The 53,226-nt window shown below is 45.1% G+C and overlaps 14 protein-coding genes across 14 annotated transcripts; 8 read left to right on the forward strand and 6 right to left on the reverse strand.

Annotated features, from left to right (window-relative positions):
* Nucleotides 1-562: 562 nt before the first annotated feature.
* Nucleotides 563-2,216, forward strand: N7482_010790 (uncharacterized protein; the record flags this gene model as incomplete). The annotated part of the gene is made up of 4 exons (XM_056692904.1): nucleotides 563-773; nucleotides 830-1,253; nucleotides 1,326-1,728; nucleotides 1,785-2,216. The coding sequence occupies 4 exons, from the start codon at nucleotides 563-565 to the stop codon at nucleotides 2,214-2,216; spliced, it is 1,470 nt and encodes a 489-aa protein (XP_056538105.1).
* Nucleotides 2,217-2,590: 374 nt separating this feature from the next.
* On the forward strand, nucleotides 2,591-2,909 carry N7482_010791 (uncharacterized protein; the record flags this gene model as incomplete). Its single annotated transcript, XM_056692905.1, has 2 exons — nucleotides 2,591-2,600; nucleotides 2,683-2,909. The coding sequence occupies 2 exons, from the start codon at nucleotides 2,591-2,593 to the stop codon at nucleotides 2,907-2,909; spliced, it is 237 nt and encodes a 78-aa protein (XP_056538106.1).
* Nucleotides 2,910-3,005: 96 nt separating this feature from the next.
* N7482_010792 (putative xylosidase/arabinosidase) lies at nucleotides 3,006-4,804 on the reverse strand (the record flags this gene model as incomplete). The annotated part of the gene is made up of 2 exons (XM_056692906.1): nucleotides 3,006-4,432; nucleotides 4,489-4,804. The coding sequence occupies 2 exons, from the start codon at nucleotides 4,802-4,804 to the stop codon at nucleotides 3,006-3,008; spliced, it is 1,743 nt and encodes a 580-aa protein (XP_056538107.1).
* Nucleotides 4,805-5,098: 294 nt separating this feature from the next.
* Nucleotides 5,099-6,823, forward strand: N7482_010793 (putative hexose transporter; the record flags this gene model as incomplete). Its single annotated transcript, XM_056692907.1, has 4 exons — nucleotides 5,099-5,268; nucleotides 5,317-5,722; nucleotides 5,789-6,420; nucleotides 6,475-6,823. The coding sequence occupies 4 exons, from the start codon at nucleotides 5,099-5,101 to the stop codon at nucleotides 6,821-6,823; spliced, it is 1,557 nt and encodes a 518-aa protein (XP_056538108.1).
* A 1,335-nt stretch (nucleotides 6,824-8,158) lies between these two features.
* On the forward strand, nucleotides 8,159-8,503 carry N7482_010794 (uncharacterized protein; the record flags this gene model as incomplete). Its single annotated transcript, XM_056692908.1, has 1 exon — nucleotides 8,159-8,503. The coding sequence occupies one exon, from the start codon at nucleotides 8,159-8,161 to the stop codon at nucleotides 8,501-8,503; it is 345 nt and encodes a 114-aa protein (XP_056538109.1).
* A 1,090-nt stretch (nucleotides 8,504-9,593) lies between these two features.
* N7482_010795 (uncharacterized protein) lies at nucleotides 9,594-10,396 on the forward strand (the record flags this gene model as incomplete). Its single annotated transcript, XM_056692909.1, is given in 4 exon segments — nucleotides 9,594-9,796; nucleotides 9,856-10,030; nucleotides 10,090-10,263; nucleotides 10,280-10,396. 4 exon segments carry the CDS (start codon nucleotides 9,594-9,596, stop codon nucleotides 10,394-10,396), a joined length of 669 nt encoding a protein of 222 aa, XP_056538110.1.
* Nucleotides 10,397-11,132: 736 nt separating this feature from the next.
* N7482_010796 (HD domain-containing protein) lies at nucleotides 11,133-11,847 on the reverse strand (the record flags this gene model as incomplete). Its single annotated transcript, XM_056692910.1, has 3 exons — nucleotides 11,133-11,382; nucleotides 11,440-11,653; nucleotides 11,709-11,847. 3 exons carry the CDS (start codon nucleotides 11,845-11,847, stop codon nucleotides 11,133-11,135), a joined length of 603 nt encoding a protein of 200 aa, XP_056538111.1.
* A 487-nt stretch (nucleotides 11,848-12,334) lies between these two features.
* Nucleotides 12,335-13,281, reverse strand: N7482_010797 (phytanoyl-CoA dioxygenase family protein; the record flags this gene model as incomplete). Its single annotated transcript, XM_056692911.1, has 3 exons — nucleotides 12,335-12,600; nucleotides 12,655-12,873; nucleotides 12,933-13,281. 3 exons carry the CDS (start codon nucleotides 13,279-13,281, stop codon nucleotides 12,335-12,337), a joined length of 834 nt encoding a protein of 277 aa, XP_056538112.1.
* Nucleotides 13,282-14,262: 981 nt separating this feature from the next.
* On the forward strand, nucleotides 14,263-16,045 carry N7482_010798 (uncharacterized protein; the record flags this gene model as incomplete). The annotated part of the gene is made up of 6 exons (XM_056692912.1): nucleotides 14,263-14,666; nucleotides 14,746-14,911; nucleotides 14,962-15,063; nucleotides 15,131-15,260; nucleotides 15,317-15,429; nucleotides 15,494-16,045. The coding sequence occupies 6 exons, from the start codon at nucleotides 14,263-14,265 to the stop codon at nucleotides 16,043-16,045; spliced, it is 1,467 nt and encodes a 488-aa protein (XP_056538113.1).
* A 1,735-nt stretch (nucleotides 16,046-17,780) lies between these two features.
* On the forward strand, nucleotides 17,781-19,470 carry N7482_010799 (MFS transporter; the record flags this gene model as incomplete). Its single annotated transcript, XM_056692913.1, has 2 exons — nucleotides 17,781-18,031; nucleotides 18,135-19,470. 2 exons carry the CDS (start codon nucleotides 17,781-17,783, stop codon nucleotides 19,468-19,470), a joined length of 1,587 nt encoding a protein of 528 aa, XP_056538114.1.
* Nucleotides 19,471-21,097: 1,627 nt separating this feature from the next.
* N7482_010800 (cytosine permease) lies at nucleotides 21,098-22,762 on the forward strand (the record flags this gene model as incomplete). The annotated part of the gene is made up of 4 exons (XM_056692914.1): nucleotides 21,098-21,325; nucleotides 21,384-21,600; nucleotides 21,673-22,059; nucleotides 22,122-22,762. 4 exons carry the CDS (start codon nucleotides 21,098-21,100, stop codon nucleotides 22,760-22,762), a joined length of 1,473 nt encoding a protein of 490 aa, XP_056538115.1.
* A 1,019-nt stretch (nucleotides 22,763-23,781) lies between these two features.
* N7482_010801 (beta-xylosidase) lies at nucleotides 23,782-25,272 on the reverse strand (the record flags this gene model as incomplete). The annotated part of the gene is made up of 3 exons (XM_056692915.1): nucleotides 23,782-24,491; nucleotides 24,541-24,948; nucleotides 25,002-25,272. 3 exons carry the CDS (start codon nucleotides 25,270-25,272, stop codon nucleotides 23,782-23,784), a joined length of 1,389 nt encoding a protein of 462 aa, XP_056538116.1.
* Nucleotides 25,273-26,903: 1,631 nt separating this feature from the next.
* N7482_010802 (putative MFS transporter) lies at nucleotides 26,904-28,627 on the reverse strand (the record flags this gene model as incomplete). The annotated part of the gene is made up of 5 exons (XM_056692916.1): nucleotides 26,904-27,347; nucleotides 27,399-27,872; nucleotides 27,923-28,001; nucleotides 28,055-28,281; nucleotides 28,337-28,627. 5 exons carry the CDS (start codon nucleotides 28,625-28,627, stop codon nucleotides 26,904-26,906), a joined length of 1,515 nt encoding a protein of 504 aa, XP_056538117.1.
* An 830-nt stretch (nucleotides 28,628-29,457) lies between these two features.
* Nucleotides 29,458-30,972, reverse strand: N7482_010803 (glycoside hydrolase family 27 protein; the record flags this gene model as incomplete). The annotated part of the gene is made up of 5 exons (XM_056692917.1): nucleotides 29,458-30,024; nucleotides 30,086-30,174; nucleotides 30,222-30,460; nucleotides 30,523-30,733; nucleotides 30,963-30,972. The coding sequence occupies 5 exons, from the start codon at nucleotides 30,970-30,972 to the stop codon at nucleotides 29,458-29,460; spliced, it is 1,116 nt and encodes a 371-aa protein (XP_056538118.1).
* Nucleotides 30,973-53,226: the final 22,254 nt, after the last annotated feature.

The raw sequence follows: 53,226 nt of genomic DNA on the forward strand, positions 1-53,226 counted from the left end.
GTTCGCAGCCCCAACGCCCATCGGAATCCACTTGCCGATAGTCTGGGGAAGCTTCGGGGCCCCTCTGCACCAAATCGCGAACCAAGCCAAACCCACCGGACTTTCCCCCAATCAGCCATCCGCTTGCGCAGAATGCCAGGATGCGGACCTTGCTATCGGGCCTACCCCAACCAGCAGGGATCCACATGATAAGCGGTCCCCGGCAGCAAATGGTAAGTTGCCGGCGATAAGTTGCCTCTCCACTCCACTCTCCTTGCCCCACTGCACGAAGTGGCACTCCACCTTTATCGTCCTCCTCGGGCCGATGCCCCCCATCGGCCCAGCCAATCCGATGCTGCGAAGCCCTTGCGAGAACGGGGAGAATGCAGCTGCAGGGACCGCCAGTGATAGGAAACGACCCGCTTCTCGCTCTCTCCCCACTCACTTATCTCGCATGGCATGACCCGCTTGACAACCGGCTGCTCCTTTTAATGCGTAAGTATCTCCCCCGAAATATCTCTGGTCACACGAGATTCGAGATTCCATGCGCTAGGCCGTGTGCATTGGTGAAACGTTCATCCTAATGGCCGCTAATTCGAACCCCGACGAGGCAGTCGCCATGGATCTCAAAGATGGAGACTTCAAGATGACTGAGGAGACATCGGCTGGCGAGTCGCTGGATGTGGTGCTCGACCCCAAGATGGAGCAGAAGCTCCTGATGAAACTAGACATGGCCTTCGTGCCCATCATTATGCTCACCTACTTGTCCTGCTTTTTGGACCGCGCAAATATCGGTAGGCCACTCGTGGAGCCAGTCGAAACATGAATAGACGATGCTGATGGAGAATAGGAAACGTCAAGGTCGCGAACATGCCGGAAGATATCCATGCCTCGGATAGTCAATACTCAACCGCCGTTTCCATTTTCTACGTCACCTATGTCCTCTTCGAGTCGCCATGGGCTGTGCTCATGAAGAAATTGACCCCTCGCAACATCTTGACCGGCTTGTGTATCGTGTGGTCTTTGACCACCGTTTTCACGGGCTTCATCGAGTCTGTGGGCTCCCTTTATGCGACGAGGCTCATTCTCGGTGCGTGCGAGGCCGGGCTGTTTCCGTGCCTGAACTTGTATTTGACTATGGTCTACCGTCGTGAGGAGCAAGCGAAGCGCGTATCCTATCTGATGAGCTGTGCCGCCATCTCCGGGGCCGTCGGTGGGTTGCTGGCCTATGCCATCCTCCATATGGATGGGGTTGGAGGCAAGGCAGGCTGGAGGTATGTTCTTTATTGCAGAGGCCCCCCCCCCTTTTATTTTCCCCCCATCGACTTTGACTGACACCTTCGTAGATGGGTATACATCATTGAAGGCCTTTTTAGCGGCCTGTGTGCTATTCTCATCTGGTTCGGCCTGCCGAATAACCCTGCCGAGGCCTATTTCCTCACCGAAGAAGAGAAATGGATGATGCGCGTGCGCAATGAACAACGTCGGCAGTACATGGGGAGCGAAACGTTCAGCTGGGAGGAGATGCGCAATGCACTACGCGACCCCAAGCTCTACCTTTCGGGAGCCGTTCAATTCTGCCAGGATATTCTCCTGTATGGATTCAGCACCTTCTTGCCCGGCATTCTCCACGGCATGGGCTATAGCTCTCTGATGAGTAACGTGATGACCATCCCGGTCTATCTCTGGGCTGCCATGGTCTTCATCGCTGTGGCGTTCTGTGCTGATCGATACTCCAAGTTTGCATCGGTACGCGGCTCCCGCCTTTTCCTTCCCACTGTACTCTCCGCTGACCACCATGCTAGTTCATTTTTATCTGCAACCTTTTCGGCATCATCGGCTACATTCTGTTGCTGACCGTGAAAAGCACCGCTGTGCAGTTCTTTGCAACCTTCTTGATTGGGATTGCCACTTATACCGGTCCTGGGCTGAACATCGCGTGGCTGAATGTGAACACTGCCCCTCAGTACCGACGAGCTCTGGAAGTCGGATTACAGCAAACCATGGGCAACTGCGCTGGAATCGTGGCCGGCCAGATTTATCGCAAGTCGCCATATGTGCTCGGTAATGCCTTCTCGCTGGGCGCGCTGGTCGTGTCACAGGCTGTCGTGACGGGCCACGGCTTCTATCTGCGTCGTGAGAATCGCGCCAAGGAACGGATTGAGAATGGCGAGAAGGAGGACAACCGACGGGTTCGCACGGGCGATAGCGCGGTGGATTTCAAGTACCTCTACTGAGCCGGGGCTATCGTGCCGCTCGGCCTTTGCTGCGAGTGATGTTTAGTTCGGTCTGATGTAAATAAATCCACCGGATTAATCAAATATACTATTCCATTATCTAATTATCTGATTATTGTCCCTTTTCTTGATTCGTCTCGAGTTCATGTACGAACCGTGGAACCGTTCTGGTCCGGCCGCCTCGAGTGAATGACGCGCACGAAGCCGCGAAGCACATAAAAAGGGAAGCGTCCGTCGCAGCGATAGGAACACACCTTGCCTTGGACTGATTTCGGACCTTATCGGTGATTCCACTTAATCTCCCCAGCCTCTTCAGACCTCTTGTGACACATCATCTCCCCCGCACATGAATACTTGAAGTCGCACCCGCCATCATGGGGCTTTGTATGTCATTCCCACACCGCCGTCGCTTTGGGCCGGGCATGGGCGGGGGATGGGGACCGCCTCCCCGGCGACACCACCACAGTGGAATGGGATACGGCGGAGGATATGGCCCCGGTTATGGTCATGGCCATCATGGTGGTGGCGGATGGGGTGGTCCGTCAGGTGGAGGATACGGGGGATACGGCAGATACGGCGGCGGGCCTGGTCGGCCTGGTTATGGAGGAGGAGGCGGCTTTGGTGGTGGGCGGTCTGGTTTTGGCCCTGGAGGGGGACGGCGACATGGTCGACGCTGTTAGAAAGCGGGGATAGAGCCCGACCATATACAAAAAACCGAGATGGAGGAATTGGTGGAGGATCATTTCGTGCATTTGCAGGGACTTGGAAGATCGGCCACGGCGCAACGGTCTAGGAGAGCTGGCCAGACGACTCGGAGGGGGACTTCGGCTCAGATTCACAATCCGAATGCGTGTCATCGTCAATCTTGAAATCGGTAAACTGCACTTCGACTCCATCGCCGACCGCAAACATGCCAATCACCGGGCCTGTAAAGTCGAAGTCGGTCATCACCGCGGTGTCCACCAGCTGCATACACTGCCAAGGGCCCGCGGAATCATGAAGGAAGAAGAAACCAAGTGATCGTTCCGTGTATCTGATTTGAAATTGAATGGAACCCTCCAGCTTGACCGCGTGGGTGTGCTTGACCCGGTAGGATTTTGATCGGTTGAGCCCCCCGAAGATGACCTGCTTGGCCGGGAAGTCGTATGCAATCGTCAGCGACCGATGCTCATCCTTGTAGAGGGTCAGACCGGCCTGGCTAAGTATGGCATGACCAGGGACGGGATTGCATAGCGTAACGCCTGCTGTTCCCACCAGTCTTCGTTGTCGCTGGCCGGCGAAGCTGACGGCTTGGTCGGCTTGGTGGAGCCCCTCCGGGCTCGCACGTATGGTGATCCGATGGCCCTGAAGGTGGTAGTTTTCCAGGATCGGATCTCTCAAGTAGACCCACGCTGCGACGGGGGAAGAACCGCGGCCGGTCGTCCACGGAGTGGTGTCGGGACGATCTCGGTGTGGAACGACGTCGATGCAGGGCCACTCGTCGTCAGGCCAGTTCACCGCAGCCAAAAAGGTCTCTCTTCCCATGATGGATCGCCCGGCGGCCATGCGCACTCCCAGCATCACCACCCACCATTGGCCGTGCTGATCTTGGAAAAAGTCTCCATGACCCGTATGTTGGACATAATGATCAGTTCCATCCGCACTGTACAGCGGATTCTTGGAGTAGGATTCAAATGGACCCCAGATACTCCGGGACCGCGCGATGCTCAGCATATGATGCCGAAAGGTGCCCCCTTCCGCACACAAAAGATAATACCAGCCATCTTTTCGATACACATGCGGACCTTCGGTGTAGCTCCGGGCCCACCCATTCCAGATGAGAGCTGGCTCGGTCAACATCTTTCCAGTGGCGATATCCACCTCAAAGTTGAAGATTTGGAATTGCGGACCGGTTTTGCACACCTGCACATAGGTCTTCTCGTCGTCGAACAGCAGAGAGGGATCGATTCCCGGGAAGGGGAAGATGATCGGATCGGACCATAGTCCCGAATGAATGTCGGTGGTATGAAGGATGAATTGTTCGCTATGCTCATCGCCCGGTGTGTTGGACTCGTGGACAACGTTGGTACAGATGATATAGGTGATGCCTTTGTGATGGCGGATGGTCGGAGCATAGAGACCGCCCGTGGCCACCAGCGACGTGCCATCGTCCCATGGGGTGATCCAAGTGGTTGCCCGGGAGAGCGACAATTGGGACCGGCGGTTCATTGCGTTGCCTAAGGGTAGTTGGATTTAGCCCCCGTACTTGGCGGTCGCGAGCCGCGCCACATACCAATATGCGTCCACGAGACCAGATCCGAGGAGGTGTAGATGGGGAGACCGGGGAAAAGATGAAAGCTGGAATTCACCAAGAAAAAGGTATCGCCGATCAGGCAGATGGACGGATCAGGCGCAAAGCCCGGAATGATTGGGTGCTGCCCGTCCAAAGCCATCGTGAAGTATGGCAACGATGGGATCGCGTTCCTTCGAAGCATCCACGACAAAGATGTGAGATGTGTCGATGCGGGGGGGGCAGCGCGGCATTCTTTGAATCGTGGCGTTTGGGCATGCCCGTTAGGACACGGCTTAGGATCCGCCTGGGATCGCATGGGGGCGCATCCAACGAGACACGAGAACCAGAGACACCCCGCTTCCTGCGTCCATATAGGCTAAAAGACGGGACGAGACCAGGGGGCTATCGGTGTTTCCGCGGCTCAGGATCGATCTCATGCCCGGGAAAAGGGAATCAGCCTGGCTCTATATAAGCTCTATAGGCCCGTCGGTCTGCGGGGGCACTGCAAGCCTCCGAACTGAGCAGTGAGCAGTGATACGCACGAGCGAGACAACCCCCCCCCCCCTATTCAATTCAATTCAAACACTCTATCTGTTGTGCTTTGTGAGACATGGCCTCGAATAACGAGCTGGCGAAGCCACCCCCGGGCCATTTCTTCCTGGCGGGGCGGACATTTCCAAGAGTTAAATGGTGGAAGCAGCGCAACATGCGCTTATTGTACTTCTACATCGCAGTTTTGATTGCAACCAACACAGCCAACGGGTTCGACAACTCTATGATGTATGCAGCCCGCCCATGTCACAATGGTATCCACTCACACTCCTCTAGGAACGGCTTACAAGCGCTTTCTTTCTGGCAAGATTATTTCCATCATCCCAAAGGCCCAACCCTGGGTCTGTTCAATTGCGTGATGAGTGTCGGCGCATTGACGGGACTTCTCATTCTTCCTTTCATGCTGGATCATTTTGGGCGAAAGTTATGCCTGGTCTTCGGTTCCTGCTTCATGCTCGTTGGGATTGCACTGCAGTCCGCCTCCATCAACTTCTCCATGTTTGTGGGTGCCCGGTATATCCTGGGCTTTGGAGACATCATTGTCATATGTACAGCACCACTGCTTATAACCGAAATCGCGCCCGCACAGGATCGAGCAATCCTGGTCACGATTGCCGGCGCAACTTACCATTCGGGTGCTTTTATCGCAGCGTGGACTACATATGGTACTTTGAAGATCCAGGCAAGTCCCTGCCGCCATGCAAATGCACCATGCCGATCATGGAAATCATGACTGATGCAGCGACAGAGTGAATGGTCGTGGAGAGCACCCAGCCTCATCCAGGGATTGTTTACGCTGTTGATGCTTGCCGTCGTATGGTGGATCCCGGAAAGTCCACGATACTATATCTCCAAGAATCAACCTGAGAAGGGACTGCACATTCTCGCCTATTACCACGCCGAGGGAGATGAGGCTGACGAGGTGGTTCAGTTGGAATTCACGGAAATTACGACGGCAATTGCCATGGAGAAGAATTCGGAGCATTCCAGCTCCTTTGTGGACTTTTTGCGGACACCTGGCAACCGAAGACGACTGTGGATTATTCTTTCCTTCGGCCTCTTTGCTCAATGGTCAGGAAATGGTCTGGTATCCTACTACCTGAATCTCATCATGGACAGCATCGGAATCAAGGATGCGAACAAACAATTGTTAATCAACGGTGCATTGACCTCGTTCAGTCTGGTGACCAATGTCTTCTTCAGCTTTTTTGTCGACCATTGGGGGAGGCGCCCAATCATGCTGGTGAGCTCGGCGGGAATGCTCGTCGCCTTCGTGGTCTGGACCGCCCTCTCCGCACGGTACGACGCGCATGCCAGCGCAAGTCTCGGATCGGGAGTGCTGGGGATGATCTTTATCTATTACCTGTTCTATAACCTCAAGTCTGTCGCGCTTGAATCCGTTCGATGGACCCGCTCGTTGCTAATATCGTCCAGGTCCGGTCTCATCGCCAGCTACACCACCGAGATCCTGCCGTATTCGATGCGCGCCAAGGGCTACACGATTATGGAATTTGCCATGTATATTGCCCTCTTCTTTAACCAATATGTGAACCCTATCGCACTGGACGCTCTTCACTGGCGCTATTACATCTTCTACTGCTGCTTTTTGGCCGTCGAGGTCGTGGTGATTTGGTTCCTTTACGTTGAGACCCGTTATGTTCCGCTGGAGGAGATCACCCGATTGTTCGACGGCGATGACGTCGCTGCGGCAACCAATGTGGAGATGGAGAAGACCTGGGAATCGGGCAAGGGCTTCACTACCGCGGTGCACATCGAAGCGTGATCGCATGGCCGTGGGTTTGCGACAGTCGCTACTGCTCCTCGATCTCGAGGGCCAAGACCTTCGTTCCTCTATACCATGTTTGACAAGCTCTCACTTCCAGTAACATGACCATGTTGAAAACAATTTAGGTCCTCTGCAAGGGGGCGCATGTACCGTTGGGGGGAACCAGGCGGATAGAAAAAACGGCCATTTTGCGAAGAAGGTGGGTGCGTATTCGGTCGTGAGTTTGGCAATCTAAGCGAATATCCCATCAAGTGGTAAGACGGGACCAGACTGAGCCGACTGTACGTAAAGCGATCGGCACAGTGGTCAGCCGTGACGAAAGAAGTGATCGTCGGCCATGAAAGCTTAGGTACAATTAGAGCCATGGGTATAGATCCGCGTGAACCGTGTTCTTTCATGGTTTGGATTGAATCAGGCACGAAAGTCCCCCCGCCCCAAAGTTCTGCTCTGCCATTCCCATAGGACGCTGGAAATCGAACAGGGGCCTCGATCTTGAGTGGGTTGAGAAAGCAGCAACGTGCCCAGCATGCGGCAGAAACAGTCTCGGGCTCAAACCCGAGATGGATTCGTGATGCGATCTACGCCGCACGCAGTATCTTCCGGCATACCGTCACGTCCACGTGCTGGTCTCCGTGCGTAGTGGGACCGCCGTCGAGACTCGCGCGGCGTGATTCTACCATCCATCGAGGGCGCCCATCGGGTCATGATTCGCTCGACGAATCTGTACCGCCCGTTAGGACACCGCGAAGGCCCCGTCGAACCTCGCCTCCCCTCGCAGAACCACCGGCGACTGCGGCGACCTCCAGCCCATCAACGCACCAAAACAGGCGGTTTCACTTGGGAGTCTATGTCAATGATCCGCCCCAGTGACCACCATCAGAATCCGAAAACAATCCCCAAATCCCCTGATTGGGTTGCTGAACAGAATGTAGGTCGAAGACCGAAAAAGAAGTGTGATAAATCTCGCTTCCCATGCCTGAATTGTGCAAAGCAGAACTTGAATTGCGTGTGGGCCTAAATATGTCGGTGGAGGATTCATCTCGTGACAGCATTAGCTGTGACTGTTACACCGCCTTGATCCGGTGCTGGAACAGAGATCATGGCATCCCACGCATGGCTTAAGGGTCCCCTGGAGTGGATATTCACCTCGTGGGGGCGGCACGGTTGCTTCGCCTCGACTCTCCACCCCAAGGGAATGCCACCACATGTCCCGGGACCGATCACGCCATGCATTGACTGGTCCGCGCATCCCTTTATTTTCCACGCAACGACCAGTCTTCCCTTTCACGGTCCCACTGCTCATATCATGGTGAAATCGAGTCGGCGCTTTCCATGGCCGAGGAGCATCGCCTCCGCACCATGCGGGGGGAACGTCGAAGTGCCGGTTCGGATCCCAAGCACTATATTGAGAATGCCGGGGCCACCGTTCCCCGCGGGCACGTCCAACCCTTGCGCGACACTACCGGTGTTGGGCCCCAACTGTACATCCTCGGGTGTCACATTTTGCTGCGACAGATGACCGGTGCCGGGATTGCGCTGGGCAACCTGGACTTGGACCAATTAATCCACCAAGGCATGAAAGGCGGGCCAGCACCTTCAAACCGGGAAGGATTACTAGGCCAATTACTATTGCTGGCCACTACTGGTGTTAAGGATGCATTCAAGTTCTGTTTCTGATCGGAATTTGCTCCGGGCCCAGGTATTCGCATTCGGGAAAGCCCCGAATAATGGGACGATGAGACGGCTGGCCGACCTGCTTCGGCGTTCCTGGCAGCGACCTGACGATCACCGGGAGCCCCTCGTGGTCGTCGGATGGAGTGGATTCCGAGAGGCGTCCGATACCCGTATGACATACCTATGTAGGCCGGAGGTCCTCTCTTGTGCTCGTCACTCGTGCGCTCTTGCATCCCGTGGAACGGATCTCCGTAGCTCACGCGGGTTGTACGTGAATCCGTGTTTGCACTAGGTTAGGGTGAGCAAGGGCGAACAACTCCCAAGTGGCACCGCAATTGAAACAGCGGGGGATCAAATATTGCGTGGAGAACGAGAGCGAGTCTGTAATCTCTTCCCTCTGTACATCCTTTGGGCCCCGCGATCATCTCACGCACCATTGCTTTAGTTTGTCCCGAGGCTTCTGGAGGGCCCACACGTACATTGGCTTAAAATCACCGACTCGATAATTCTTTCCATTTGAGGAACTAGTAGTCGGTCTTCCCCTGCAGAACTCCGCCGATACAGCGGATACGGCGTCAAAAATCAGGAGGGGTCGTATTCAGGGCCTTTCCCTCATGGTTAGCCTCATCTGCCGTACGGGGCCTATAGCCTTTCTGGGCGTTATCGTCGAGTTAGACTGTCCATCCAGGACTCTGCTTCTACGCAGGTGGACGTTTGGTGGTTCAGGGACGGCTGATCGAATTAGTCGACCACCAATCGCCATCCTTGCATTGTCCACTTGGTGAGACGAGGTGAACGCCCGTTGCCGCGCCAAGCAACGGGCCAAGACCCTGCGTGCGGCCGAGGTTGCAGTGCATTTGAATCTACAGCACGTCCCCCGACGTCAACAACATTTGGGATACGGGATGCCGTCGGAGTTGCTCATAGCAGTCTTTATAAAGGGCATTGGGTTTGTGAAGAACGACAATATCCTTCTCATGGTCTAGAAAACCCGTTCTTACATTCCTGGCGTACCTGGCGGCATCCCATCTCCCCCCGCTTCGATTCAACAACCCGTGGGAGTCTTTGGATAGTCCGCATAGGACTTGATCAGATGTTGCAGAAGATTGTCGGTCTGTTGGCCGTCCAGGCGGCTCTAGTTGCAAGCCTACCGGCCCCCGAGCCTGCTCCATCGCCGCCAGGAGTTCCTTCTGCGTCAACTGCGCGAAGCGAGCTGGCTGCGTTGACCGTTGCACCCCAAGGATCTCAAGATGGTTATTCCCGGGCTGAATTCCCGCATTGGATCACACAAAGCGGGTAAGATTGTTTCCCTCCAGCCCCCTTCTTGGGAGATCCGCCTCTCACCCCGCACGCAGGAGTTGCGATACTCGGGATGTCGTTCTCAAGCGCGACGGAACCAATGTAGTGCAAAGCGCGAGTGGCTGCACCACCACGAGTGGTACTTGGGTCTCGCCCTATGACGGCGCAACCTGGACGGCCTCGAGTGATGTCGACATCGACCATCTCGTTCCGCTCTCCAATGCCTGGAAGGTGGGCGATATTCTAGTCGGAAAGCGCCCAAGCGAGGGAGGACTAACATATATCCATAGTCCGGTGCATCTGCTTGGACCACTGCTGACCGACAGGCCTTTGCCAATGACTTGACTCACCCCCAACTACTGGCGGTGACGGACAATGTGAACGAGTCGAAGGGGGATAAGGGCCCCGAGGAATGGAAGCCTCCTCTCGGTAAGCGCACTGGACGTGGGTTCTCGGGTTACCCAGTTTGCTGATCCATAGATAGTCTCGTATTATTGCACCTATGCGGAGATGTGGGTCAAAGTGAAGTCGGTCTATAGTCTCACCATCACGTCGGAGGAGAAGTCGGCCCTGTCCGATATGCTGGATACGTGCTAGAGAGTCTCACTGCCGCGACGGGAAGCCGCCCGCTATCGAGAATCCTGGACTACCAATGTTGCACTGAAGCTAGAAGTCCGGAGAATAAATTCACTGGTCTCGTATCGCCTAACTACATTCTCCAGCCCCAGATCGCATTCTGTCGTGTTCATTTGCGACTAAAACCTTATATACGGCGCAGACGTAGTTGTTAACACCTTGGCTTTAATTCTACAGCCTGGGGATTAAAGCTATGCGGTTCCACACGACACGTACGAATTGCCAATGTATCCCATAATCGGGAACCTCGTGAATGTAAGACTATTATTATATGCACCCAACATAATATCCATGATGACACGCCTAAGTGCAGATCAGAACGACCAGCAGCAGCGGATAAGACGTGCGTTGCAGAGATGGGCGGAGCGGAAAAGGTAAAGAGGTGCGGGGGAGCGGTGTTGTTCTCGTTCTGCGCTCGACCTGTCCAATATTCAACGACCGGTCAGTCCGGCGAGATGGCCATCCAGGCGGCTCGATATTGATGCTGAGTTCTTCCATACATTTCCACCATGTACCTAGTCTACTTTCGGTGAGAGTGGTCTCCTTGTGGTCTAAAATACTGATGTCCAAAAAGGTCCCTATTGAGTGAACGAGCTAGAAGCTTTCGCGGCGGAACCGACAACAGCAGCCACCCTGAGGCACCATGATCCCATCGTAAAGGGCTTTCCCATATTCTTAATGCGCGCGACAGGCTCGATCAACAGGGCCGAGAAAGATGAGCCGTGATCATATCCAGATAGGCCCCTGCCCGCGGGGTGGTTGATTCCACCCCTTCCAATTTGGCCGCATCGTCCCACAGTCGCAGAGAGACCATCTCGTCTCGGAGAGGATCTTTGGCAAACTCCTCTAGCTCGCCTCCTTGGAAGGGACCACCCTGAAAGGCGAGTGATTTTTGGGAGGCGGAAGACAAAGAACCGTAGTAGGCACGGTCCACTGCCGTGAGGTATCTGATGGTAGCCGATCAGAATAGGCGCAGACGGCTTGAGAGTAGGGTGTTCACGTACCGTTTAGCCGCAACGTGGCTCCTGACCAGCCGACAAACCGTCTCGCTAAATCCCAAAGATTGGAGATATGCTGCGCCAATGTCTTCATGGCCGACGCGGCCGACATTCTCAGTGCCCTCGCGAATGTTCATGCGAACCTCCTTCGTGGATTCCAAGGGGATGATTTGACCGATATCGTGCAAAAGCGCCGCCATGACCAGCTCGTCTCGAGCCCCTGTGCCAACGCATGAGATATTGGGGATTGAAAAAGTCTCCTACGGGTTTCATACCGGATTGGCGCGCCTGGTTTGCTGCTTGTAAAGAGTGTTCGAGCTGGTTGATCGATTCCCCGATATAGTCACCTTGTCCATACTGCTCAAGGGCACGGACCAGAGTCTCGGCCCTTGTCACTGGCGTTTGGGGCTCCATGGTTATGGAATGGAATTTGGGGAGAAATATGTTGCAAGATCAGAGTCACGAGGATCGGGGTGGAAGAGAAAAACGATCGAGGGCGGAGGCGGCCGGACGGGGATGTCCCTTTTATACGTCCCGTGGATCCTTCGGGCTCTTAAAACAGGACTAGGAATTACGTCTTAGAGGAGGAATAACCTTCGATCCGGTGATCACCTGATACGTTGCAAATCTCGGCATAGCCCAGTACAGTACAGTTAACTAGGATGTGAACTCGATTACCGTTACTGTCGTCCGTGGGACCACGTTGAAAAATCTTCTCTCTCTCTCTCTCTCTCTCGCTCCCTTCACTCCTTGAAATATGTTGTACAAGTATTTTCTGAGGCAAAGTAGGTATCTGAAGCCTATCGCTACCTACAGTGGGGAGGATACCCTGGCCCATGGGGTTTGCCGCTTTCCTCTGCTCTTGTCCCCTGGGGCTTTTCTCTACTAGTCTTGATTAGAACTAAGCTGCAGAACCCATGTTTGCGCTTTCTTCCACAGTCAGCATGGGCGATCCATAGGCATAACGTTCCCGTCCTTCCTTGTATTCCTCGCCCTCCTTCCGCATGTGGGTAGCGGGCCAGAGCTTCTGGCGGTCCGCATAGTACTGGTCATGCAAATTGCCCTCTGTGGCGCAGTTGTAAGTGGCGTAGATGGCGCGTCGGTCCTTCGGACTAGTGTTGGCACCACTGCGGTGGGCCAAGTAAGAGCCGAAGATCAATATATCACCTGTGGCTTCGGTTAAATTCACCCCACTTTGAGACCACTCGCGAAGTGGCTTACCCGGTTGCAGATCGCAGGGTGTCCACGTTTGGCTGTCCACCCAAGTGTGTTCAATGCAGCGATCGCTACCCAGAGGAACCTCCATGCGATGGCTGCCGTTAACTACATCCAGGCCACCGTTGGCTGCATTCATGTCATCCACAGCGGCAAGAATGGTCAAGTGCTTGATGTTCTTGACGTGTGTGTAGGCATTGGCGTCGATATGAGGTTCAAAGCCACCTAGAAGGGGGTCCATAAGTGATGAGGATGATCACAGTTTCAGCAACAAAATTACATACCACTTCCAGCTAGCTTATAGTTGATCTTCTCCTTGAAAAGGAACATCTCCTCACCGGCGAGCTGCTTCAGAGTGCTGGTGGCCCGTTCTCCCCGCAGGAAGCTGTTGAAGCCAGGATGGGAGTTCGCGAAGTTCTCGGTGCGGCACAGCACCCGTTGGCCATGACCATTGACCTCCTCATAGGGCATCCATGGCACATCGGGGGTCCGCGGCAGGTCATGCACCTCCTGTGCCCATTGCTGGAGCAGCTTGGTCTCCTGCGGGCTGAAGAAGCCCCGCACCAGAAGATAGCCGGACTCCTGGAAGCTTTGCAGCTGCTCGGCAGTCAAATCATAGTGGAAGTTGTCCATGACAGGCGAGTGACAAGGAAATGAGAAGAAACTCGTCGGTATTCAGAAAAGAAAAAGAAAAGAATGGACCGTGCTCGAGGGATGGCAGCCGACGGAGGGTTTTTGTTTTATAGATACCGAGGTGACAGATGGCTCCGACGGGGCTTCTGGGCTCGAGCGGGTTCCCACACAATGCTCACTCGGCCTTCGCACCGAGATCACCGAGATCTCAGCCCGGTCTATTCCTGTACTGATCGATCGGCTTCGGCAGACTAGTGGTTGATCCTACGTGGCTCGGTTGAGTTGTGCCTCATGGCGGCATTCAGGGCCAGTCGGAGCCATGCGGGTGTGTTGGTCTATCCCCAACCTGAGATTTTGTTTGGATGTTTGTCAAGTTTTCTGTGCTGTCCCTGGGCCTGGTCGGGCAAACAGTATGGAAGAACTAGCAGTCCCAAGGCCAGCCAGTCGCAACGGCTGGCGAACAGCACATGGGCCGAACCGCACGGTTTAATAGGCTTGGCATGCTCGGGCCGTCCCCACCCGTCCCCCACATTCAACCAGCTTCAACAACCTTCAACAAACAAGGCTCCGCGCGCAACGTGCGACGGTTGTACTAAGGTTGCTTTGTGCCACGCGCTGCGCACGAGACAAGCTGGAGTGGAGCTGCGGTTGGTTTCCCGCGTGTTTCCCTCGGATCACTGGTGGTGCACGGATGTCGCTCCGAGGAGCTTGGCCCTGTTCTAGCCCGCGATGTGGACCTATTGACACCGCACTTCGCACCGACACTCACTAACGCGCCTCTCGTGGCTGCAGCCGATCTTGCCATTGGAGCTACCGGAAAATTAAGCACAAACGGTTGCAGTCCTCCTGAAAACGTGCACGACTGCAGGTCGCGACTACAAATCATGACCGTCTCGGAAGCGAAAGACCTGGCGTTGATTTTCTTTTTCCATCTCCTTTCTCTCAGATCCCAAGGCCCAAGCCTCCTTTCCCCCAACTAACATGGAGGCATCTCCAAGCGACTCCGTGATGAAGATGGACGGTGCCCAGACCCAGGAAGTGAACGAGAACTGGGATCTGGAGGAGACCACCCAGGCGGAGAAGAAGAAAGCCTGGGGTGTTATAAACGTGATTGTCGCCGGTACTGCTCTCTTCAGTGATGGATACAATGCTCAAATCATCGGATACATGGAGCCGCTCTTTAAGGTCCTGTACAAGAATGGCATGTCGTCTACGATGAAGTCGCGCCTCTCCAACTCGTACCTGATTGGCGAGATCTTCGGCATGATCTTCTTTGGTGTCCTGATTGACCGCATCGGCCGTCGGACCGGTGTGCTGGCTACAACCGCCTTTTTAATCTTCGGTGTGATTCTGGCCACTGCATCGCATGGGCGTACCGAACTTGGGTAAGAACGACGCATCAAACCTCCACAGGCGGTGTTCCGAGAAAGAAGAAGACGCAAAAGCTGACCCAAAGTAACACAGAATGTTTTGGATGATGGTTGTTGCTCGAGGTGTCGCTGGCTTTGGTGCAGGAGGTGAATATCCGGTCTGTGCCACCAGCGCCACGGAGGCCGCCGATGAGACCGCAAAACTCCGCAAGAATCGTGGTATGCTGGTCGCAATGACCACTGACTTTGCTGTGGATCTGGTAGGTTGACTCGATAAACGAATCCTCAGATGACGCTAACTGTAGAACAGGGATTCGTCTTTGCTGGTGTGATTGCCTTGATCGTCCTAGAATGCTATAATGAGGCAAATTCAGAGGGTGTCTGGAGGGTTTGCTTTGCGCTTGGCTTTGTGGTTCGTGCTTCTGAATCTTCAAGCCCCCCACCCAGCCCGAGATACATTCGCTAATTCTATCCAACAGCTGCCCCTTGTAATCTGCTTCTTCCGCCTTCGCATGATCAAATCGACACAATACAAAAAGCACGCGATGAAATCCCGCTACCCCTACTGGCTCGTACTCCGTCGTTATTGGAGACCCATGGTTGGAACCTGTGAGTATTGCCTTTGTACTTGATCATCGTTTGGACCTGACCTCGAATCTCGTCAGCCTTGGCCTGGTTCTGCTACGACTTTGTGACCTACCCATTCGGCCTTTTCTCCTCGACCATCATTGCGCAGCTTGAAACCAGCAACAGCACCGTGCAGAACATTGGATATGGTGTAAGTCCCGACTTCCACTTGAAGCACCATCCGTGGCGCTAACATTCGCTTGACTTTTCTCTAGACGGTCATCAATTCTTTCTATCTGCCCGGCTGTATCGTGGGCGGCTTCCTGATGGACCGCATTGGCCGTAAGCAGACCATGACTCTCGGTTTCATGCTCTGGGCCATCTGGGGCTTCGTTCTCGGAGGTGCCCTGAGCTCTATCCAAAGTGTCTTTCCCTTGTTTGTGGTCATGTATGGCATCTTCAACGCCCTTGGAGAGATGGGTCCTGGCGTCGCCACTTTCCTCTGTGCTGCCGAATCGTTCCCGACCCCCCTGCGTGGCCATTTCTTGGGGTTCGCAGCCGCAGTGGGCAAAGCGGGAGCCTCCATCGGTATTCAGGTCTTCCAGCCTATTCAAGACTCATTCTCGTCTACGGAAAAGGGGCAGCAAGGTGTTTTCCTGATCGGATCGGCTTTCTGTGTCGTGGGTGGCCTGATTGCCTGGTATTTCATCCCCGACATGTCGCGTGAGCTGGAGACGGAGGATGTGCGGTTCAGAGCCTATCTGGAGGAAAACGGGTACGACATCAGTTCCTACGGGGACGCTTTGGTGGTGAACCCAAAAAACTAGAGACGACAAACAAAAGAGATTCCCGCATGTGGGGAAACCGTTCTGTACTTTAACAAAATGGCGAAGAGGGAGGCTCGATGTACTGATGCCGAAGTTATCAATAGGAAAATCCATCCACTAGATATAATATGTGTACTGGACTTGAGGTCAGGAACCGCCGCAACGTACCTGGGGCAACGAGCCATACAAAAGGAATGGAACCGGCCCAGCCGGTGGGTCAATAATTCATTTTCCATCTCTAGCGATTGAAAACGTGAGCTTGGATCGGTGCGACCTATAGTGACATCGTGTCTTCGTTAGAGTCCTGCGACTTGACCTTCGAATGACTATTTTTTAGATCATCCATCTGTTGAGGCTGTTTCCCGAGACATTGCTCGTACTGGGGCGGAAGCCGTTGGAGTAAATCCCGGACATGGAAAGTTCGGAAGTGGGGTGGGGGCAGTGCCACATGTAGTACAACCAATCAAAATGCCGGATCGAAGGAATTCAATGGTTCTACCGTCCTAAAAATCTGGTTCGATGGTGAGAGAGTATGGGACTCGGACTTTGCAGGAGCGCGGATATATATTTCAAACTGAAGAATGGCACACTGCCGATGATGCTCAGATACTCGGCAGTGCCTCTACACAACAAATATCCGTGTATACGCATCGTCACGTACAGTATCTTTCATTTAACGGCACTAATGATTTAGCATGGTGCAAGCATACATCATCGGTCGGGGGACTTTTCCTTGGGGCTATTTGTTTTGGCTATGTCCGAATTCGTGATACTTCCCCGGGTCGTCCTTTGCCAACTTTTTGGGTCCAACCAAGGCCAGCCTCACATGAGACGGAGGACCCCGCTTGATAGAAGTAAGAGCTCCGGCACCAGACTGGTGAATACCAGGTTCCTGGAACCACTGAAACATTGTGAGGGAACTTTGTGAGGCAGGGCTCGCCTTCGCCCTCGCCTCTGTCGTTGCCCCACGAGGGGATCGTAAACGAGGCCGGCTTTCGGGGGGTTCGGGTCCTCCGGGTTCTCCGAAGTCTGCAGTTTTTTGTCAGTTTTTTGTCTGCAGCATTTCCAGGTCCGTTTCGCTTTGACGCGCAAACTATCCCGCGTGGTGTCAGCTGTACGAGTTGTGGCCTTGGGATGACAACTCCTCATCCCCGGATGGCCCGGCAGAAAGATGGGGGAAAAGTGTGCGTAAGTCCAGGTGGTTGGCGAATCGTACCAATTGAGATTGGTTCCGGCAAATCCGTGCTTATCTACCTCCATGGTGGTCAAGGCCAGCGACGATGCCGAGCCGACCGAGATTTAGGTTTCTGCCAGGATGAGCGCCGGCGCTAAGCCCCCAATGAGACACCGGGGTTGGAGCGTCCGCATGACTAATCTCTTCACCGAGGGGAAGAGGCGGGGCCGAGTGGAGCCCGGCGTTCAGCTAAGCTAGCCAAGCATTGCGCCGGTTGCTTCTTTTTCGGCAGGCCGACCAGCCCGAACGTCCTCAACCCTACCCTTTTGGGGGGCCCTGAGGAGTGGCAAGCCCTACCCTCGGTAAACCGACGTGGAATCGCGAGGGGAACAAGCTCTGAGGTTTTCTTCTTCTAGACGCTTCCCCCCCCCCCCCCCCCCCCGGATTCCCCCAGTCCATTCCCTCTTGCCTCTCATCGGTTTCCTCGGTTTCCTTCCTCCCCTTCTCCTCCCGTGCTGTCTCCCCGTTCACGCTGTCTCGACCCTCACCGACTGGACAGATATGACTTCCCCCCAGGGAGAGGTCTCTGCCAACGAGACGCGGGATGTCGAGAAGGTCTCATCGGTGTTCCAAGAAACTTCTCCCATGCTGCTCTCCGAAGAGCAAGCCCTCGCCAAAGCGAGAAGCAGCCCGAGCGATGCCTACCCGATCCTCATCACGTACGCCACTGATGACCACGACAATCCGAGGAATTGGCCCAAATGGCGCAAATGGTATATCACCTGTTTAGTTAGCATGCTCAATGTTATCACGTATGTCGAATCTCGCTACTCTCGCTCTCGCTCTCTCTCTCTCTCTTCCCCCTCCCCCACCTTTGATTTTCCGGAGAACCTTCTAACCCATCCGATTCCACAGATGTTGGTGCGCAGGAGGCATCTCATCAGGCGCCAAGGGAATCCAAGAGGAGTTTGGCGTCTCGAGTGAGGTCACCACCTTGTGTCTGTCACTGTACGTCTTGGGGTTTGCCATTGGCCCCGTCCTCCTCGCTCCGCTTTCCGAGTACTTTGGACGCCAGCCCGTCTATGTGGTGTCGTGGTTCCTCCTGTTTATCTTCCAGCTTCCTCTCGCCAAGGCTCCCAACATTGGCACTGTGCTGGTGTGCCGATTTCTCGCGGGTTGTGCAGGAGGCGCCCCGTTGGCCAACACCGGCGGTAGTATCAGTGACTTGTGGGAACGAAATGAGAGCGGAGGCCCCATGGCCGTTTATGGTCTTAGCAGCACATTTGGCCCCCCCATGGCCCTGGTGGTCACGGGCTATATCGGGCAGAACGCGGGGTGGCGGATGATCTTTTGGGTCTTGATGGCCATCACGGGTGGCGTATGGATCCTCTTGGTCCTCACCGTCCCCGAAACCCGTCACACAACCATCTTGCAGAAAAAGGCACAGCGGGCGTGCAAACAGATGCACAAGGAGAATCTGCGATCGGCGGAATCGACGACCGATGTCAACGCCAGTGAGCGGAAAGGGTTACACCAGCTGTTTGCCATCACCCTCACGCGACCCTTCCGCTTTCTCATCTCCGAGCCAATCACCACCTTCTCCGCCATTTACAATGGCTTTCTCTACGGGCTCGTTTATCTCTTCAACGAGGCCATCCCTCTCGTCTTTGGTGCGCCCAAGGGGCATCCCTTCAGCGGGGGCGAGCAGGGGCTTGCCTTCCTCGGCATGGCGCTCGGCCCCATTATTGCCTTCTGCTTTTACCCGCTCCAAGAGCGATACTACCTCCGTCGGGTCGCCGAGAACGGAGGCAAGGGAGTGCCCGAGGCGCGGATGTGGATGGCCCGGGGCGGGGCCATGCTCATCCCCATCAGTTTGTTCTGGTTTGGATGGACCAGTTACCGTTCGGTTCACTGGATCGTGCCGATCATCGCCTCCTCCTTCTTCGGAGCCGGGATCTACATCGTCATTCTCAGCATCCTCAATTATGTCGTGGACAGCTATCAAACCTATTCGGCCTCTGCGCTTGCTGGTGTGATTTTGGTCCGCAACATAGTGGGGGCGGGCTTTCCCCTGTTCGCCAGCCAGATGTATGAGAAGCTGGACTATGAATGGGCGTCCAGTCTGCTGGGCTTCCTCTCCATCCTGCTTGTGCCCATTCCTTTCATCTTTTTCTATCACGGCAAAGCCATTCGGCTGCGGAGTCCTTGGGCCCGAGAGCATTTTGATCAGACTGCGGACAACCCTCACTGATGACGGTCACGGTACGTGTCCAGCGGTGCGACGGGGAGGAACAGGTGCATTGTATGATTATCACTATAGAACCCTGCGCCCTCGAATTTTACTTCATTTTCAACGAACCCCGTTTTTCCATGTTGCCACTCTCCCGAATAGCTGTACCAGTAGCCCGCCTGTCTTCTTCGATCTTCTCTTCATCTTCCTCCATAATTGGTCTACCCCGGACGTCGCCGCTAGTCGTGATGGCAAGTGTTTTCGCGCGGTCGTGCGTTTTCCGGCAGGGTTCCGACTACCGGCCCCACCACCAAGGCCGGCGGCGCTAGAAATTGGGATGAGTTCCGTATTATGCACGGGGTGACAAGCACCGGCAATGCTGTAGCGATCCCGGGATCCCGACTTCCGATCAGCGGGGTCACCCGGAGGAAAGACCACTCAATGAACAGTGGACCTGAGGAGGCCGTCAGTCCAGTCAGCAGATCAACCGATCAACCGATCTTGACGAAGATTGGAGGGAATGGAAAACTAGCCACGTCGCCGGGATACACGCGCACGGGTATTCACATTGTAATGAAAGCATCGGGGATCTCATGGCCGTGAATCATTCTTGTCAGGCTAAGGTTTTTGTCCATGTATTCCCACCTCCAGGCCCTGTACCCGCAACCTCTGAAATAGGTATCGGGACACAAGTTTGGTTGCATAGATACATCTTCGTAAACCTCTCCAGTGCAGTGGCGATGACATATTTTGTAATCCTCCGGATCTGTAGCCTCGGCATACTTGCCGACCCAGCATCTATTCTACGACATCAAATGGCACATATCAGTAGATAGCCAACCACCTGGTTTCTAGGGAAAAAGAAACAAAAAGAAAAGGCCAGAAAATGAAGGGCTGCCTTGGCGATCGGAGAGTACCAGAACGCAATGCATGTAAAGGGACCTCTTTGAGCCCGGAAAATGGAGGAGCATTCAGCCGGGCCTTGCTCGCAGAGTGAATATCTGGGTTGGACTGATCAAGGGCCGCTCCACGGGATGAGGCTTTGGCCAGGTAACATGCCTCGTCTCCGGCGGAGTAGCTTTTGCGTTCTTGACCAGCCTAAAGGCTTTTTGTTTGGTTCCACCAAAATGGGTAATATGTTGACCTCGGCTCCCTGATCGGGCCCTAGATGCCCGTGACTCTCTCAGATCGGGAGGGGAGACGGCTGGACCAGTCTAAACAGGCATGGTTCGCAAGCATGCACCACCCGGACGATGCGCACGGGGCTTCTCGAATCAGGGTCCAGTAGTTCGCTTACCGTGCCCATTGTACCCGATGCGCCAACCGTCCACTCAAAATCAATCAAACAAGGCCGTCGAGGGTCCCGAGATCGATGGACTCGATCGACGGGCAGTCGATTCAATGCGCCCCCTCGAAGGGAAATCATCTACCGCATGGATAGTGCCGCACCGGCACTCTCCCAGGTGCATCCGCCCCAATACACACGGGCGCATCTCGGTTGCGACCGCCCTTGGGAACCGGCACCCTCCGTGGTTCAGTCCACCCGTCAAGTCAAGACAGGAGCGGGATTCAAAAAGGGTTCCACGCCTCGATTGTCATGGTGAGGAGAGGAGTGGGTTGGATTGTGGAATGTTGCCTGTCGACCATCATGAGCACCCTATGGAACCACGATGTGGAGAAGCGCGCGGCAGAGGGGCAACCATCGCTCTTCGAAGACCACACAGGCAGCATCCCCGCGTCGACCTGTGAATACGGCAACTCGTGGTACGCCAGGGTTCAGCGATTGGCCGGGAAGATCAACGTTGAGCAACGCGGCATCGAGCGCGTCCCCGAAGACGAGAGGAACGATCGTTCGTACTGGAACATTGGTTCAATGGTACTTGTACCGTGGCCATAATACACGCTGTCTCTAATCGGTGCTCACATCATACTAGTGGCTGGCGGCCAACATGGTGGTCCCCTCGTTCACCATTGGCGTCCTGGGGAAGCGATTGTTCGGCATGGGATTCGTCGACGCGGCTCTCGTCATTGTTTTTTTCAACGTGATTGCCGTTCTGACCGTCTGCTTTTTCTCCATTTTTGGAGCGGCCTGGGGGTTACGCCGAATGGTCCTGTCCCGATTCTGGTTCGGCTGGTGGGGCGTGAAGCTAAGTATGGATGAAACCCAGGGCAGCCTTGCCGGGTCAATGACTGATCATCTGTCGTGATTCGGGGCATCAACAGTCGCGCTATTCAATGTTCTTGCTTGTGTCGGCTGGGCAGCCGCCAACGTCATTGGTGGAGCTCAATTAATCAATGCGTTGAACCCAAAGGTGCCAGGTGTCGCTGGGATTGTGATCATCGCATTCTGCACGCTCCTCGCCGTGTTCTTCGGCTATCGCGTTATTCACGCGTACGAATACTGGAGCTGGATTCCAACTTTTATTATCTTTCTCGTCATATTGGGGGTCTTCGCCCATTCCGGCGATTTCATCAACCTTCCAATGGGAGCAGGGAACGCCGAATTGGGCGCTGTGCTGTCGTACGGCTCTACGGTGTTCGGCTTCGGTACCGGCTATACGAGCTTCGCGGCGGATTATACGGTCTATCAACCCAGTAACCGCCCCCGACGTAAAATATTCCTGTCAACTTGGCTCGGATCTTCCCCACCCTCCTGTTCACGGAGCTTTTAGGCGCTGCTCTTATCAATGCAACGGCCCATAATGGCGGTGGCAACGCATACCAAAAGGGGTATGATGATGCTGGAGTAGGCGGACTTCTTGGTGCGCTTCTATTCCCGCGGATCGGGGGATTCGGCCAGTTTTGTATCGTTATCCTTGCCCTGTCGATCGTGGCGAACAATTGCCCCAACATCTACTCAGTCTCCCTCACGCTGATGGTGATGGGACAGTGGACCCGACATGTCCCTCGCTTTATCTGGACTGTGGTCGCAACTGGAGTATATGTTGCGATCGCCATCCCGGGATACAGTCACTTTGAAGCAGTCCTGGAGAACTTTATGCATTTTATTGGATATTGGCTTGCCATCTATGAAGGTATTGCCGTGACCGAACATATTGTGTTTCGGAGGGGGTTTGCAGGATATCGACCTGAGGACTATGATATGCGAGACAAGCTACCCCTGGGGATCGCCGCATTAGTTGCATTCTGCTTTGGAGTTGCTGGAATGGTAACTGGTATGAGTCAGTCATGGTATGTCGGGCCTATTGCTCGGTCAGCTGGTGGTGACGTTGGGTTTGAGTTGGGATTCGCGTTCGCTGCAGTCTCATTTGCTATTCTGCGAACGATTGAACTAAAGATATTCCAGAGATAAAATGCTGCAAATCTGTTGTTCATCACCAAGCAAGTATGTTATGGTTTGCTGGGAGCATTGCGAGTGTCTGCGGTACAGTTCTCAGGAGAGAGGGACGGCTTGCCAGTTGCAACTGGGAGCTGGAAATAGGAATTCCCGAGTTATGGGACAGCTTTATGCACATTCAACAGTCTCTATTAGATCCAATATAAGAACTATTCGTCGCAGTCCTCAAAAAATATCACCCTTGGCTGAATCCCAGATGAAGCCAGTGACAGGAGTTCGTCATGGAATGAGAGAACAGGGAGAAAGACTTGACCAGCGCCCTACAAATGGCCTTTGCAGCCATATAGCACCTGGTTTGCTTAGCTTTATCATTATTACCGGCAAGCGTAGACAGGGAAGTTAGCATGCTGGTCGCGCTAAGTCATGCCATGCACTTCCATCTTCCAGCTACGGCGAGAGCTGATGGTTGACTGTCTTCTACTTGAGGTCCAAATTCTCTGGGCTGGGGGGAGGCGGGATCTAGTCATTCAAAGATGGTGGCCGAGGAGCGGGCTGTTGCTGGCCAGATGTCTTCAGGAGTTTGTTTAATTTATATGTATATTTAGAGGACTATGTTAGATGAATTTCGATCTAAAGAGTCCTTCCACTGAAGCAAGATCGAAAGTATACAAGGTCAGTTTGACCAAATATCGTGGTCAGGGATATCCTCTTCGTAGAATACTTCTCGCACATTTCGAAACCCAGCTTTTGGTGAATTGAGAGGCCAGGGCTGTCCATTGCCGCTCGCAAACAATGCAAACATTGCTCCTTCGAAAACGTACCAGCCTGACGGTGCAGTTGCCATCCACGAAGATGGAAATGAAGCTAACCATGACACGGAAGATTCACCGATATTATACCCCATCTGGTAGTGAAGTGGCTCAGCACGGATGTGGAATGTCAAATTGCTTAAGCTTGATGTCGGAAGAGGCTTTTCATCGTACTGTCCGCATATGTTAGCCTCTGTAATATATCAAGCAATAACAAGTTTAGATCTATACCTCGGCTGTCTCATTATTTAGAAACGATGTGTATATGCACATCCCGGTGCTATTCCTGCAGCCGGTTAGACCGATATCCTGGTGCTGCAGCTCACTCAAGTAGGCACTGATTCCAATTGTTTGGTGACTTCGTAGACTACCATCAAATGACAGTATTTCTGCAGAGAATGTCATGTTAAGTGAGCGCTGCTTTCGCAAAATAGCGGCTGGAACATCACGATCGCTAAGGGAAAAGACATTGGCATGAAGTATCACACCGCCAGAATCACCAAGGTGGGCTAGAGTGTATAGCTGGACGTATGGGGTACGTAAATGGTACCAAGATAGATCCAAGACTGCTTTGTCAAAGGCATCATAGAAAGGTTCCAGTTTGGCTTTTGAGGAAGCTGATGCCTGAGAACTATCGAGTAGTATGGGTTCGCCATGATTTAAAATCGGCCAGCCGCTCTCCCAGTTCACGGAGCAAAGGAAAGTTTCTCGACCCAGAGGAGAGGAGCCATTCACGTTTCGCCGAGCGAGGAAAACTGCGTACCAGTCTCCTTGATAGGTATTGAACAAGGTTGCGTGACCGGTCGACTGGACGGTGAGATTATCGAAGCCATACGCGCCGTTGTAAATCAGTGGGTTATTTGGGTTTGGTTCCCATGGGCCTTCCGGGGAAGCTGAACGAGCGATGGTGGCTCGATGAAGCTGGTCAGTACCACCTGTGTCAAGTGTCAGAGTTTAGCCTTTGAGGAGGAGAGGAATATTCACCCTCAGCGATTAGTAAATAATACCAATTACCAAATTTGAACATCTTTGGCCCCTCTGGGCGAGATGTCGCATTATGCGGCATCGTTCCATTCCATAATGAGTGGTATTCGCCTATGCATTTGCCACTCTCTAGATCCACTTCGCATTGATAGATTCCCCATATCCGGTCGATGTTATTGTTAGGCGACATCAAATTTAGGTATACTTTGTTTGTCGAAGGATCTTGGAACAGGGCGGGGTCAATGCCCCAGGGATCGCACCAGGTCGGGTCAGACCAATGCTGCAAGTCATCTGAGGAGACCCAAAACACACGCGGCCAGACTTTGGCCACCGGATCGTATGTCCATCGAATCATAGAAGTAAGATAGAACTTGCCATTTATCATGCTAAGGGACGGTGCCCACGAGCCTATAATAATCAGATTCCGGACCTAGCCGAAAAAGGCACGAGGGGGTTCTAACCTGCAGATGTGGGAACACCGTACAATTGTAGTTGCGAGGGCCGTGTTAGAGCGTGAGAGAACAGCTCCCAACTCACAAGATCAGTCGACCGATAGATTGGCGTTCCAGGCCAATACTCAAACGACGATGTGGCAATGAAATACTCACTGCCAACACGTATGATGGACGGATCTGGATTCCAGCCCGAGATGATCGGATTATGGATGACAAGGTCTTGTTTTGCGCACAAGACGCTAGTCACTAGGGCGCTGACTAGATATATAATTCTCATGGTGAACAATGTATTTAATCACCTATAGTAGTAGGGGCAGCCTCGTTTCAACATTAAGTATGTTTTCATGCTTTCGATGAAGCGCTGGGGGCGGCTGGGGTTGCTCATGGGCTCCGGTACTTAGCCCGACTAGATCAAAAACTTTCCCGAAAAACCCCCGAACTATTACAGCCACAGTCCTCTTGGCTTCGTGTATCCTGAGCATTGCACACCACCGTAGCACAACGTGAATCCTTGAATCTACTCATCCTCTAATCGCCTCAATCACCTCTATTGATTCCAAGTTTGCACTTCTGGAGATGGCCGCGCCTGTCCGCATCTATTTAGATATAGTCACCGTGATGGTTTTCCTACCTAGGATCCTATTTCTTTCTTCTTTTCTTTTGAATCAATTTATTTTTATTTATAAATTTATCTACCTATTCTTTCTGTTAGCACATGGACCGGTAACTTGCTGCAGCAAGTGATAGATCACACAGGAGACCACATTTCCTACGTTTGGGTATTTAATTCTGCATTAATCATGAACTCGAGTATTGTAACCGCTGAGTATCGATCCTACGGGCAGGGTCGCCGTACAGGCCATCGGGACGCTCCTAACATAATCCTTCTGTTTTCTTCCTTTAATCAATCAATTTTTCCATCCTGATTTTGATGCCGCTAAATCTTATTCATCTTGAATGCATACTAGGCTATACACTTCTAGCTTGTTTGGACACTTCCATTCTTATTGTAAAGTATTGGTAGACTGCTGTTTCTACTATCAGAACACAAGATAATTCTGTCGGTGGAGCTCACTTCACTGTACTCTACTTCCCATGTGAATGCTCTTGCAAACTCGACTCTCCGTGTGGGTAGGCCGAGGGGACACGGATACCACAAACCAGGGGTCGCTAGATCATCCACTGCATCACAAATAGCCTAATAATTACATTGAATGCATCTTTCCGATCTCCAACTGGCCGCAGGGATATCCTCAAAGGAAACATGTGAGGCTTACCCCGACGATCCGAAGCAAACCGTTCCGTACAAGACCGGGTCGCCCAACCCCAGGGTTGCACGACCTTTGTTTTTGTTATCTTATTTTGTCCCCACCAAATGTGATGGGCGGACTTATTCTCTCACTGGGGATTTCTGATGCAGTCGGGATATATATCAATTTAAATATTCACGTGTGGGCATGAAAAGTTGATTCTTATATTGGGCTTTTTCATGCTTCTACTTTACGGTGGTGATTTGAATCGGAACCTCTAATTCATGATTGCGGCGCCGACGCTGCCTTCCCTTCGACGTCCCTTTCCCCGTAACACGGCTTCAAATGCTATCTATACATTCTTGTACGGACTTTTTCTTCGATATTGAATGATGGATCTGGGATGGGTGATCTATGCGTCTTTTGGAGAACAAGCGGTCATATCATCCCAAACGAGACCAACTAGAACCATAATTACAAGACTTTGAGATTATTAGCAAGAAAGATAATAGAAGTACTTGGGAAAGGTATTCACAGAAATGTGATTGACGAAGCGACCTAGGTAGTGAAATAAAGCCACATGTGTAAGGTAAATACTCTGACTTCTGCCTGTAGTTACATTCCGTCAAATAGACAAGGCGATCAGCCCCCGATAACACTAGTGCACATAACGGAAATTTGGATTCTCACGGTCAGTGAGATCTTCAAAAGCCAAATCATGAGATATTTCACTCGCGATTGCTTCCTTTGAACGGTTCCTAGCCATGATGAGCAAACGCGTCAGAATGACAAGAGCAACATAAACAGCATAAATAACGATGTGCACCAAGAAGCCATGCAGATAACGAGGAGCATCCCAGCTTTGGAAGATCTGGGGCGCGATCAGGTTGCCAACAGCCCAGCCAATGAAGAGCATAGTCATGGTAAAACTTTTCTTAGTTTGTCCAGCAATATTTCGGGTGATTAGCGAGATGATCATATTGCCTTGAGCAAGGAAGAATTGCGTGCAGTAGAACGCGATCAGCATTCCCCCTGCGTTTGACGGAGTCGGCGTAACGACCATGATAACGATTGTGCCAACAATTGCTGGGATTGCACATAGCTATATCTAATCAGCCATGGAAAGTTTCAATATTTGTGATAAAGTTCTTACGATCATAACCAAACACGTCTGTTGAAACCGCTGGGATGCCCACGCAGATCCGATCATGACAAGGATGGTCCAGGCACCCTGAGCAATGTTGAGGAGCTCGGTTTGAAGAAGGGAGAATCCGAACTGTTGAATGATAAGATTGGAGAATACCCCTAAGCCACCGATGACCAAGTTGGCAACCAGGATGAGCATGACACAACACCAAACCAGAGGATCTGTGATGGCCTCGATCACCTGGTACTTCTTATACTGTTTGTTCTCAATACCAGTCTCGTTATGTCGCACCCTTTCAATCATCAATCGTTTCTCATCTTCGGCAAAACACTTGGCGGACATAGGGCTATCGGGAAGGAAGATGCCAATGAAGACGGACCAACAGCAGGTGAAGAGCCCGAGGACCAAGAACAGGAGTTGCCAATTCTGGATCGGCCCATCTGTGAAGTGAGAGACACCAAAGGCTAGGAGCCCTCCGATCTGAGCCTTATTAAAACATGGCTTCCAGGAAGAGCGGGTTGCATCCTTACAATCAATTGCACCCCAGTCATGCAGTACCAAATCGAGTTCAAGACGGATTGTTCCTCTCTTTTGTACCACATTGCAGTTCTTTAAAAACATAAGCAAAATATCAACAGAAGAGGTTGCAGTACTGGACTAACATGAGCATCATTGCGGGCTGGACGCAGCTCTCAAAGAAGCCTAGCAGGAATCGGACAATCATGAGGGAGGCGAACTTGGTCGATGCCGCCGAGCACGCTACAACAGCTCCCCAGATGAAAACATTGACAGCCAATGTCTTTGCGACAGGGAGCTTTTGTAGGAGCAAGTTTTGCGGATACTCGCCAACTAGGATACCAATGTAGAGAATTGTTCCTAGCCATGAATACTGAGACATGCTCATCAGAGATCAGTCACAGAGGCACAAAGCTGGGAAGACTCACCTGCTGGCCCACGAGGTGTGTATCGTTCTTAATTCCCATGATAGAGGCATAATTCAAGATGCCCTTATCCAGGGACTGACAGAAGTAGGTAATCACCTGGATAACAAGGACCCGCCGAGTGATCTTCCAGAAAAGCCGTCGGTCCGTGGCCGCATCGATTTCAATCCCGGAGTCTGCCACATAGGGATCTGTCTTTTCTTTCCCAACCCCATGGTTGTCTACCACATCCAGGTCTGAATGCAGTTCTTCATGATCGACAGTCGTTGCCATCTCGCTTTCTTTTGAGGCCATGCTGCGCAATGAAGCAGTACGGTGTTTCAAGTACATCAACTCTCTTAACAGAGCCTTCTACCCCACTATTTGTAGGGCTCGTGCTATCTATAGAGCATATTACCGCGTGATTTCTCCTGGGTGAGCCGAAACTTTGCCCGCTTCCCCAGTAAAAACCCGCTTCGCGTTCAGGGGTTGGCGCCACAGGGCTCCGCGGGTGCTGCGGCGGGAAAATTGCCGGACATTCCCCCGGAACCTCATAAAACTCAACTGAAAGATATCGCTCGAGATGTGGATAAAGTTCAACAGCTATTCATGCCATTTGTTTCACAGGTCTGATCCGTTAAGGACATCTTCTCTTCTCCATGCTGTCAAGCAAAAAGGCGAAGAACACAACTATCGACTCGGTCAGATCCACCGGAGTTCCTCCGGCTGTCTCCCGTGCTTCGATAATTGAGTTTGCTTGAGGCAGCCAAGCTTGAAACTATCGGTTCTCTGCTACACAGGACGCGATTCAATTTATTTTGGTCTTAGAGCAGGTCAGAATGAAAGCGATACGCGCGCTAAAGAGTGTTGGCCCGGCACTATCAGGGGCTTCCGGGGGGCCCCAACGCTCTGCTATCGAACCGCGAGCGCGTACCAAACGTTATCCACGGGCATTTATTCTAGCATCCCGAGAGACCAGGAAGGGTGTTATTTCAAAATTGTGGCTACTATTTCATTTAAAATTCTCGAGTCAAACGTAGTCGTCGTTTTCAGTGTCTCTAATCCCTCGATGTACCAGAGTAAGAGTATATTAATGTCTGAACAGTTTGTTCTGATTCAGGGCCTCGCCATAGACTTTCTGTATTCTAACTGAGAACAAGAGCTTTTGTCTGGTGTGTAGCCACCTGCAATGTAACATTCCCAACAACTCGGCCAAGATTCTGTTTACCCCAGATATCCCGCACACTGTAGGCATGATTGGATACCAGTCCAGGGATATCTCCCAGAGGAATATTAATATCGGTTGTGTTCGCCAGCTCATTGAGTCCCAATATCAAAACTTTTCCACCCGTTAATGGGCCCGCCCAGATTTGTGTACTTTTCTCAACGCTCAAATCCGAGAGGTAGTTCACTGCCTGGCCAAGAGCATCCTGTGAAATACTAATAATTTCCTTATTTTTTAGCACATCCAAAGTATCTTCGGATAGCGTTTGAAGATCAGCACCGAGTATAAGGGGGGATTTTAGAGCGGCCCAGAAGGTTAGGTGTGTTTGCTGCTCGTATAGTGTCATGTTGCCGTTACCAATCTCCAGCATATCCATGTCCGCCCATGCTCCAGGCTTCTGGAATAAGCTGAGCTCTCTCATTTTTCGGATAATCGTCAAAACACTGCAGCCAGCATAACCAACATTTAAGCAGTATGCTGTTTTGCACTAAGCCCCCATTAATGGCTGCTCTTGTGCTACTTTGATATCAGGATGATGGTAAACTCACAGCACAGTCCGCTTTCGTGTCACTGAAAACATCTGTGATGTCTCCTGACATCCTATATGATTGGCTAATTTCTGCCAGTGGTCGTAAGACTGAGTGAACCCCAAAGGTTAATTGAAATAGGTCGCATGCAACTCACCATCGGCCCAATACCAGGGAAATTGATGACCCCATTGGCAAATAGAATAGAAGATATTCCGCCCGGTGTTCTTGAGTGCATCCCTCATAGCTGCAAACCGAACCTGCGGGCTCTCAGTGTTGGCTTGGAATCCTCCACAGTTATCGTATTTCAGATAGTCAACGCCCCATTCGGCATAGGTTGCGGCGTCACGCTCCTCATAACCCCAGGATCCTGGGTAGAATCCGCAGTCATATATTCTAGAGACACCGGTTAAAATGCCCTTTAAGAGACTTATGGCAGCACCCAATATTGGACTCACCCAGCGTCGCTATAAATTCCTAGCTTTAGCCCTTTGTTATGAACAAATTCTGCAATGCCCGCTACTCCGTCAGGGAGTTTGGTGGTATTTGGTTGCTGTTGCCCATTCTGGTCTCTTTCCATTGCTTGCCAGCCCTCGTCCATGATGAGGTAGTTGTAACCGGCGTCACGCAAGCCGGTACTGACAAGTAGTTCCGCGGTGTTCTCGATTACTGTTTGGTTAAAGTTGGTTCTGAATGTATTCCAGCTGGAGAATGATAGAACAAGGATTGTCAATTTTGGGTAAAATTATCTCGTATGACATAAAGGGAATAATGTCGAATACACACCTATTCCAGCCCATTTGAGGAGTGGCAGCCAAGCTTCCTAGAACGCCTGGCAGCATACATAGCCCAAGAATAAAATTTGATCGGACTGTAGTCGCCATCCCTACATATGTACCCTTGAACATATCTCAAGGTGTTCTCGCGTAGGTTAGTGCAAGGTAAAAGCTAAACAGTTAAGCTATCTTTTCGGAGTCTCTAATTTATATTTGCACTCCGTATCCAAGCAACTTCGGATTTAACGGGGTCCCGGCATATGTACCGGAGTGACACCCGTTTCCTAATTCAACTGGAGGATTGAAATGGAAGACACTCTCCCCTAGGTAAAGCCTTCAAGTGCCATAGGAAGCCAATTAACTTCCCCCTTTCACCAAAATGATGTTTTCCGTCTGTTATTTACTTTTAATTGCCGTGAAGTTGGTCACGGGCGAAAAACTCAGCTATGTCGCAGAACCAGATGCCTACGTCGCTACAAAGCCTGCGAATATCACGACTTTGTTAGATTTCATCGACTCTCGCGAAGATCTATCAAATTTATCCCAGATTCTGCGAGGACCAGCGGGGTTTGTAACTGCGTTTGACACAGCTCCCACTTGGTCTTTCACCTTTTTTGCTCCAAGCAATGTGGCATTCGAGCATACCGGGACCTACTATAGCTCTTTTGCTGCAACGCCGTAAGTTTCCCTTGGGTTGTTGTGTCAACCGCGAAAAATATACCTTTCTGACAACTGAGTTCAATTCCTGATCCAGGAAAGGGAAATGGTGGATCGGAAATCTGATCAACCATCATTATATCCCTAATTCAAAATTGACCACGAGCACACTCAGTTCAACTTTGTCTCGAGTACAGGTCGGTTTACTTTCTCTGATATCCTAAGTTGGCAAAATTCTGATAAGACACGTGATTGACTTGAGCAGACAGCAAGTTATCTTTACATCAGTACCCTCAAAGATGATAGTGGGCAAGTGATGATCAACAATGTTGCAACTGTCACTGGACCAGACAATGCGGTGACAAGTGTGAGTTGGTATTCCTGCCCAACTGAATGGTGAATAGACGAAAGCTAACAGTTTCTTCCTTGAATGTAAAGGGCATCGTTCATATTGTCGATCGCATTCTTGATCCGTCGGCTCAAATCTTCGAATCGGATCTACCTAAGGTATCACAGGCATTTATTGCAGGCAGCTGCTCAAACACAAATCTTGCTTATTGTTAAGCTAATGGTGGTTGGTGATTGCGAACTATTGGAGTTTCTACTGCTTTTCCGGAGACTCAGGCCATTAGTATCACGGATGGAAGGTTCTCGAAGTTGCTATTAAAGTTATTGACAACACTTGGGCGTTTCCCTATACTATACCGCTCCAAGTAAAACATGGTGGTGGAAATCTCTGGGAAACTACAATATCGACATTTTCCCTGTCTTCTAGTAACATAATTTCCGCTCACTCTTGTTCACTTTTGTTCCATCCTTCAATATTATCTAGTTCGTCTTTGCTCTACCTCTATAATTGTTCCTTCCTTTCTTTCTTTCAACTTGTGGTTCGTGATGTACTCCCTCTTTCATCCCTCACTTTCTTCCTGAGAGACCTGAACCTCGCAGCCATCACACCTACCAAGATGTCTGTGCTCAGTACGTATTCCTGGTCAACCAATGTTCTTGTGGAAACAAGCTAGATGTGTATAGCCTAGTACTGTCGGCATTCAGGACGAATAAGATCAAGGGTAATCAAAGTCAAGATGAGGACTTGATTGGCTAAAGGAAGAAGATTAAGGGGCTGGTTTGAGCGTCCCTATCGCCCGTACGACCGATACTCAGCGTTTGCGAAGTACGAGTTCAGGAGTAAACCAGAATTACAAATAAAAACGTAGGATATGTGGTAAGTTGCCGCTCCATGCGCTGACAGTTCTCAACTTTCAAGCTGCTTCAAAATTGTTCACTAGTGGCCCGGAGGAATGCCGGCGGTAGTTTACCTGCCCCCGACTTGGAAATATGTGTTCCTCATAACGCGCGTGTTCCCCGCATGACTCTAGACCCACTCACGCCCCTCCCCGCTCCCCCCGCCTCCGGGAGAATCCCCGGACATTAGACCCGGCGATCTTCTGAAGATAGATTTCCTAAAGTAGAGAAAGGATAAGGTAATTACGGCTAAAAGTAAGACATGTCTTTGTACATAAAGACAGAATATTCAAGTTGTCGCCATTGAAATATCGTCCATCTAAAGTTGTTCTCAGAGCTTGAAAATACGAACGTTATTAGAGATGAAAATGGACTGAGGCGGCTATGTCATAATAGGTGGGGCGAAATTTTGGAAATGAAGTATGCGCTGTTTCCTCAATAAACAGTGATCAATGGACAGATAAGTGTAAATGGACAACCACCACCTCCCAATGCTTTCTGAGTCGGTGTCACGAATTCGAGGTAAGTCTGATTCTAATAGCAGCTGTTATAGCTCCCTACTACGTAAGATTAATAGATCATAGAATATTGAACCGTTTACTCGTACAAGCTGACTACCAAAAAGAGCTGAAATTACCGGGGATCACCCAGAAAGCTGGACAAGGGTTTAGGATAGGAACATAAAAGGCAAGATATTTTGAAGCCGAAAGATAATTTATTTTCGAGAGAATGATACGACTAAAGTTTACTCGTATTTTGTATTCTCACAATAGTAATTGCAAACGGTATATGCACCTATATACACCGGATTTTGTCCGCCAGGTAGGGCTTTCCTTTCTGGGCTGCCGCCGCTTTAATGAGGGCGATCAGAGTGCTCAATGAACTCTTGCAGCACGAAGGAATCGACTTGAATTTTTGCAACTCTAACAGCCGAACAAGCATCTTCTTCACTGTGGAATGCCCTCGAACTGTTTCATTAAGGCTCTTAATAAATAAAGGGGCTCTTCTTAACCAGAGGGATAATAGAGGCCGCACTCCGCTATCACTAGCGGCAGAGGTTAGGAATCTCGACTACGTGAGAATTCTCGTCGAATCTAATGCGGATATTAATTCGGCGGATTTAAAAAGCTAGACGCCACTATTCTGGGCAGTTTCGAGGTAGCATCTTGAAACGGCGAAATACCTCCTTTTAAATCAAGACGTAAATAGCGACTATTAAGTTATTAACTACCGGACTCTTTTATTAATCGCTATAGAGACTGGAAATACTGAAATTATACGGTACCTAATCGATGCTAAAGCGAACGGAAGGCGACTACTCAGGATTAAACACGACCTCCTACTATATATAATTTTTTACCGGGATATAGGAACTATTTAACTTTTACTTAAGGCTAACCAGAGTCTGGCTAATTATCGCGTTAAAGGTTATACTCTACTATCTATAGCTATAGAGCTTAAAGATATTAGTATTACTAAGCTTCTTATCTATATAGGAGCGGATATATATATATTAGATAAAATTAGATAGCCTACCTTAAGTAAGTAGCTATTTAAAACTTATCTTCTACCTAATAAAATTCTGCTATAAGCTAAGTACTTATCTACTAATTATTATCTAATAAAATAACCTCTATTATTACTTATAGCAGAGTTCTAATATATCGATATTTTATAGGTACTACTTAATACTAGTATAAGCGTAAACTCGGTTAATATAAAAAAGTGGATAGCGCTAGCTAGACTGCGCCAAAAACCGCAAAACCGCAAAACCACAAAAAACCAAACCGTAATTAGGGGGGTTTTTAGGGCTAATTCTAGAAACCGTAATAGTTTTTGGTTTCTAGGTTAGAAACCGTAATAGTTCTTAGGGCCCTAATAGTTTTTAAAGCGGGGCTAAAATATTACGTAGATAATATTCTATCGATATTTAACGTATTCGGTAAGCGAGCGGGCCATGTAAGCGAGCGGGCCACCCACCCACCCTCTACAATTTTAAATCACTTATTTTACACCAAAACGCCAATATATTCACTAAACTATCTCTGAGTGCACTGATTAAGCCTATGCCCTACCTGATTATATCCAGAGCACGTAAATGCACGCCTTTTTAGTGGTGCTATCGCGGTTTGATTGGTCTGAACCCCGTCTTCCGGAACCGGTTGAACCGGATTAATAGGTGGCTCAGTAGACCGTATGCGCTCCTGTGCTTCCTGCACTGATACACCGGCTTGGTAGGCTATATGCCTATTCGTACGAGTACGCTTTTGCTTAACTACTGCGTTTATAGTACGTAAATCCTAGTTTTCTTGCTCAAGTAGTATGCCGTTTTGTATAGCTATTTGATAGCCTTTGATAAGCTGGTTTAACGCGATCTGCGATGGCGATGGCGGGCTATTTGACCGTTTTTTTAGGAAAGCTCTGATTGAGTCTGCTTGTTTAAGTAGCTCGGCGACGGTTGCTGGTGTTTTTAGTGTAAACTAGCTTGATTAACTGCCTAGTCGACTCCCTAGTGGTGTAGGCGTATTAAGCTATATATTAAGCTTTGAAAGCACTCGGTCGGGGTCGAATAGCACTAAACTAGCTGCTGCGAAGCTATATTTAATAGTGTCGGTTTTAAATACGTCTACGCGAGCCTGTGGGTATGCTGCGAGGAAATTAAGCTTGTCGATATAGTTGATGCTAAGCCGTATTTTCTGATTAACTAAGCTTCCGTACGATCGTTTTAAGACCGTAAAATAACTAATATTAAGCGGCTGTAAAAGATGCGAGCTATGCGCTGGCATACAGACCGGAATTATCTTATTTTCTGAGTAAATCTGGTCGAATTATGGTATTAAATAGCTTCCGTAGCCGTCGAGGACTAGTAGTCGATATTGACCGATCGTACGACTAGTAGTAGCCGGAATAAAGAGCTTTTCTAGCTATCGAAGGCTAATTTCGTCTGTCGTCTATCCGTTTAGGCTAACCTCGAAGCGCTAATCCCCGGGAAGGCTACTAAACTACGCTTGGTTATATAGCTTGCCCTTAAAGATAACTGTAGTGTTACGCGGTGCCGACTGGTCACTGTGAGTTGGAGCGTCCGGGTTATACTTGCCTAGTTCTAACTGCGGATTCCAAGAGTATCTCGTAACCGTACCGTTGCTATGCTTAGCCTTACGTCGGGTTCGGGTCCTGTTGAGTATCTTGCAGAACGTGCCAGAGGTGCGCGCCAAGTAGGTCAGTCACTGAGTGTTGCCACGAAGTAAGCTCCCCTACTTATAGGTTGGGTTGTCTTAAAGGTGAACTGTAAAGTAGAGTACTAAAGGTAGTAACCAAGTAACAATGTGTAATTGATCGCGAAGAACTAAATATATAATGCGAAATGAGTGTCCTTATATATCTAGCCCTTCCTACTCCCTAAGGTATACTCCCTGGGGGTATATCTACCGGAGTCGTAGTGACCGTCTACTTCTTCTTGGCGTTAGTAGATAGTTACGGTTACGTACAGATTTACCGTTACTTATCTCTGCAGCGTAATCTGAGTACGGGTAAAATAGTAGCCGCTTCCGGAATGTCTTGGGGCCTTCCGGGGCATGCCTAAGTATACCGAAACGTATATAATAACGTTACTCCCTAGCGTCCGTGGATGATTAGTTTACGGTTGCTCCTTAAATAACTACGGTCCCCGCACCTCTTAAGGTCCGTAATATCATCCCCTCCTCTCTAGTCCTTTATCCTTAAAGGATTTAAATATTAGTACCCCCCTTAGGTAAGTGCGGTGTTTTTCTTTATTTTCTTATTTTTCTGATTCCCTTCGTTAGCTATATACCCTTTATAATATACCTACTAATAACGAAACTCGCAAAAAGAATAGACTCGCTTAATATAGACGAATCCTCGAGTAGGGTATACTTATTAAAAGTCCCTACGAATATTATACTTATCATCATCACGACTATATAATAGAGCCTTCGAATCGAAATTGCGCCGAATGTACCCGTCGGGGTCGTAAATGTATAAAGCGATTTTATACCGATAAAGAATAGACTGATTTAGAGTCGGCCCGTAATGTTATTACCTCTTAAATTAATTCGACCGAAAACGCGATCGAAGAGTTATTTGTAAAGTTATATCGCCTACGTAAATATTAGAAGTTTCTGAATAATCGTAATCGTAGTATATCTACCTATACGGTAAAGGTGCTAGAGGTTCTAGATATTAAAGATCCTCTTAGTACTAAGGATCTAGCGGAGCTAGATCGTTTAGCCGATGCCGAGGATACTTACGTTCTTACCGCTACGTCAGAGAATCCTACTCTAACCTAGATATTAGAGATAACTCCGATATCGCTATCTTTCTAGAATAACCTAAACTTCTCCGTTAGTAGCGCTAGTAGAATTATTAAATAAGCTAGTAGTAGTCTATTAAATTCTCGATAGGTTCCTATATATTTTCCGAGGTATCGTATCCTTACTATTTTACGAGATAATAAGGTTTCCCGTTAACTTTACTTATTACTAGGATTTCCTTGACCTTATATTTATTCTCTGTTTCTTCCTCGATTTCTATATTAGTAGCGGTTTCGGCGTTTCTAGGTACTTTTTCTAATAATAAGATATAAAATATTATATAGATACGTCGTATACTTTCTAGTAGCTTTAGTCGATAATTAAGTAGTCCTGTTTTTTCCGTAATTTCGAATAGTCCTAGTTTAAGGTAATCGAGTTTCGTACTAGGTCGTCTAGTATAAATATTACGTCGTAGGAGGTAAACTTTCTCCTCTTCTTAAAAGTCCGGCGCCTCCTAGCGTAACTAATCGTAGTAGAATTTTATACGTATATTAAGAAACTCGATGTCTCTTAATAGTTAAAAATATAATTACTTTATCCCTATCGCTAGTAGTCGTAATAATTCCGTAATTAGTTATTTACTAATAGGTTCTCCGATGATTATAGGATTAAGCCTATAATTTACGAAGAATAGTATTTCTTTAGTCATCGAGTATATAGCGTTATTATATACGAATTACGCTATTAGTAATAATCCTATCTAATCGTTTTATTAGTAGTTTATATAATACTATAGGTATTATTCTAGGGTCTAGTTAACTCGTTCTGTTTATCCGTTAGTTTAAGGATAGTATACGGTAGAGAGTCTATACTTAATACCGATCTAATCCGTAAGTAATTACTATATATTAGATATAAAGAGTTTATCTCTATCCGAGGTAATCTTACTCGGTGTTCTATAGTTAGCGAATATATATCTAAGTAGTAGGTTAGCTATTATCTATACGTTAATAGTTTCGGTTATTAGGATTATATATATATATTTAGTTAGTTAATCTACGATTACTATAATTATGTCGTTCCTTTCTGAGATAGGTAATTTTATAATAAAATCTATAGTAATCTACTCCTATAGTCGGGTTAGTGTTTCTACTACTTATAGCTCTCTATATAGTGCGTATCGAGACGGCTTATTCTGTTAATATAAGTCGTATTACTAGATATATTTTTTAACTTTTCTATATATCGCTAGGATATAGTAGTTCTATATGATTTTCTCGATTATTTTTTCGATTCCTAAATATCCTTATATTAGTTCGTCGTAGTATAATTAGATAATCTTAGTCTATAAGTTTCTAGGAACGTATACTAAGCTATAAATATAGACTAAGCTATTTCTAGTTAGCGTAGTGTTATTATCTAAAATCTTCTATATTAATTCGTCGTTAGTTATAGCTTCTCGAATTTTCTTTAGCTATTTATTATCCTATACTTCGCTAGTTACTATAAGGATTTAGTAGTTATAGACGATATATCCCTCGTCGTTCGTAGTTAAGATAGTAGGTACTACTTCTTTAGTCCTAAGTTCGTAATCGGGTCGTCGACTTAGTATATCTACGACTATATTTTTAGTTCCTTTATAGTATACTATCTTAAAGTTATACTAGGCTAGGGTTTCTACCTATCTAGCTTATTATCGTATAAGTTTTTTCGTTATTATAAAGTATATAAGATTATAGTAATCTGTCCGTACGATTACGGTATATTTCGCTCTTTCTAGGTACGCTCTCTAGGTCTAGAATACTAACACTATAGCTAATAATTCCTTATCGTAGATATCGTAATTAAGCTCTACTAGGATTATTTTTCGAGACTAAAAAGCGATAGGTCTAAGCTTACCGTCTTTTTCTAGTTATATAAGCTATACGCTAAGTGCGAAGTCTGATACGTTAGTTTCTATAATAATTAGTATATCGTAGTTAAAGATTATAAGAATTACCTCTCCTACTTTCTTATTATATATTTCTTTAAGTGCTATAAACGACTTTTTCCGCTTCGTCGTCCTATTTAAATAGTACTCCTTTTTTAGTAAATCGGTAGAGTCCGGCCGTATATTATAAGTATTTCGGAACGAGCTTTCGGTAGTAATTAGCTAATCTAAAGAAGCTCTAAATATCCTTAACGTATATCAGCGTTAGCTATTTAAGAATACTCTTAACCTTATCTTATTCTATCCCTAACCCGTCGGGGCTAATAGTATATCCGAGGAAACTCGTTTCCTGAATATAGAACTTATATTTCTTAAGTTTAAGTATAACTTTTACTTTTTTTAGCTTCTGTAGTACTTTCTTATTATATTTAAGGTATTCTTCCTTAGTTTTAGAAAATACGAGGATATTATCTAGGTATACGATAACGAACTCGTCGAGATATTCTTCTAATATAGTAAAGATAAAGCGTTAGAATAATACGGGTACGTTAGTAAGTCCGAAGGGTATAACGGTGTATTTATAGTAACCGAACTTAGTCCTAAATACCGTTTTCTATTCGTCTCCTACTTTAATTCGGAGTCGGTTATATACGTTAGTAATATCGTATTTACTAAAATATTTCGCTCCTTAAATAATATCTTATATCTCGTTAATTAGTAGTAGCGGATATCGGTCTTTAATCGTAATATCGTTAAGTTATCGATAATTAACGTATATCCGAAGTTCCCCTCTTTTCTTAGGTATAAATAGGATTAGGTATCCTACCGACGATTTCGATTTTCTGATGTTTCTTTTCTTAAGATTATCCCTAATATATTCTTATAGTGTCGCTAACTCTTTTTACGATAGTAGGTAAATTAGTATAAATCTTAGTTCCTCGCCTTCCTTAATTTTAATCTTATAGTTAAATAGATTATATTCTAGTAGCTTACCGTCTAGTAGTAGCGTAAATATATCCTAGAATTTAGTATATTCTTCGGGGATCTTATATTCTCTTTCTAGCGCTTCTATAGCGTAAAAAGATATTTCTTCGTCGCTAACGAGAATATATTCTTTAAGTTCCTTATTAGTTATATCTAGTCGTTATTCGGTTATCGCGATGTCTCCGACGTCGGTTATTTCTCGATTAGGCCTATCTCTAGGCCGAAAACTCCTCTTAAGTTCGTTTTTATAAAGGTTCTCCTAAGTACCTACTTCCCCTTCGCTAGGTCTTTTTAGCGTTTTTCGTGTCTAGTCTCCGGTCTATATCTCGCTAGTTTATCGATAGTTATATCTATCGAATAATATATATCTTTATTACTAATTAATAGCTAGATTATATTTCCTTAGCTAGGGTACTCCGAGTACTATATCGTATTCTCCGAGGCTCGTAATATCGAAGTTAATTATCTCGAAGTAGTCTCCGATAACTATTAGTAATAGTCTACTCTTATACGTAATCCTTAGTCCTAGGCTCTCTCCGTTAAGCCTAATAATAGATTAAGGTCGTAATTTTTCTACGTCTTAGATCTTATAGCGGTATTTATATCGTAGGCTTATAAAGTTTCCTACTACTCCTAAATCGAGTATTACTTTAATTAATCGAAACGCGATATTAGTAATAATCTTTATATATACGCCCTATACGGTAGCTACGAGATATTATAGTTTAGTGTTTATTCTCCGATCTCTATACTAGAGTCCTATATATTCCGAGCTCTAATTTAGTTTCTTTTCTCGTTATAGCGGCTTTAATTCTAGACTATTTTTGACTTTTCCTACTATATATTATATATCCTTTATCGTAGTATCCTATTATAGATCTAAGTCGGTAGTTAGGGTATTATATATATCCTTAGTATATATACCTATCCTACTAGTATAGATAGAGTCCGTCCTCGATCTTTACTTTTAACTAGTATAGTTTATATAACTAATTAGTAATTTCGAGGGCTTTATCGATTATCTAACTATCGTTTCCTTCCTTATTTTAAAATAAGTTTTAGAGTTTATTTTGTAGTTATTTAATATCCGTAATAATATTAGCTTTCTAGGGTTTTTCTTAAGGCTATTTAATCGTATCCGTCCCTAGGAGCTAGGGTAGAGTCCCTAGGATCTCCGGGGTTCCTAGAATCTCGATCGGTATTTTTAGGATCCCTATACCCTACTCCTAGTACTTATCGGATAGTTCTTAGGGGTCGATAGTATTCCCGGGACCGTACTAGGTCTATCTTTAACTCTCGATATTTTCCTAGTCTATCTCGGGGAAATTCTCTATTATATACTCTACGCTATTTAGGCCGTAGTATTTAATATCGTCCGTAAAAGTATCCGTAGTTTTACCCTTCGTATTATTCCTTATAACCTCTACTCGGTCGTCGTAGGCGTATTCGGCCTCTTCTAGGCTTAGTTCCTATTCTTTAGGCCCCTTAGTAGCTCGTAGCTATTAGGGTCGGACCTTACTATCCTAAGTAGCCCTTAGCTATTATAGCTTTACGTTATTACGTCCGTTATCTTATTTATACGTCTATAGCTTTACGTTATTATATTTATTATACTTACGTACCCGATGTCCTAGCTTCCCGTACTCGAAGTATAGGTTATTATCTTTTCGCCGTTTCTCTTTTTTAGTAGGAAGTCTTACTATATTAAGCTCTATCGGTTATAGCCTATAGGGGTCGCTATATAACTCCCTTAGTTAGTTTCGTCGCTATCCTCGCCTACCTTCGTAGCGGCGGTATTAGTATAGTACCGTACCTCGGTTACCTCCTTATTACTACTCCCGTCGCTAGAGTTTACGTTTATAAAGTCGATTATCGAATTTAACTACGAGTTTAATTATTTTATAAAGTTCTTCTAGTCGGTTAATCCTTATAAGTTTATCTTTAATGTCTTTCTTAAGTCCTTATTTAAAGAGCTAAATATAGATATTATCGTCGAAATTAAGGTGCGAAATAATCTATTAGAATTCGGCGGCGTATATACTAGCTAATCTAGTCTATCGTAGCCGATTAAGTCGTCTCTCCGCTATTCTTACGGTGTTAATATCACTAAAGGTTTATTCTAATTTTTTCTTAAAAGTTTTATAGGATACGAAGATTTCTTTAGTAACGTCTCCCTAATCCCCTAGGGGTTTATCGTTAAATTCCCTAATATAGGGTTCGAACTACTCGAATACTTATCTATATAGGTAGGTAGAAGCGTAGATTACTCTATCGGCTTCTTCTACGTAATTAATTAGGCGGAGTTATATATCTATCTAAGTTAAGAAGGAACGAAGCTTAGTTTGTTTACTATAATAAAACTTAGGTTTCGGTAGTTTAACTGTAGCCGGCGTATAGGTATTGCTTACCTATACGAGTTATTCTTATAACTAGGATATTATCTCTATAAGTTATATATTAGTAGGTGTAGCGTTCGATCTGCTCGAAACGTTGCTTAAAGTGCTATTATTACCTACTATAATAACTATGCTCTACGGTTTAAAGATAGGGCGATTAATATATTATGCGGTACCGACTGGTTACTATAAGCTAGAGCGTTCGGGTTATACTTACCTAGTCCTAACTACGGATTCTAAGAGTATCTCGTAACTATACTGTTGCTATACTTAGCTTTACGTCGGGTTCGGGTCCTGTTAAGTATCTTACAGAACGTACTAGAGGTATACGCTAAGTAGGTTAGTTACGGAGTGTTACTACGAAGTGAGCTCCCCTGCTTATAGGTTAGGTTATCTTAAAGGTGAACTGTGAAGTAGAGTACTAAAGGTAGTAACTAAGTAATAATGTGTAATTAATCGCGAAGAACTAAATATATAATACTAAATGAGTGTCCTTATATATCTAGTCCTTCGTGATAGTATAGGTAGTAGATGGTAGAGTGGTAGATAAGTCTTAGCACGATCTACCTATATACTAATCTACCCTTCTACTACTGGAGGTTACGTATAGTTTTACCAGTACCTAGCACTTAGGGCGTAATCTGAGTACGGGTAAAATGGTAGCTGTTTCCTGCGTTGTACTAACCGGAATATCTTAGGGCCTTCCGGGGCATACCTAAGTATACCGAAACGTACGTGATGACGCTACTCCTTAGCGTTCGTGGACGATTGGTTCACGGTTACTCCTCAAATAACTGCGGTCCCTGCGCCTCTTGAGGTCCGTAACACCGCACTATACAGGGCTTGGTCCTTACTTTTAGGACCGCTGGGCGGTCCTGACTTTTTTAGGACCGCACTACTGCGGTCCCGGTCCCCCGTACGGTCCTGTAAATAAGATAAATATAGGAAACCCCGTGATATATATATTTTATGTAGAATTAGTTAGTATTTTTTAGTATTCTACTTTTATTCTTTGTTTGTATAGGCTAATTTTAGCTTAAAGAGGATTTCTGTAGAAAAAACTAATAATAATGATTTCGGCCGAAAAAACCTGATTCTTTATCTCTACTAATTATATATAAAATCTGTATTATATCTTAATCTCTTTAGGATATACCTTGATGAACGCCTCTAGATATTAAAATTAGGTAGAGGGATCTTATTATCTTCTAGCTTAGTAAGCTAACTATTAATAGCCCTTCTCTTCCCTAGTGCTCGTTAACTAGGCTGCTGAATAGATACTTCTATAGAAGTATCTGTTATCTTACCTTCCTTATTATCGCTAATAGGATTAAACTCTTTATTATCTTGCTTAGTATTATCTTACTCTTTCTTTATATACTTCTCTTAGGTAGAGAGAAACTTATCTATTAGTATAAGCTACTCCGACTGTATATTAAATCTTATTATATATATAAATATTATTAGATCCTAAATAGTCTATAGTTTTAATAAGCTATAGCGATAGTAGTATATATTACGAGTAGAGTTAAAGAGCCTCTCTACCTCGGAGCTACTAGCTAGAGTTATAAGGATATCTCGAGTAAGGCTTACTAAGATAGGATACTCTACCTTATAGACCTTCTAGAAGACTAGGGGTATTAATTAAATAGTATCTAGAGAGATATAATATTAATAAAAGCTAAGATATATTAGTATAAGGGAGTATTATTAGACTTATTCTAAGATATCTTATAACTTTATCTAGAGTAGTTAGCGTTAACTAGAGAGAGGTAGTAGGTCTTAGAAGTATATTAATATTAGAGATATTATTATTTAGTAACTAGATAGTTAATATTAACTATATCTCTATATAGTACTATTAGTAAAGCTTAATATAAGTCTTAAAAGACTCTTAATACTATAGTACCTAGTATTTCTCCTATTCTAATATCTTAAAGAACTTAAGCTTATTTCGTAGGCCTAAGATAGTCCTAATTATATAGAGATTATTTAGATTATTATTAGTCTAGCTATAATACTCCGTAAGCTTTTTACGCCTATACTCTAGCGCTAGCTTTATTACCTTCTTCTACCTAACTCTCTTTCGTGCTAGCTACGCCTTTATCTTATTAATATAGGTAAATAAGGTATTATAGATCCTAAATATATTATAGATAGTTATATTAGTTATTACTAATAGAGATAAAGTAAACTTAAAGAAAGGATAGGTAATTAATAGTAGATAGTTAATCTATCGCTATTTATCCTTATCTAGCTTTATATTAGTTAGATTAAACTAATTATAAAATCTATTAAATATAGTCTACAGCCGACGTACTCGCCGAAGTATTAGAAAGATAGAATTCTAGCGTATTCGGATATCTTATATTAGTATAAGCTTTAGTTCTTTAGTCTAAAGTGTACTAAAACTCTTACGGCGCTAGGGGCTTTTATTAATATAGATAGTAATCTTTCGAACCTAGAGGATATTATATAGTTAGTATTAAATAGAGAAATAATAGTAGAAAGGAGGTATAGTATATTTTATTTAGGGTCTATATAATCTTCCGATTCTTTTACCGGGCGCTATCTCCCCGATCGGCCTATTCTATCTCTTCTCTATTATTTCGTAGGTTCGTATCTATCTAGCTAAGAAGTTCTTTAAGACTAAGTTATATAATATATATAATATATAGTATACGAATAATTAGTATATAACTAGGAAGCTTAAGAGACGAAATAGCCTCTTTAAGAGTAGTTAGTAATATACTATTATTCGATATATTATTAGTTATAACCGTAAGTATATGATTAGTAATTTAATACTTCTTAAGTAGCCTAAGTAGAATACTACTTAGATAGGCGTCTATATAAGAGCTATAGAGAGGTTTAAAGCTAAGTAGAATCTTACGATAGTTCTACTTAAGATTAATAAAGTAGCTAGTAATTACTATAAACGCTTAGCGAAAGAGAGAGGTCTAGTAATCTAATATAATAGAAAGCTTAGTACCCTCTAGGAGTATTTAAAGTAGAGACTCCTAATATTCTATAACTATCTTCTAAAGATACCGATAGATAGTCCTAGTACTTAGTATTTTAGGGGTAGATAGGATAGAAAAAGCTATCTCGATAAAGGTACGAAATTTAGGATACTTAATAAGCTAAAATAGTAGGCGTATAGTAACGATAAAGGTAGTTAATCTATCTATCTAAGCGTTTACTAAGAAGCCTTTTTTACTAGATAGGTAATTTACCTAGAGATAATTATATAAATTAGTATAAATTAGCCTTATAGATAGTATTTATACCCTATTTAAGATTATCTTTCTAATATCTTATATCTTACCCTTTTCCTTTTAATAGGTAGTAGCTTATAAGTAATATCTATTTATAGTCGATATTCCTCGGTACCGGTCGGTAGAATAAGTAAGGATATAATTATACTACTTATATATTATCTTAGGAGACCTATTAGAGATAGTAGTAATCTAGTAGAAGTATTCCTAAGCGCCTATCTAGCGTTTACCTTTAAAGATATTTTATTCTGTTCGGCTTCTATAGTTAGTCTTTTATTACTAATCGATAAAATCTTCGTTAACTATCTCTATCTAAAGAAGAAACTGCTTCTTTCTATATAGTCTAATAGGCTTAAGGGTCTCTAGAATTAGGATAGGTATCGCTAGTTATATAAAGATTAAGCTAGGAGTTAAAGTTAGTATTTCGTCTTCGTCTAGGTTAAATAGCCTATCGGATATAAGGAAGGAGAGTATATCTATAGGGTTATCCTTAAAGACTGATAAAGGATAGTTATTAGAGAACTAGGATGCCTAGTTTTATAATATATTAATAAGTAGTATATAAGAGAAGGTAGGAAGTAAGGCTAGGGGGTAATAGGAAAGATATATAATTATCTTTTTATTAAGGTAAATAAATAATTAGGGGGATTACTATAAGGGAAAAATGATTGATAGATAATTTAAGATAGAACTAGCTAGATTCTAGATAGTAATTAGCTAATAAGACCTACTCTACTACGGTCTTTACGGTCTAAGACCGTAAGGACCGCTAAGGGACCGCTAAAAGACCTCTAGGACCGCTAAAAGACCGCTAAAGGACCGTAAAGATCGCTAAGGGACCGCTAAAAGACCTTAAGGACCGCTAAAAGACCTTAAGGACTACTAAAAGACCGCTACCCCCGCTTAAAGAGCGCTACCTTAGGGATAGCGGATTATATATAGATTTCTAATAGCTATAATAGCTATTAGAGATCTAGGCTAAGGATATTAATAATATCTTAGTAGATAGCCTATATTTCTAATAGCCGTTAAGTATTTTATAACTAGGGAAATTAATAGTATCTAGGTAATAGATAGTATTAAATTCTAATAGCTATCGAAATTTCCGATAGCTATCAGAAATTAACACTAAGGATATTAGCTAGCTAATATATATTTCTAACTATAAAACTAATAAAACTCCTACCCCCCCCCCCCCCTAACCCCTCTACTAGAGTAGTAAAATACTTAAATTTTAGTTAGTTCTTATACTTTAATAAATAAGATTCTAATATATAAGCTTATTTTACCTACTTTATTAATAATTAGGCCTAGTTTATTATAAATATTAGTATATATACTAAAATAGTGTTTAATAATAGTAATAAACGTAGCTAAATTATTAGTTTATACGGCCGAAAATAGAAGGTCTTAGCAGAATTATAAATATACGGGGGACCGTACAGGGGACCGTAAAGGACTATAGGGGACCGTAGTACGGTCCTGACTACTTTAAAAAAAGACTAAGGACCGGAGGTCCCGGTCCCGGTCCTAAGATTTAGGACCGGACCCGGTCTTTGCCGAGGTCTACACCCGGTCGGGGATCGAACCTTGGCCGATTCGAACCCGTAACCTTTGACCCTTGATGGTTGACATACTTGTAACAGATCAAGCCTGAGTCACATGATTGTTCTCTTGAGCCAAAAAGACCACTATATCAACCATCAAGGTTGACATGCTCAGGACCGACACATATAGTAGCGCACAGCTATAAACTTAATCCTTTACAAACTATCTCTTATTAGTTTTTAAAAATAACTCTATAGATATACTCTCTTTTCTTATATCTAATAGGCTATTTAACCTAGATAAAGATAAAATACTAACTTTAACTCCTAGCTTAATCTTTATATAACTAGTAATATCTATCCTAATTCTAGAGACTTTTAAGCCTATTAGTTTATATAGAAAGAAATAGTTTCTTCTTTAGATAGAGATAGTTAATAAAGATTTTATCGATTAGTAGTAAAAAACTAACTATAGAAGCCGAATAGAATAAAATATCTTTAAAAATAAACGCTAGATAGATATTTAGGAATACTTCTACTAAATTATTACTATCTTTAATAGATCTCCTAAAGTAATATATAAGTAGTATAATTATATCTTTACTTATCTTACCGATTAGTACTAAGGAATATTAACTATAAATAGATATTACTTATAAGCTACTATCTATTAAAAAAGAAAGGATAAAATATAAGATATTAGAAAGATAATCTTAAATAGGGTATAAATACTATCTATAAGACTAATTTATACTAACTTATATAATTATCTTTAGATAAATTACTTATCTAGTAAAAAAGGCTTTTTAGTAAATACTTAGATAGATAGGTTAACTATTTTTATTATTACTATATATTTACTATTTTAGCTTATTACGTACCCTAAATTTTATATTTTTATCGAGATAGCTTCTTTTACCCTATCTATCTCTAAAATACTAAATACTAGGACTATCTATCGGTATCTTTAGAAGATAGTTATAGAATATTAAGAGTCTCTATTTTAAATACTCCTAGAGGATACTAAGCTTTCTATTATATTAGATTACTAGACCTCTTATTTTTACTAAGTATTTATAGTAATTACTAGCTACTTTATTAATCTTAAATAGAACTATTATAAGATTCTACTTAGCTTTAAATCTCTCTATAATTCTTATATAGATATCTATCTAAGTAGTATTCTATTTAGGTTACTTAAGAAGTATTAAATTACTAATCGTATACTTATAGTTATAACTAATAATATATTAAATAATAGTATATTATTAACTACTCTTAAAAAGGCTATTTTATCTCTTAAGCTTCCTAGTTATATACTAATTATTTATATATTATATATTATATATATTATATAACTTAGTCTTAAGGAGCTTCTTAGCTAGATAGATATAAATCTATAAAATAATAGGGAAGAGATAGAATAGGCTGATCGGGGAGATAGTACCTAGTAAGAGAATTAGAAGATTATATAGACCCTAAATAAAATATACTATACCTCCTTTCTACTATTATTTCTCTATTTAATACTAACTATATAATATCCTCTAGGTTCGAAAGATTACTATCTATATTAATAAAAACCCTTAATACTATAAGAGCTTTAGTATACTTTAGACTAAAGAACTAAAGTTTATACTAATATAAGATATCTAAATATACTAGAATTCTATTTTTCTAATATTTTAGTATATATATTAGCTATAGACTATATTTAATAGATTTTATAATTAGTTTAATCTAACTAATATAAAGCTAGATAAAAATAAATAGCGATAGATTAACTATTTACTATTAATTACCTATCCTTTCTTTAAGTTTACTTTATCTCTATTAGTAATAACTAATATAACTATCTATAATATATTTAGGATCTATAATACCTTATTTACCTATATTAATAAGATAAAAATATAGCTAGTATAAAAGAGAATTAGGTAGAAAAAGGTAATAAAGCTAGTACTAGGGTATAGATATAAAAAGCTTATAGAGTATTATAGCTAGACTAATAATAATCTAAATAATCTCTATATAATTAGGACTATCTTAGGCCTATAAAATAAGCTTAAGTTCTTTAGGATATTAGAATAGGAGAAATACTAGGTACTATAGTATTAAGAGTCTTTTAAGACTTATATTAAGCTTTACTAATAGTACTATATAGAGATATAGTTAATATTAACTATCTAGTTACTAAATAATAATATCTCTAATATTAATATACTTCTAAAATCTACTACCTCTCTCTAATTAATACTAACTACTCTAGATAAAGTTATAAGATATCTTAGAAGTAATAAATCTAATAATATTCTTTTATACTAATATATCTTAGCTTTTATTAATATTATATCTCTCTAGGTACTATTTAATTAATACCCCTAGTCTTCTAGAAGGCCTATAAAGTAAAGTATCCTATTTTAGTAAGCCTTACTTAAGATATTCTTATAACTCTAGCTAGTAGCTCTAGGATAGAGAGCCTTTTTAACTCTATTTATAATATATATTACTATTACTATAGCTTATTAAAACTATAGACTATTTAAGATCTAATAATATTTATATATATAATAAGATTTAATATATAATTAGAGTAGCTTACGCTAATAGATAAGTTTCTCTCTACCTAAGAGAAATATATAAAGAAAGAGTAAGATAATACTAAGTAAGATAATAAAAAGTTTAATCTTATTAGTAATAATAAAAAAAATAGGATAATAGATATTTCTATAGAAATATCTATTTAGTAGCCTAGTTAACGAGTACTAGAGAAGAGAAAGGCTATTAATAGTTAGCTTACTAAGCTAGAAGATAATAAGATCCCTTTACCTAATTTTAATATCTAGAGATATTTATTAGGGTATATCCTAAAAAGATTAAGATATAATATAGATTTTATATATAATTAGTAGAGATAAAGAATTAGGTTTTTTCGGCCGAAATTATTATTATTAGTTTTTTCTATAGAAATCCTCTTTAAGCTAAAATTAGCCTATATAAATAAAGAATAAAAGTAGAATACTAAAAAATACTAACTAATTCTATATAAAATATATATATTATAGGGTTTCTTATATTTATCTTATTTATAGGACCGTATAGGGGACCGGGACCGTAGTAGTATAGTCCTAAAAAAGTTAGGACCGCCTAGCGATCCTAAAAGTAAGGACCAAGCCCTATATAGTACAGTCCGGTCCCGGTCCTAGTCCGGTCCTAGGCGGTCCTTACCGAGGTCTAGATGAGAGAGCTATTAGTAGTAGTAATAGTATCTTTTAGCTATATAGATAGAGATTAATATAGAGATCTAGTAAATCTAGCTAGTTAGCTAGATTATTAATAATCTTATTACTATTAACTAGCTAAATACTATAATCTTTAAAGACTTTGCGGATAATTTATTAGTTAAAGGCCCTTTTTTATATAGGCCTAATAATATATAGAAATTCGGACTTCCCTATTAGCTAACTAGCCTAATAAGATAGCTTATTATTAATATATTAGAAATATTATTTATAGCTTAAAAACGGCTTACTATCGAGAAACTAGTAAAGATATATTATATAAGATATAAAAGTAAATAGTATAATATTATTATCTTTATATCTTTATAAGAATTCGATAGTAAAATAGGGGCCGTAGCTATTAAAAATTAAGATATATTTTTCTTTTTTTTTATATAATTATTAGTTATATTAATAAAAGATTAAAGCTATTTAAAGGCTAATTTATCGGATATCTAGCTATTAGATAATATTACTATATTTATAAATAATAGTAAAGCCTTGCTATTATTAAACTAATACTCTTAAAATATACTACTTTTAAAGATAAATAATAGATCTATTAGCTAACTATCGGTAATAATATATTTAATAGTTATAATAGTCTCGCTATATTCTAATTTAGTAAGATTAGGGTAGGGTAATTTTAATCTAATAATCTTTTATAATATATCCTAGCTAGGTTAGAAACTATACTTATTAAAATTATATACTAACTATACTAATATATTCTTAACTATATTAGCTAATAGATTATACTAGTACTATAGTAATCCTATATCTTTAGCCTTAATATATTTTAATTCCTTAGTCTTTTATTTTACTGGGCCTAGCTATAGATACGCTAGTAGGTATTTTATAAAGTAATATACTTATATAAGGCCGATAGTTTATATAGGGTTACTAATATATATAATAGCTCGATTTACTTACTACTTAATTAGGCTAGGGGTAATAGGTATATTCTAACTATATATATAATCGATCTAGTATATTAAGGCTTCCTTTTAATAGCTATCTAGGGCTTTATTAGACGCTTTTCTAGCTATATAGGGCCGGCTACCCTTTTTAATACAGTTACGTAGCGTCGCATAAGGAATACCATATTTACGCACAGTCTTCGACATATTCGGTTTATTTTACGCGCGGATAGCTTCACAGGCCTCTGCTATACGAGATTCATCAAAATTGGAGGGTTTCGGCATGTTTTATAGGGGGGAAAAGCTTCAAAATTGATGATTTTGATCAAGATTGGTAGTTACGGTGATATTAGTGGTTACGGTGAGGCACACCCACAGCGCGGAAGCGGTGTGGGTGGGCGAAGACACGGATATTTCTTGCCGCTATCCCAGGTGGTAAGGTGAAGCTATTTCATACCATACAATCTGCTAACTTTCGATATCCCTAGGCGCTGAATACCCTCGCTGTCGCCCTCGCTGTGGCCGTCGCTGAATACCCTCACTGTTGCCCTCGCTGTGGCCGTCGCTGAATACCCTCACTGTTGCACTGTGGCCGTTTCAATATCATCACTATAGCGACAGCGAGGTAAATGGCCTTTGAGAGAGATCTACATGATTTAATATGAGCGCTGTAATAGTAATTCAGGTATCTAAATTTTCTGCCGGTCTTAATTCATGCATAATTAGCGCATTTGGCCAGTGGCCGCTATCGTCCGCCGTACGGGATAGCCTCGTCCTCATTGAGATCAGTGCACCAATCTCCAAGGCTACGGTGATTAACGCCACTAGGGGAAAAATGGGGTTTGACTATAAACGTTCAGAAGTTACTATGAGGGCCCTGAACCAAAAGAGCAAAGCTCACTCGAACAGGCACTTCACAGATGATAGGTTCTATTCGGGACTGTTGCGCGAGAGCCCCTTGCCTCGGGCCCACGATATTCCGTGCTGAACATCGCCGTTTCGAGGGAGAGCCGGGCTCTCTCCGCGACGGTTTCTTCAAGAATTCCTCTTGGAATGGTGCGACCTAGTTCCGAGGCCCCCAGTCCTACTCCTGGGGGACAGACCGCCCTGGGCTCCTCGATCTACCCACCGGAGTATATATCCCTGTCTGATACTCAACGGGACTCATTCATGTCCACTGTGTCCGCTTCCCTTGTTGCGGGCGACGGACAGCGCAAGCGCCCACGACGCAGGCTTAAGAAATGACCACATCCAAGCCCTCGGGAGATGGTCTTCCGAAGCCGTCCGCCTTTACTTCACGACACCTACGACAACACTGTACGCTTGGAACCGTCAATTCCAGACCGGTCATCCAACTCCGGTCTCTTCCATACCACCGGCCCCTTCACCATCCTCTTTTGGCCCACCCGGTCATTTGGGCCCGCCTGCAGCCTTCACGGCGCTGTAGCCCTCCGTCAGCGAGGCCTACATCGCCAGTGTTCAGACCGCAGGTGCCCCGTGCGGGCCAAAATATCTCATTCGTCTCCATTTGTGCCAGTGTAGCAATGGTTGGAATAGATGACAGATTTCCCAAGACCAAGTAGAGTCATTGATAAACTTAAGAGCGACGCGTCTACGAGGGCATCTTGAACTGATTGACATTGATGGAAATCCGCGTTCGCTGTTTATCAATTTGTATTCTTCTATTTATTATCTGGATCGTTGAAACCACTCTAGGTATGGCCCGCATGAACACTAACTGAAATTCATACGGTTGAATAATGGTGCAATTTCGATATCTCTGTTTTTTTACCTCAAATCCTGCTAATGCAAGAATGCAATGAACAGATACGGTCATATGATTGTTTGTTTATGAATTATCAATGCAAATCGTTTAG

The sequence above is a fragment of the Penicillium canariense genome (genome assembly GCF_028826845.1).
Source record: "Penicillium canariense strain IBT 26290 chromosome Unknown utg000009l_segment0_segment0, whole genome shotgun sequence".
NCBI classification, from domain to species: Eukaryota; Fungi; Ascomycota; class Eurotiomycetes; order Eurotiales; family Aspergillaceae; genus Penicillium; species Penicillium canariense.